The sequence below is a fragment of the Chelonoidis abingdonii genome, chromosome 4, assembly GCF_003597395.2.
Source record: "Chelonoidis abingdonii isolate Lonesome George chromosome 4, CheloAbing_2.0, whole genome shotgun sequence".
Classification (NCBI taxonomy): Eukaryota; Metazoa; Chordata; order Testudines; family Testudinidae; genus Chelonoidis; species Chelonoidis abingdonii.
The window spans coordinates 62,261,610-62,333,698 of record NC_133772.1 but is presented as its reverse complement, the minus strand read 5'-3'; the positions used below and the strand labels follow the sequence as shown (position 1 = coordinate 62,333,698).

Here is a 72,089-nt window from a genome sequence, read left to right as displayed (position 1 = left end):
TTTAAAATCTCTGCGAGTTGATTAAATAGTGAATATTCACAGGAAACTGTAAACTATTATTTGTACTGCAGTATTATGCAAAGGCTCCCATTAGGATGGACCTTGTAACAGGGCACTCTGGCCCGTTAAGGCAGGCCACAGGTCCAGCAAGGCCCCATTTCTGGTTTAAATCCAGGACAATGGAGTTTTGTGGATTATAGTTCCCAGAGAGAGTGGTCACTTCAGACTTCATAGTCAGGCATGCTGGGAAAAGGGACAGGGATAAATAATTTCCCTTTTCTCAGGAAGACAGTGACCAGGGATGGAGCAAGTGGGTCTTCCTGATGACCTTGTGCCTCCTGCTGGGCAACTAACTCCACCTCCATAGACCCTCCATAATGGAAGGATCTCTGCTGCTCCTTGTAGTACCATGTGGTACTTGTAGTACCTCTTGACATACAGGTGCAACCATTGCCTTCTCTCTCTGGGAAGATAGTTTAGTTGCAATGCTAACCTAAAACCTCCAGTGCTCCTGAGGTAACAAGAGTCCAGTAGAAGGCCCAAAACAATTATGGTCCTATAACAGCCACCCTTCAGTCAGGTTTCTCACTCTGAATCACCAGCTCTTGTCTAAAAGTCTGTGTACCTCCACCCAATCTCTCACCCAGGAGGCTTGCCGTGCTCCCTGAGAGATAGGTCAGACTTTTCCCTTTTTAGGTTTGCATGGCACCAACACTCTGCAGTAGTCTCAGAGCCCTATGGGAATGCCAATTCTTCATGTTCCATTAGTTTCAGCAATGGGGCCCTACACAATGAAGTAGTCATCAGGTCTGACCCCAAACTATCATTACTCCTCTTGCTCCAGGGTTACTTCCTATGCTCTGCCCCCTCTCAAGTTACTCCAGGAAACTTATTGTCAGTTACCAGTTCTATCTATCTCCAGATTCTGTACTACAGCATAAATAAACTGCCCCTCCTGCAGTATTTTAGTATTCCATCTGGTCACCTCTCTCCAAATGCCGTTTTTGGAGAGTGACCTAGCACTCCTGCACCTACCCCTTTCTTAGTCTGTAGAGGGTCCTTCCCATGCCCCCTCCTAGTCTCTCTACCAGAAACTGCCCTGTCCCAAATTTATCTCTGAGAAGTCAGCCACAGGTCTTGCTCCCTTCCCAGGCACTTTATCCTGAAGAAAGGAGAGTTACTTATATCCTTGCCCTCTTTCCCAGAATGCTTTACTATCAGGCCTATAGTTCTTACTCCTTGGGAGCAACAATCCCCAGAATCACATTATCTGGGCAGAAATGAATAACTGGACCATATTGGACCTGTAGCCTACCTTACAGTGACAGTATGCTCTGTTAAAGCCCCCAAATACATAGGAAGTCAGTCCTTGCCTAAAAGAACTTAGATTCCAATTTAAATATGCAGCAAGAGAGCATAAACAAAGGGAAGTGGGGGAGAGAGGCTGAGAGTAATGATAGATCACACAGTAACACTGCTTAATAGTGTCTATAGATTTTTGGTTCCAATGTTGTGGCTATCTGTTTATTCACAATGCACCCACATGCTATTATTTCTGTTCCCTGATTGGGTGAGTGTGCAAACATTTCCAGCACAAACCCTGTTTTCTGGTAGCAGTTGTGTGTGACTTTGAAATTCATTTTCCAAAAACAATTGTGAATGATGTGAATATTCATGGCAGGGGAAAGCAAAAGGGACTGGAATATTTTAAAATTCTAGGGGATATTTGTAGATGTCTTTTTGTAAGAGTTGCCAGAGGTACAGACCTGGATGGAGGAGAACAGAAGTTGCTGCAGCTCTCTTTCCAGGGCCTGGAAATTCTGAAGCCCCCGTTTTCTTTCATGGAAAACTTACACATACTTCAACTGTCTAGACATATGAGGCTTTTATAATTTCAGAAGGGGATTTTATTTTGAACATACTTTAAAAAGTGTAGAATTATTTTTAGAGTTTAAGGGGTAGGAATGTTATAAACTACAGTTTAAACTAGTACACCTCTACTCCGATATAATGCAACCTGATATAACATGAATTCGGATATAACGTAGCAGTGCCCGGGGGGCGGTGGAAGGGGTGGGGGCTGCGCACTCCGGCAGATCAAAGGAATTTCAATATAACGCAATTTCACCTACAATGTAGTAAGATTTTTTTGGCTCCCAAGGACAGCATTATATCGGGGTAGAGATGAATCAGCTTCCAGTGTGGACATTTGCACCAAATATCAATACAGACTATGCTTGTCTTAACTGTAGCACACACCTTTTGATATAGTTTGTTGTTTTGTATGCTAGTGTATACTAATGAGTAAATATTTTGCTAAATATAGTTTAGAGGGGAGAGTTGGAAACATGTATTTTTGCATACATTGCAAATGTCATCTGTGTAAAAAAATACACTAAAATTGCATTTTGTAAAACAAAGTGATACTGATTCCAAAGATCAGAGGGGTAGCCATGTTAGTCTGGATCTGTAAAAGCAGCAAAGAGTCCTGTGGCATCTTATAGACTAACAGACATTTTGGAGCATGAGCTTTCGTGGGTGAATACCCACTTCAACGGATTCAGGATTAAACAAAGACTGTGAATGGCTAGCCAACTACAAAACCAGTTTCTCCTCCCTTGGTTTTCACACTTCAGCTGCGAGAAGAGGGCCTCATCCTCCCTGACTGAACTAACCTCGTTATCTCTAGCCTGCTTCTTGCTTGCATATTATATACACACACACACACCCCTGCCCATGGAAATTTCCACTACATGCTTCCAACGAAGTGGGTATTCACCCATGAAAGCTCATGCTTCAAAACATCTGATAGTCTATAAGGTACCACAAGACTCTGCTGCTTTTACATGATTCCAAAGAGTGGGAATTTGCATTAGAAAAGATACTACTGGATTGTTTGGAGACTTGATCTGCTGACATTCAGGAAGAAAACACTAAAATTAGTTTATAATTAGAATTGACACATTTAAATAAAGTGTGTACATTGTTATTGTTTCGATTGTAAGAATGGCCATACTGGGTCAGACCACTAGTCTAACACAGTATCCTGTCTTCTGAAAGTGGCCAGTATCAGGTGCTTCAGGGGGAACTGAACAGAAAGGTCAATTGAATGATCTATCCCGCATTTTCCAGTCCCAGCTTCTGGCAGTCAGAGGCTTAGGGAATCTAGAGCATGAGGTCATGTCCCTGAATATCTTGGCTAATAGCCATGAACTTATCTAATTCTTTTTTGAACCCAGTTATACTTTTGACCTTCACAATATCCCCTGGCAATGAGTTTCACAGGCTGACTGAATTGTGTGAAGAAGTACTTCTGTTTTATTTAAAACCTGCTGCCTGTTAATTTCATTGGATAACTCCTGTATTATACGGAGGGGTGTCACAGGGTGGTCGCCTTAGAGACAGGCCATGCTCAAGCCAGGCTAGCTTCACCACTGTGCTTTATTATAGTGTTCTATCAGGCTGGTAGTACTATTTACATATATACACACACACATCCCAGCCAGCTCCCCTCTTACTTCTGGGGAAAAGGAGTAGTACTAGCAGCAACCAGCTCTACCTTCCTTCAGGCTCTGCACCTCCCTCCCCCAGTTTTCCAAGGCTTCCCTCCTCTGTTTATCTGCTCCCAGCTGCTACAGTTGCTTCTCCCTCTAATTAGCCCTTCAGCTTTGGCCATTACACTACTTGTTAATTGGTCTTCCACAGAGATCCTAATTAACCTATATTGGTGGGAAATTTGAGTGACGGGGTATTGAGTCATCTTCTTACTAAGAACCCCTACCAAACACTTACCGCTTCCTCCAAATGCTCTGTTTTCTTTTGGGTCGAGCTCTGCCTTTATCAATATTCCCTGTTTTTTGTAGGACCCCAGCTTTAGGTTTCTTCCCAGTCCCTTGATAGGTGTCCTCTGCTTTCCACTCAGAGAAAGTAATCTGTGGGTGGAGGTTATATCACACAATTCAGTCTTTGCCCATGTTCTTCACCAGGGTGCACTTGTTACCCAGCGTGGAGCTGCACCTCATCTTGGTGATTACATCTCTTCCAGATCCATCACCTCCCATAGTGGTCTCCCCACATTGTCCTCTCTCTCACTCTGAAGCCCCTCTCTTGCTTCAAGAACTGCAACTTCCTCTTTGTGACTCATCCCTCTGGCCAGGTCAGTATGGTGTTTCCCTTTTTGGGGATAGAGTCTCACTGGACCTGCTCTCCAGACACTGCCACTCTGTCAGTGGCTGGTAGATGAAACTGGGTACTCCAGGTTCCAACCCAGAGAGTCTACAACATGCAGCCAAGGTCTGCTCAGTCCCCAGTCTTGCTGCTCTCTCCTTAAGCTGCTTCCTACTTGCCTCGTACAGGCTCTCTTCTTCACTCTTCTCACTTCTGGGTATGCCCCTCCCTCAGGACCAGGGTCCTTCTCTTTCCCTAGGTTCTCTTTCTAATGCGGAGGGTGACTGTGGGCTTCCTCACTGCTGCCATTGCTGTTGCTAGCTTCCTAGCTTTATACTAACCCAGGCCAGCCCCACTTCCTGCTCAACTGAGCTCCACCTTCCTACTGGGTTGCTTCACCAGCCTAAACCCCTAATGTGTGGCCTGTCTCACTAACTGACCCCTTTCTCAGCTTCTTTCACTCTTTTGGGGCTGGTGTGTAATGAACACCTGATCATAATAGGTAAATTACACTTTTAGTCACTTTTTTCACATTGTTCACGATTGGATAGATTTCTTATATCCCCTGCCTTAGTTGTCTCTTCCAAGCAAAACTGTTCCAGTCTTTAATTTCTCTCATATGGAAGCTGTTCCATACATTATTGCCCTTCTCTGTATCATTTCCAATTCTAATGTATTATTTTTGAAGATGGGGTGACCAGAACAGTGTTCAAGGTGTGGGTGTCATGGATGTCTATAGTGGCGTTACATTTATCCCTTTCCTTATGGTTCTGAACATTGCTTTTTTTACAACTGCCACACATTGAGCAGATGACTTCAGAGAACTATCCACAATGACTCCAAGATTTTTCTTGAGTGGTAATAGCTAATTTAGATTCCATCATTTTATATATATTGTTGGGACTATGCTTTCCAATGTGCATTGCTTTGCATTTATCAACATTGAATTTCATCTGTCGTTTTCTTGCCCTGTCACCTTGTGAAGAAATAAAAAGGATCTCACTATCTGCTTTGGATTTAACTATCTGCAAACTTTGTCATCTCACCGTTTACCTCTTTTTCCAGATCATTTATGAATGTTGTACAGCACTGGTCCCAGTATAGATCTTTGGGGGGACCCTTGCTATTTACCTCCATCTATTGTGAAAATAGACCATTTATTCCTACTCTAAGTATCCTGTCTTTTAACTAGTTACTGATCCATGAGAGGACCTTCCCTCTTATCCCCTGCTTACTCTGCTTAAAAGCCTTTGGTGAGGGACCTTGTCAAAGGCTTTCTGAAGTCCAAGTACACTTTATCTACAGGATAATGCTTATCTATGTTTGCTGACCCCCTCAAAGAATTCTAATTCATCATGAAGATTTATTGATTTCCATTTATCATGAACATTTATTGATCATTCTATAACTATGGTATAATTAAGGATACAAAGGCTTGGCAGTTAAAGCTGAGGCATATCCTTTTAGAAAGGCTAGCAATGTTAATCCAAGGAAATTCCAGTTTGAGATAGAACTCTACAGAGTCATACACAAGTTCAATGTAATGGATATAAATGGTACCATTTCCAAAATACAGGGACATGACCAGACTATAGATATTGAATGTATATTTAATTTGTTCAGTTATTTATTAAGACTGCTTAAAAAAAATCACCCTACTTCACACTAATGTTTAGGTCAAATCCTGTTAAACTTGCTTAAGCAAGTAGTCAGACTGGGCCAGTTTCTACTACAGATTACACAGTGCACATGTGGAGTAAATCTAGGAAGTCAATGAATTTATTCTGGAACTGCAGTAGCGTAAATTAATCTGGCCCAATAAAACTGACTTCACTGGGGCTACTTATGTGAGCCAAACGAGTAGAATTTGATCCTCACCTGGTGGAAACATTCAGGTTCAACAACTATAGATTTGTTAGTGCATCATTAACCCAAAAGGGATAATTACAACTTAACCAGAATTTTTAAAATTTCTTTATACATTAGACCAATGGCAAATTTACAGTTGAAATTTGCAGAAGCAGTCTGCTACTTGAACCCACATGGATCTGTTCCTCATAAAGAAGTCAAGCTACAAACTGCTTAGAACATTCAGTAGCCCCAATAGAAACACATACTTTAAACAAAAAATATACCAAAGTTTAAGAAAGATGCCTGCCACACTTAGGCGTACCAGGTTATACATCACACCAGTAATGTCATGTTACATCTCTTTAAAAAGATTGCTTTCTCTGAAATGCATATTTTGAATCCTGTTTTGTGAAATGCGATGAGCTTCTAATATTTTGGACTGGATACTAACTATTCAAAACTTTTTCCTCTGTAATTATGCTTCTGAGAACTGAAATAGCCTTCTCACCATTAGGCTGGTGCCAAGTGCTTGTCTCATTGGTACCTGATTTTTATTCCAGGCACCAAGCATGTTTGCTTTTTTATGTGCCTTTGTGCAGGACAAATGGATGAGATGAGACACTTGTCAGTCCATGACACAGACAGCTGAGCAGTGGGATTAGCACATTAATATCTTCAGAAGAGAGCCTATGAAACAAGATTAAAGCATTGGCCAGCCTTATCCACCCCATCCTGTAACATGATGTCCTGCTATGCCACTAGAAAGAATGTCAGTGAACAATATTAGTTAGTACACTAGAGCTAAGGAAAATTACTACAAGGAGCCTGAAGAAAGGATGACACAAAGTAAAAAAATAAAAATAAATCAAAAGCTACACAGAGATACAAGAGCCTATGGAGAGACCAGAGCACATCATGTGGAATGATTACTAATTCAAGTGGGTAGAGTGCAGCACAGATGCTGACTTCTATTGTTAGAACACCCAGGTATGTTCTTTTAATTCACACTCTTTTAATCAATTGAATTATGAAACTTCCGGAAGATTGTGTGCCCATAAAACCAGTGAAAGGTTCCCCCCCCGCAACAGGGATGGACACAATATAGAAGTGCTTCATTTGAAGGCAACACAATTCATAGTAAGGGTGAACAAATCCTGATCTTGAATTAGTTGGCTGTGTTATGGGGAATGTCTTGGAAGAAAGAATCCTCAGCCCTAGGCTCTCTCTGATGTTTCTTACTCCCTCCTGGGGAGAGCAGTCAGTGGATCTTGATAGCTGAGTATCCCCCCCTAGTTCTTTCCATTGTCCCAATAAGAGTGTACGGAACTCACAGAAGATCCATACTGCATATTAGATAGGATTCCAGCATCCTACCCTCTCACCTCAGCACCCCACCCTTGTAGGATGTGGGTAGGATTTGCCTTTTAGTTAAGAGACTGAGGTATAAGTCAATAGAAATAATGACTACTGCATGTTAAAAATATTCTTTGTTTTCTGTATCCCCTCTCAGGCCTCCATGTGTGTGACAGGACACAAGAAAATCCAAGCTGCTTGTATAGTGAGAGAGAGGGTGCTACATGCTGTGGAATGTGGCGTGCAGTCTCTCAAAGTAGATGGCATGTGACACTCTGGCTTTTTGGCTGAGAGATGTTGCCTAAGGAAGTCAGATCGAGACATGCTTTTCCCTTCACTGATGTCCAAGAGGCCAAAAATATTCTGCCTCCCCTACTGGAAAAAGCAATATACTGGCATGCTGATCAGGTAATACTAATATTACTTAACATTTATACATTGTTTCATATTTTCAAAGCACTAGACACTCCTTAATGAATTAAACCCCCTATTTAAGGAAGGTATCTAAGCATGTGCCTAACTTGAAGCATATGAGGTGGGTATTCCACTGAAATCAATGGGACTCTTCAGGTGGTTAAAGTTATCTTCCAGAATAGTGGCCTAAGCCTGTGAATGTGGTAGGCTAAGTATTATTACCCTCACTTAAATGGAGAAACTGTTTGTTATATGTAATCATTTTTAGGAGCATCTAACCATAGCTGAAAATCTGAGTGTGGTTTGCTAGGGATTTGCATCTGCTAGCTGGAACCAGCTAATTTGCTTTAAAGCAAGCTGGAGACCCTTGAAGAGTACAACAGCTACAGAACATCTGCCTGGCACTGGACCTCAGAACTATACATTTTAGCAACCTGTTAAAAAACAAAATTTAAAAAACTCCTAGACAAAAAATCCCAGAACAAATAGGGATACAAAACCAGAGTTTAAGTTTGCTCAAAATCACACATCAAGTCAGTGGCTCAGCTGAGGAAGGGTTAGCTTCTATCTCTGATCAATTCACTAGACTACTCTGTATTTCAATTAAATATATATGCTGAGTATGAAATGGTTTGAAGTGCAAGAATGTTTTGCTTGTAATAATCAGAAATAGATTATGAACAATGTGAGTGAATCTAATGGATTGTATTCTTGTTTACTGGAAGGCCAATAAAGGGGAGTTAAAGTGGGCATAAATTATAGTTGCAATCACTTTAAGGCCTTTGCCAGAATGGCCTAGGACCCAGTATTTCCATGGTAACTTTACAAACTGAGAAGGTCCATTAACTTCAATGGAACCACTCACAGAACACAAAGTTATGCACAGGTGTCAGTCTTTGCAGGATCAAGGCCTCAGTGTAATTGATAAAACCCCAAATATGTTGTGTCACTAGTGTCTACACTTGGTTTCTAATTTTCTATATTTACAGAACATTGGAAATCATCATAGCATTTTATTAAAGTCCAAAATCAGAAGCCAGATTAATTGAAACACTACTGGCCAAGTTTAGCCCTCAGATACTTGGGTACAATGCTCACTGAAGTCAATGGACCTGCGACCTGATCCTTTTATAGATGAAGTCAGAATTAGGCTTTATGAAGGAAAGAAAAACATGAGATCTGCAGAAAGATCTGAAGTCTTCCATACATTGGTCTTAGTGGCTTGGGGCTAATCAGGAAGTATTGACAGGCATATTTGTCTAGTACCAGTTGTGAAATGGTCTTGCTGTAGATTTTCATGGTCATGTGGCTAAAACCAAGTGTTTAATATCAGATACTGTCTTTACTGGGGACTCTGAGACAAATCATAGGATTTTGGTACTACCTACCACCTACCTACTGTACTATAATCCATATCAGCAATATACTATTGTGGTAAAGGAAACTTTGTGATGGGACCCTTGTTTGACTAATGGATTGCAGGCCCCTGCAAACATCTAAGGCTTCAGCCACTCTTTGTTTTAATGTCTTCTTATACCAGCTTCCTGCATAAAAAGTTACTAGAAAGCCTTTAGATTGTCAGGCTATTCATTACCTTATTATTTTGTGTAGTTATTGTTTGCAGTACTTTTATCTTCATTGTTTTTTAGATTTTCTTTTGCTGGCAATCATCCTAAAGCCCTAAGGGCACATAGTTATGTTTGTAATCTGTTTTAATTTAGGAAAGGTCTATAAAGGAACAACGCTAATGCAGATGCTTTTGGGAGTGATTTGCTTTTTTTTTTTTTTTTTTAAGTGTTCAGTGGAAAGTAAGCTGAATCTTACCAGTATAGGTTCATTTGTCCTCTCTAAACTCTATTTTCAGTCAATGAATAGAAAAATAGGCTCTATGTCATGTTACATAAAACATTTCAGCTTGCTTGGAGATCAAAGTTCATGCCTAAGCCTCCTAGGGCTGAGGAGAGACTTCAAGTTCCAGAAAGTTAGGTGAATTTCTTTAAGTAAAAAATAGTGTGTATGAGCAGTGTTGCTGCTGCATCTGATTTTAGTAGCCTCCACTAAGCTGTTTCAGTTTCCTATGGAAACTGAAGCAAGATTTCATTTAATATTACCTTGTTATGAATTTTTATTTTTTATACTAGTATTTAACAAGCTTTTTTTAAGTGAATGAAATTCATAGATAAGGCTGAATATCCAGAAATCTGGAGATTTTATGCAAATAATGCAATGCATTAATTGCATATTTAAATACTCATTCTCTCATTTACATGTTCTCTCTTTACTTTCAACTGAAAACTTGTTTTTATTTTCTACTCTAACTGCACTGTCTGTTGCTCTGCTGCAGTGACAAGCAGGCTATCAAAGTAAATAAAAATAGATTATGTTACTACACATATAGGTCCTGGAGATACGGAAGCAGAAATACAAATAAGTTAAAACACAACGTTTTTGATTTATGATTTAATAAAATATTATTTGTTGGCCACTTGATGGGGCCTCATCTATTAGAATAAAGGATGAGAAGCCCAGATAAGGGGCAGGAGGAGAAATGCTCTGTCTTGCCCAAAGAAAAAGCCATGTTAACTTCATTGATGTTACAGGCCCCACATCAACCCCAGGAAGGGAGATTCCTGAGGGCCTGGTTCTTTCAGGGGACTGTGTCTGTTTTAGGCCCAGCTCCCAGAGATAGGGGGTCATTTCCAGCCCTTGCCCTGCCATTGCTGATGGCCTTGTTGGAGCAGCTCCCACTGTGAATGGGAGCATGAGGGGCTCTACTCCAATGCACCTGTAGTCATGACATCCAAGGCCTGACAGGAGACAGGATGCTCTACTCACACAGACTGCAGAAACCTAGCTGGCACCATAAAGACATGTAGAGATGAGTGTTTGTTGGTAGAAAGTCTTATTATCCCCATTTCCTGTTTAAGTCTCCCTGTTTCCCATGGGAATCTGAGAGAAGTACATGGGATCTGGAGCTGCCCAGGAAAAGGAGGTGTCCCAGCAGGTCCAGAGGGCAGGTAGGGGAGCTGGTGTGCTGAGAATGCAGGGGCAAAAGTACAGAAGGGAATCAGGTCAAGGATAGGTCCTAACACGTACAGTACCTTTTTTCATCTGCACTTTGGTGCTTTTATAGAGCTACTTGTATGACCAGTGATTTAAACTGGGCAGTATTAACTCTTTATCAGATCTGCCATTTTACAGCCTGTGTTTCCTTTTAAACACAGGACCATGTGCCCTCAGTAGAACAAACTGACATAACATCCAGGATTGCACATGTGACTGTAGGTAACAGACATGACAATTCACACATCTCTTCCTGGAGAGCCTGCCCTATACCAGGTTTAAATGGTTTACAGAACCTGACCACCAATTTCTCAATGCTAGATGTGTTTTTTGTTTTTAATTCCCCCCTTGTGACCATTAGTGTGGCTCCAACTAGTGTGTTAGGAAAGGCAACTATACTAGCAAAGACAGACCACTGTTGACCACCATTATTTGAACCACTGGTTGTCTGAATTCTGTTTTACTTTGAATGAAAGCAGCAAGAACTTGTATTTAACACTCTTATTGTTTATGTTATATTAGAAAGGCCAAGGCACAAAATGAGATTAGAGGCATAAAGGGTAACAAGAAAACATTCTACAAATAAATTAGAAGCAAGAGGAAGACCAAGGACAGGGTAGTTACTCAATGGAGGTGGGGAAAATAACAGAAAGGGTGGAAGTGGTAGAAATGCTAAGTGACTTTTTTGTTTCAGTTTTCACCAAAAAGGTTAGCAGTGATTGGATGTCTAACATGGTGAATGCCAGTGAAAATGAGGTAGGATCAGAGGGAAAGAACAAATTAAAAGTTTCTTAGACAAGTTAGAAGTCTTCAAGTCTCCAGGGCCTGATGAAATACATCCTAGAATACTCAAGAAACTGACTGAGGAGATATCTGAGCCTTTAGTGATTATCTTAGAAAAGTCATGGAAGTCAGGAGAGAATCCAGAGGACTGGAAAAGGGCAAATATAGTTTGACATTTGTCATATGGAGTAAATTCACTAACACCATTGGGAAAAAACTATTACACACACACAAATGAGAGAGGCAGCAGGGGGAGAGGAGATTTTTTTTGTAGCGCCTGAGCATTTTATGTTTGGAGAACCAGTCCTGATCCTAGAAGCTAGCCACGGTCTTTAATTCAGGGAAATTGCTTAATTTAATCCTAGTAGCTACCTACAGTAACTCCTCACTTAAAGTTGTCCCAGTTAACTTTGTTTCGTTGTTATGTTGCTGATCAATTAGGGAACATGCTCGTTTAAGGTTGTGCAATGCTCCCTTCTAACGTTGTTTGGCAGCCACCTGCTTTGTCCACTGCTTGCAGGAAGAGCAGCCAGTTGCAGCTAGCTGGGGGGGACTTGGAACCAGGGTGGACTGGCAGCTCCCCTATCAGCTCCCCATAAGTTTCCTGTGTGGCAGCCACCCAGCAGACTAGCAATTGCAGCCATCCCTCCCCCCACTGCCATGTGCTGCTTCTGCCCTCTGCCTTGGAGCTGCTCACTGAGACTCCTGCTTGCTGTGCAGGGGGGTGGGGTGGGGGAGTGGAGAATGGGTGGCAGACAAGCACTAATGTCAGGATGTCCCCCTCCCCCCTGCTCCTGCACCCCACTTAACCTCATCTTCCATAGAGCGGGGGGGGACACACAACTGGGCTCAGGACACTGGGAGCTTGCTGGCAGCAGCTGTGGTCTCAGCAAGCTGATCTAACTAACAAGGCAGTGTACTTATAGGGTAAATGCCCATCTCTCTCTCACACACAGGGTGTGTGTCTCTGTGATGCTGTCTCCCTTCCTCCATTCCTGCTGCCTTGTAGAGTTGAGAGTTAACCTTTGAGGGATCAGCCAATTGCTAGATCATCATTTAGCAGTAAGGCATTTCCTGGGAAATATCCTGCCCTCTGACTCCTCCACTTCAACCAAGCATCACAATCATCACTGTGTACCAGTATTAAATTGTTAATTGTTAAACTTATACTGTGTGTATGTATATAATATAGTGTTTTGTCTGGTGAAAAAAATTTCCCTGGAACTTAACCTCCTCATTAATTCTTATGGGCAAATTGGCTTTGCTTAACATCATTTCACTTAAAGTCGCATTTTTCAGGCACCTAACTACAACATTAAGTGAGGTGTTACTGTACTGTCTTTAATTCAAGGAAGTTTAACCATTTCACATCTAAAATTATATTAACAGAACAAGCTACCCAGATGAAAACCCGTTTTCATTATTAGTGTCCCTGACTGTTGTGCACAAGTTACTGTACGCATTGAACTATATGTTATGGTGAAAGGTTCTAATTTTATGTGCATTTATGATCACAGCTGTACAAGAACCCAGGATGAACCTCTCCATGGAAAGAGTTAGGTTATGTCTATACTACATCAGTAGCACTATTGGCTCCAAGCCAAGGAGAGACAGTTCTCCTGTTAGCTTAATAAATACTGCCTCAGAGGTGGTATCTGTGTTGGCAGGAGAAACTGCCACTGTCTACACCAGTGCTTTAGTCAGTATAATTTACATTGCTCAGGGGTGTGGATTATTCACACTCCTGAGCCACATAAGTTATACCAAAGTAATTTGTAGTGTAGACATAGCCTTAGAAACCATGCAATAATGCCCCTGAGAAAGTCCTTAAGAGTATTGTGTGGGTTAAAGCACTCTTCCTTGTTTGGCCTTTTAGACATTTTTGAGCTGACTTGATATTGCAGAGCAGCAGCACAGAAGGAGAGTATCACAAGATAGATACATCAAGGGATGCCCAGTCGTATATGGTCAGTGGGGAGCTTGTGTCCTGATTGCTAGAGTCTCTCCAATGGCCTGAAAACAGGAGAGTGCGAGTTAGCAGTTAGAATCCTTTGGGCTACCCTTGCTCTGAGGGCAGTGTGACCTAGTCATCAGAGTAGATTGGCTGGCTGTTCCCCAGAGTTTCAGGCCCTCAAGCAGAGTAGAGCATCAAATCAAAGTCTGGGTTGCATAGGCCCTCTGATAGGGCAGAACAGCAAGCTCAGTCTCAATAGTCTGTCATTCTGACTCAGGTGAAGAATATACCAGTGGCTCTCAAAGCCGGTCTGCCGCTTGTTCAGGGAAAGCCCCTGGTAGGCCAGGCCAGTTTGTTTACCTGCCACATCCACAGGTTTGGCTGATCATGGCTCCTACTGGCCATGGTTCACTGCTCCAGGCCAACAGAGGCTGCAGAAAGTGGCACAGGCCGAGGAACATGCTGGCCACCCTTTCCACAGCCCCCATTGGCCTGGAGCAGCAAACCACAGCCAGTGGGAGCCACGATCAGCCAAACCTGCAGACACAGCAGGTAGACAAAACGGCCCGGCCCGCCAAGGGCTTTCCCTGAACAAGCGGCAGCCCTAGCTTGAGAACCACTGCAGTAGACAACTGCAAGCCTCTAGGCCTAAGGTGGGAAGAAGCTACCACCCTGGTATGGGGTTGGCAGCAGGGGGTAGGGGGACCTGTGCCCATCTACTCCACCAGGTCCCAGCCCAGGACCCTAACAGTGGCAGGAGGGTCCCACCACTAGATCAGCAAGGCTCCCACAGAAACACAGATGAGTTTTCTGGTCCCATCACTGGACTAGTATTTATTTCCCCTGGGCTATTTCTTACCTGGTCTCCCAGTACAGCAGTCCATGGGCCTTCTGGTTCTCTAGGGTCATATGCTGGTGAAGTCCACAATGACTCAGTGTTTACCTGGGGTTTGGCATGAGTGGGTTCTGTGAACTGGGGCTCCCACAGCTCCATAGCAGGCAACCACAATTTGTATCTATCCTCCTCAGTGGTCTGACCCAACTGAGCTGGGCTGCTTCCCTTTATACCCTGTCTCCAGGCTGAGCATGCCCAGCAGGGATGGAGGGGTGTTGCTTCCTCAGCCGGCAATGCACAGTTAACCCCTGTGGGGCCAGTGTGGGGTAGATACACCCCATCACACAGGGTTAATGGCCAGGCCACTTTTCTGCACTATGTGGTCTGAGGAAGCTTTGGACTAGGGGTTTCCCAGCTGTAAAGTTTAGGGACTGAGGAGGAAAAAGGGCATGTGTTTAAATGGTTGGATCTGTCTGTATTTTCTGTGAATCCTGAGCAGAGCCAGCAGCTTCTTAGAACAGAGCAATGGCACCTTAAATGAGGTTTCTGCAAGAATGGAGTTGCCTGGGTACTCTTTGTTAGCATCCCTGTTGAAGGAAATAGGATATGTGAAAATTGTGTAAATGAGCAAATTACACTAAGAAAATGCTTTTCTACATCACTGATCCCTTCTTCAAAAGGAAAACTGAGCTTGTAGGCCTCAGATTCTGCTACTGCTCAGCAAAGAGGCAGAAATACATTTTGTATTACTATCTTATGCTACTCCATCTGTATTTGGACAAAGCTCAATTAGATCTCTGAAGAATAAAACAATTAAATTGAAACATTGTCTCATAGGTTTTTAACTTAGTGTACAAAATTTACCTATGTAACTCTTATGGAGTTATTAGGGTGACTAGATAGCAAGGGTGAAAATTCGGGACCGGGGAGGGGGATAATTGGCATCCATATAAGACAAAGCCCCAAATATCGGGACTGTCTCTATAAAATTGAGACATCTGGTCACCCTAGGAATGATGCATGTAAATCTCTCTGTGCAAATAAAACACATGGATGAAGTGAGTATTCTGAAGGGTCTTTTAGAGCAGTGATTCTCAAACTGATGACCCCTTTCATATAGCAAGCTTCTGAGTGTGACGCCCATTATAAATTAAAAACACTTTAAAATATATTTAACATCATTATAAATGCTGGAGGCAAAATGGGGTTTGGGGTGGAGGCTGACAGCTTGTGATCCCCCACATAATAACCTCACAGCCCCCTGAGGGGTCCTGACCCCCAGTGTGAGAATCCCTATTTTAGAGTTTTGATAAGACCTTTTATAATTTATTCACAAGTATTGACTCCAGGCAGAATCTTGGCCAAAATGAATTTAACATGGAAATTAATACTTCATACATATTTCCTCAAAATGTAATTTGGCCATTTTTTAGCGATATGAATATGTGTGAAAGGGAATTGGAAATAGAATAGTTGCATTGGACATTTTTTTGTAACTGTAAATAGCAGCGTTAGCAGCAGTAACTTTCTTCATGTGTGTCTATACAAACTTTACAATGTCTTTATATGATGAGTTCTTATGATACAATCAAAGTACAGTGAAACTTGTATTAAGCAATACAGGGTGTGAACAAAAATTAGTTCCCCAACAGAGATGTTCTTTAACTAAGGGTCAGAAAAAAATGTATTTTAAAATCTCAAAGAGTAATTTAAAGTAGTCACTGTAGATGGGGGGATGCCAGTAAGAGGGGATCCTTGGTGCAGATTTCTCCATGTAGTTTATAATACAATTTGAGCAAATATAATACAGTAGGGGAGAGGGGAGAAATAGTTTAGTCTTTATTTATGAGCTGGAGTTTTAGCTTTGAAATTCCAGTTCTTGATGGACTTAAGTCATAACTGATTGCTTACACAAGGTCTATATCTTGGGGTTGGGGGCAGAGGGAAGTAAAGATTTCTGTATGAATGAGGGCTTATTTTATCAAGAGCTAAACATTTTCTGATGTCAGATGTGACATAATTACTGGACTCACTGTTCACAAGTCTAGAACCTGCAAAGCTTTCAGTTCTTGTGAGACTACCCCCTTAGAATAGTGATCCCAGCCTTTGTAATTCTGTGTCACACAGCAATATCACGAAAGAGAGAGATGGTTGATATCAAATAAGCCAAAGCAGTTTTTGGATGTATGCTCTAGTACATCAGCTTCAAAGGGAATTTACAAGCAATGAGGAGGAAAATTGTTCCTTCTTAGGCAAGTTGGAAATACTGTTGCAGCTTTAAGGTATCTATGGTAAATATTTTTATTCATGCAGCTTGCCTGTATCTTTTAAAATTCCTAGAGGCTTAAAGTCAGATAATTGGGCTTTCTACTTTTAAAACACAATGGATTGATAAGAATAACACTTGTTGCAGAGGACTAGTGTTTGTTATCTACTATAACCTCATACAAATGATTTTTCTTTTCCAAACACTAAACACAGATTTCTGGCTCTGTTTCTATGAATCAGTCTTTATAGGTGATTTTATGGCTCTTGTCATTGTAATATCAGAGAGCTGAGATGACAATGGAAACTCTTAAATCCCTTGTCTTTTAACATGGATAAAGCCAGCTACTCCTAACTGCATTTGTAATATTTAAATCTACAATCGGCATGGTTACAAACCACATGATTCCACTTCCCTTGTGTGAACAGATGAGAACCTGAACTTGTTTCTCTTGGCTGGGAGTGGGGTGCAAGTCGGGAGTGTGCTGGAGTGTTCCTCTCTGCCTCTACTCCCACCGTGGCTCTCCCTAGATGTCCTGGAGAGTTTGTACTTCAGGGTTAGTTGAGGGATAAAGCTGGGATTGGGACAGGACTGGCAGCCACTCCACCAGGTTGTCTCTACCTCCCAATAATACTGGCATCACTTAACACTGGCTGGATTATCATTTGCTTGTGTGAGTCTCCCCCATGTACTGACATGTGCCCCTCCTCCTCCACACTCAAGGGGGGTACCTCCTGGCAGCAGGGAACCTCTGGCAGCCTAGTTCTTTCAGAGCTGTACTGTCAAGGCCCATAGAGGAGGTGACATAGGCTCTCTGCATAGTTCCGCTGGTGGAAAAATTAGCAGAGAAGCCTGTAGATACAAGCTCAGAAAGTTTCTAGTTCCCCCTCATAGGTTATTCCCACATGATCAGTCTACGGGAGTAACACCCATATAACTAGACACCCAGTGCAAAGCCCACTAAAGACAATGGGAGTCTCTCCTTTTACTTTAGTGGGCTTTGGATCAGGTCACTTACGGTATGTTTAGTTCTTATACTGTGCTCATTGCCATAGTATCAAAGCATAGGGCCCCAATAAGAACAGTCTGTCCTCATATACAGCTGGAGGTTGCCTTTGCAGGGTTTTGGCTAACCTGACTGCTGGTACCGACGTTCCGTCCACACCAGAGCAACAAACCAAGCCAGTAAAAATATATGTAGATATATGCCAATGGTGTTTTTAATACAGGTAAAGCTTTCGTGATTTGCTTCTTTGGGGTGGACAGGTCTGAGGCGTGCTCAGGTTTCCAGTGACTCACTCTTTACCCTTGATTTGTATAGTCCTTTAGTAAAACAAAACTGCAGCAGTTGGATGATGTTTCTATGACAAACCAAAGTGCTGGGAATGCAAACATAAGCTTAGTTTTGAGTTGAATTGTTTTTTCTAGCATCACCTATGAACAATTCTGTCCCCTAGTCTGCAAGAATTAATTTTATAAAGTTTGATTTGGAGAAGCACCCAAAGTCTCAGTGCTAATCCACACGTTTTTCCTCTGAAGCTCTTGCAAAGTCAGGTTGTCTCATGGTACTTCCTCATTAAGGACTTGCTGGAAATACCACTATGGCAACCCCTTTTGCTCTATTACGATACTTCCATCTCTGGTGAATAGGAGAGGTATTAGTCTGCAAAAATAAACAATAAGATGAACTCTTTAATTTCAAAGACGGTTTATGATTTGGGTGAGTGTTTGATTCAGTTTATATTTTATCCAAACCAGTACATTCCTTTCTAATTCCATAGTCCTGACCGAATGAGTCTTTATTGGCTAATTTGCATCCTAATGAGAAATTATTTGGAAGAGGTAGGTAGGGGAAGCAATATACTGCACATACCTGGCCTGCATGAAATAAATGCCATGGCCTTCTCATTTCTTTTTAATGTTGCATTTATATCCAGTTCAAAACCTCCTTTTACCATGGTTCTCTGGCTGAATAATTTAAAATTCCTTTAGTTTGACTCCAAGATTCCAAGTTATGTAAATCTTTTGTCTCTTACTAGAAAAAACAAAAAACTGGATAATTGTTGCCAAACTGCATTTCAGTCTCTGCAGTCTTATTATAATCAGCCACTCAAGACTGGCTTTTCTAGTCTATCAACTAGAATATTTATACCTTCAGATTTCTAAAGTGTAACTATAGGTACCCATCCTGTTCCCTGGTTGCCTAGGCCATAAGTCAAAATAACGAAATAAGCCTATAAATATATTCATGTTAGCCCAACCCCCTCTTCAACAGCCTTTGGAAAGGCATGCATTGCGGGAATGTGCATTGCAGCTTGCCTGAAGAGTTAACAAATCTCAGCTCTGGAATACAAAGGGGGAGAAGCAAGTTCCAAAACCAAGGACCTCTTGCAAAGAATGTACTGCCAGCAGCAGGATCAGGGCATAGCAGTAAGAGCTCTCTCTTACCATTATTCCACTGTAACCATTTCAATATTTGTTATGGCTTTTGTTAGCCTTATTTTTAAGACAACACTAAAGGGTTATATGCATGCATGTGTGTTTAATATAAATGATAATCTGCAGAAGTACAATTTACTAGGTTCTGTGAAGGAATTATTGGCACTGATCTCTTGGGAAAGTTGCAACACTGGAATTTAAAAAGAATTTTTTTGTAACTTATTTGAAAGTTTTCCATTCATCATGATGATTTATTGATCATTCTGTGACTATGGTATAATTAAGCATACAAAGACTTGGCAGTTATAGCACAGGCATATCCTTTTAGAAAGGCTAACAATATGTTAACCCAAGGAAATTCCAATCTGAGATAGAACTCTGCGGGGTCATATACAAGTTCAATGTAATGGATATGAATAGACATGGCACCATTTCCAAAAAACAGGTACATGACCAGACTATAGATATTGAATGTATGTCTCATTTGTTTAGTTATTTATTAATTGATTTATTAAAAAATCCCACCACGCTACTTCAATTTTAACCATTTTTATAGTTGAATAAAATCAATTATGCCAGATTCATGGATACTCATGTTCCTAGCATTCATGGTGTAGAATTAAATGGAAATACATAATTCTGAAAAGAATCTTCAAGTTTTGTGGAAAATGACATCTTGACATGCCACCCCTCCCCCAGTTATGAAGAAGAGCTCTGTATCAGCTCAAAAGCTTGTCTCTTTCACCACCAGAAGTTGGCCCAATAAAATATACTGCATCACTCACCTTGTCTCAGCTATGAAACAGGTGGCTATCTGCTCTCTAAATGAAGTGTTATTGCTAAAATAAAGTAAACGGTGCTTTAAAGCAAGGAACACACATCTTCATAGTAAAACTCAAGGTTGTTTTACAATTAAGGAAAAGTGACATGATCCCTAACCCTTCCCACACCCAAGTTTTTTATATATATATTGAAAATAGTTTAAAAGAATACAAAATATTATACTTAAACATATATTAATTAGTACACTTAAATATAGCTAAATTATATTTACAGTATGATGCAGATACTTTTAATTTTAATGCCAACTTCAATGTTTCCCAAAAAACATAACATTATATAAATATACAATAAATATTTGTTACACATGGTGAATAATAGAGAACTGTTCCACAGACATTAACTTACATTTGCACGAAAGTCTTTACTTTAACAAAGCAATAGGCCTGCTGACATGAATGAAATACCTTTGCCACAAACAGACCACAGCAAGACTTCAATTGAGTGACTTTTTAAAAAAAATCTCATTTCAACTAAAACTGCCACTCCTGGGATCATGGATGTATTAGGCCTGGCATGTGACAGCCATGGAACCGTATTGTAATTAATTGCCTGGTTCATCTTACAGAAATTGTAAATACCAACACCTTAGGGAATAATTTGTACCACATTAATATACTTGCATAGAAGATTCATTTGCTATTCCTGTCCCCCCCAAAAAAATCTATGGATTTTTTTAAATGTACAATTATTAAAGAAAAATAGAAGTCAGATTCTTCAACCTTTACTCACTTTGTTTAATAAGCTACTCCATGAATAGACCCATTAATTTCAATTACTCAAGAGTAAGAGTGGCAGAATTTGGACATAGATCAATGTACGGTATTTTTAAGACTCCACACAACATATAGTCCTCACATCTGGCCCAATCCTGGCTGAGTTTTAAGTAAAGACATATCTATAGATAATTTTGCAAGTTCACTATCTTTGTTCTTTCTAGTATAAATTATATTTAAAGAAAGTCACTTCTCTCATAGAAACTTATTAAAGTCAATTAGAATTTATTATTTTTAATATTATGTCCAAATTACATTCCTTTCATGTTCCATCTGTCCTTCCACTGCTAAGTTAAGAAATAGGTAATACACCTATACTCTGCTTAATTTCACCCCTTCCTGTTTTCTACTTGGCTGCCTTTTTTAATTTTCGTGGTTTGAAAAATATGACAAAATAAAACCATTGTCACATCTAAAGTTAGATCTCAGTAGAGTCAATTGCTCTTCTTGGCTGAAATTCCAGCTTCTTTAAAGTAAATGGCAAAACCCCTTCTGTCTACAGAAAGAGTACGGAAATACTATTGAAGTTGCAATTGCTTTATACAGTATTATCAGGGCTATGAAAAATAAGGATATTTAACATACACAAAACTGATGATGGACCAACTGATCTGAACAAAATCAAATCCTCTTCCACCCAACCCTTCAGTCTGTATAAAGCAAACTCAAACTGGACCTTTCAGATCTTCAGGTAAGTACTTTATTTCTAGTTTCCATCTGGGAGCAGCATGCCTGAAATCTCTCCATAAAGCCTGAAGTTTGAAGCTTCAAGAGGTTCAGATAAATGTCTCTCTCTGTATCCCTGTGGATTTCCATAGTTGCAGCAGCACATTCTTGCTAGCAGTCCCTAAGCTTAAACATATTGAGGATGGAGGAAGAAGTTGTCATTGAGCAGGTGCGGCAGCTAAATTCTGGTAGTCATTTCTTCTGTTGAACTGACAGATCCAGAGTCTGTTTACCTTTAGTATAAGGACCATTTATTTAGTCATCCTTGGCTGACAAGGATGATTGGGTTAATTTAGGGGATAATGTCTATTTGTATATTGATCAAATAGGTGGGTTATTGGGTGCTGAACATATGTCCAGGGATAATTTGTGAGAAAGGAGTACATTTTACAATAAGTCTGATCGCTGGTGATTTAAAATAGAGATGCAAAATAGGGCACAAATTTTGCTAATATTAAATTCTGGATGAAGTATAGCAAAATTTAAGTGTTCTTGTTTTACCTATTTTTTCTCTCATCTCTTTTCTCCCACCTACCTGAATTGCCTACAAAGCTGAAATATTGGGCTAATGGACTCATTAACTACTGGTTACTTGAGCAGAGGGTGAGCTACTTTCCCTCACTCTAGAATGCATGTTTCCCCTACTGTATTCACTGCAATTGCTGTACTTAGTCCTTACCTATAGTTATCCTTTGTTTAATCACCTTTGCTCTGTTTTTGAGTTTCTAACTCAAAAATACGGATTTCATGCTATTGGACTACTAGGACATTGCTGCAATTGGATATTCACATCTAACTGGATTTGGTGTGTTATCCCAAGAGTGACTATCACACCTACCATTTTTGTCGCTATTTGTTTAATGGATTAAAGCTGCCATGTACTGCGCCTTAAGATATAGAACCTCTTGAACGTATCCAAATATATTCGCTACTTAAAGGTAGAGGTAGAGCCCTCTTTCTACTTCATTCCAGAGCCACCCTTCCAGAGTCTTTCAGGCCTGAATTCTCTCAATTTCTCAAGTGCTATATTTCCCAGAAACAAAAGGGACAGAGCATATTGGATGTTTCCTTTGTCATCAGTGGAGAATTACGCTATAGCACATACATCAGTATGTAGGGCAATGGCATTGTTCTGCTGCTGAACACATGGTATCAAATTCATTGCAGATTTACACTCATGCAGCCCCACTCAAACCAATGCGTTGCAACTCATAATTGAATTGGGCCGACACTGTCCAACCCTGTAGCTGCTCTGATCTACGTTTACTGTACTCTGTTCAGACCACATTATCGTGAAATTTTATTGTGCTTCAACAAAATGTTTGATCCAAGCACAAAAAGTCTTTTATTACATTTTAAGTAATTGCTCTCAAAACTCTAGATAATATTTTCAATATGACAAGCTTAGTCATATGGTGAGGAGTGAAATATTTTAGAGATTGCAATCAATTTCCTGCCCAAGACAGGAGGGGAGGGGGGGACTCCAAACAACCCCTCTCCCAGACCCTATCCCCCACACAAACCAATGTGATATAAGCAACTGCAGTTTTTCCAATATATATTAAAAAAAATAAATAAATAAAAGCATGGAGCCAGACAGTTACACAAGTACTGTCCTTAAGCCTGCAGTTCAGCAATGTGAAGCAGAACATCAGCATTCTTTTTCAGTTGCCTCTTTTTTTTTTATTTATTTTGTCAGTAGCTTGATTCAATATTGCAAACACCTTCACAACATACAAAAAAAACCCAAATTTGTTTTATCCAGAACATATATCATAATGATTTTTTTTTCCTTTTCCAACCTTGAGGGAATTTAAAAGTAAAAAAATAAAACAGTAAAACTATGACAACAGCACCTTGACATTGTTTTAATTCCAACGCTATCAGAAGTTAAAAGCAGTAAACAGATATAATACTAACAGGAATAAAGATACTTACTGTCTAAAATGTAAACGGAACGTTTTGGTTCAAATTTTTTTTCTGAAAGAGGACAGTTTATCATCAATTCACAATTGAAGCAGCATGCAATTTTATTATTTTTTTAAACTTTTTACGTTTTCAATTCTTGGCAACGGCAACAAACCACAATGTTATCGAGGAATGTAATGCAGAGACTTATTTGTTTTAGTTGTGCGCAAATGACATTTGTTCCCCTTCAGGTCATGGATATGTTCAATAAATAGATTGTGGAACCACTGTACTGTATAAACTTCAGTTATACATGCAGTCCATAAAATTATTATTTTACTGAATAATTTACCCTGTTATGTATATATACAAATAGATAATTTTGTCTCAATATAATCTATACAACATGAATCCACTATCTTCCCCTTTTAATGGTCAATGTACATACACAGGAAGTGTCTATTCTTATAAACCGCCAGCCAACTCTCTTTTTGTTATCCATGGTGAGAGCTCGCACATAAGACTGGGTAGTTCGGCACTGGGAATTCCAGTGCCTCTTGTCTATGCCCCTGCAACCCTCTTTTGTGTAACCTTTGGGATTGCATTTGGTCTCATAGAAGTATTGCTTCAGTTGGCCTTTGGGTACTGGGACTTTTTCCAGGACCGTAACCGTTGCACCAGACATGTCCACTGCAGTCTTTTTCTCTGCTGCTGTTACCCACTCACTAGTACTGTCACACACGCTCAGCTCCCCTCGGCGAGCAGGGTCAGAATGGCGCCGGACCCTCATGGACATATTTGCAGCATCCAAGTAATTTTTGTACTCCTCAAGCAGAAAGAGCAATGGGGGCTCCAAAGGCACTTGACTGCTTAGCATAACCCGAGATGTGTACAAGTCGGCATCCTTGTTTTCCTCACTGGGCTGGACGTCCTGTTCCTCATCTAGAAGCTCCTCTATGACATGTTCAAAAGTGTCTGCCAGTGATGTCAGTCCTCTTGAACCAGTGTTGGGCCCACTTAGGCTCTCCAGAGTCCCATGGGTCCGAAGACCTGGGTAAGCCAAGCTGCCTAGTCCTCTGACACTTGCTTCTTTCATAGGGGCAGCTTTCATGCAACTGAAGTATGAAATAACCATAGTAAGGAAAAAGATGGTCATCACTCTTCTTACTTGGTGGAACTGTTAAGGACAAGACAAAAAACAGATTTAAAATTTCATAGGGGCCAAAACAAATCCGTATCCATTTAGTTGACCTGAAAGGAGAAAAGTTTACTGATGTAACAGCTGTTATGAACATCAGTTGCACAAAGGTGCACATTAATATCAATGGTGCATTATTGTTTCTGTTTTATAAAGAGACACTCAACATTTGTCCTTTGATTTATATCTTCAGCTAACACATAAGGCAATCCTGCCCAAGGTCCTTCACTAGTAAATGCCACATTTCAGATACTATATCGGTTTAAGATTTAATGACCTACCATTTGTGGTGTGAGTGTAACAGCAGATTAGAAATGGCACTAAACATCTACAGTACAAGGGTAAGAATTTGAAGAGTGTCAGAGATAGCTGTGTACTTGTAACAGACAACGTATTTTAACCTTGAAGCTGAGATGTAAAGTCAGGCTACCTTCTCTTGTGCTACTAAAACAATTTTGAGATTGTGTACATCACAACATAAAGATTCTGGGCAAAAAGTAATTAGCTATGCATTTAGTCCCTGTCTATTCTGCAGCTTGAACTGTGCAAGCAACAGCCATACGAAATAAAAGTTGCTCTGCCAGAATCTGCTCCAGCAGCTGTTTTCCTGTGTGGTTGTTGCTTATGTGGGTCAAATAAGATTTCCATTTTGAGTGCCCCACAGGTATTTTATTCTGAGGAGTGTTGTGGCCCAAACCGTGTCACAGCCTGTCTGCCTGGGGTTGTCTATAGCACATGTGGACACAACCACCATAAGCTGTAACTATGGTTTGAAAAATACTTTCAATCACCAATAGAAGCTATACAATTACTGGGCATTTGCAGGCTTACTTCTTGCCTAAAAGTAAGTGTGTACAGAAATTGACTATGCAACCAGACAAACCATCACAGAGTTAGTACTATAATAAACATTTAAAATGCAGCCTAAGTAAATAAATTGTTTGTATCACCTGAATGTGATGGAAATGTTTCAACACACGTTATATTGAAAGGACAATAATAAAACCGCTGTAAGGTAACTAGGAAGGGCCAAATCCTACAGTCTTTATTCAGGCAAGCTAGCTGTCGAACTCAGCATTGATTTCTATGAAAGTTTTCCTGAGTAAGAATGGCAACATTTGGTTCCCGTGCTTGAGCACAGCAGAGCTAGCATGAACCAGCCATTAGGGCCCTGCCACCACCTCAGGTGTTTTAAATATCATGACTGTCTAGTTTGCCTTTTGTCTCTCACATTCAGCCCACAGTCTGTGGTGTAAGGCGGGCAAGGTGTGTGATAAGGCAAACAGCACGCAGTATGGAAGAGGAAGAGTGAGGGAGTGGTTTATATATTATCAAAACCCACAACACACACTCAGTAGAATTAACAAAATTTGTTCCTATCAGCACTTCAGAATCTGATGGCATGTCTATCCACCTCCCCTTTGTTTTGTCTTTTCAGGTTATAAGCGCTTCAGAGCAGGAACTGTCTCTTGCTATGTATGTCTGTACAGTGCACATTTTAGATGCTACATTGCACATTTTAGGTGCTCCTTTAATAAGAAATCCATACAATCCTTGAAACCCCTCAGTGACAAAGAGAGCTGTGTTTGCTGATCTGAAAGTGCTGCTACAACATCTTCTAAGTCCACTTGTTACTTTTTCCCCCTTCCGATCCCTGCTCATGCCAGTTCACTGCTTGGTAGAAAGCAATGGCATTGTTCACATTTTTGAAGCAGCAGCTAATGTTCATTTCAGTGCTTTTGAAGTTCATTCGGAAGTACCTCATACTTGGCATGCACACTGGAGTAAATGCTGTATTTGTCTGGCAACAGGGTGCTCTGTAGAAGTCTTACTTCATCTCCTACAAATATTCTGTGGGAAACCAGTACTCCCAAATTTGCAAGAGGAAAAGACCAAACTAAAAAGCTCACATGCTAACGGGACACTGCCCAGGTTTTAGGGCCCAACATTCACTTAGTGAAGGGTTATTTCTTACAAGAGGAATTTACTTGAGGGGTGAGTTGAGCTGGGGAGATCCTCATGTCGAAGTCATCCTTCCTGTTTAAGTATGTCATTGTGGCACAGACACACTGAAATTAAACAAACCTGATGGCTGTGACTCACAGGAATATAGTATTTCTTCTAATGATGAGGAACAGTCATCTTTTGTACATAAATGGTGTTTTTCATTCTTTGGATCTCAAAGCATCTTACAGACTGGGTATCATTATTAATATAAACATAGATTTATCTTACTGGCAGACAGGGCACCTATGGCACTGAGAGATTATGCTCCCATTGGTTCAGCTGCACCCAAGAACTGAGACACTGAAAAATCTGTAAACATTCTGAAAATTCTGCCCTCAGTGATTTGCCCAAGGTCACACAATAAGTTAACAGCAGAGCTAGGAACAGAACCAAGATCTTATGGCTTCCACTCAAGTACTCATTACTGTTGTTGTTATTTATATTACAATAGTGCCCAGAGGCCCCAGCCAATATCAAAGTTCCACGTGCAGGGAGCTGTACAAGCATAAAATAAAAGACAGTCCCTATGCCAAAAACTTTACAGTCTAAATAAGGATTAAACATACCAAGTGGGTGTAAAACACAACAAGGTAGGGAGGGGAGAGACAAAGGTAAGTGGAATAGGGACACACATATGAGCTAGGTGTGCAGTTTGGAGGCCTCAAAGTTTGTTTTAAAATTAGGTAAGTAAATGAGTGACAGAATAAATCACTAAAACTACCTACCTAGGCAGTTTATAGTGGGCATCATGATAGCAATGGGTTTTAAGAAGGGATTTAGAGGAGAAGAGACCAGTGGCTCTCAAAAATGATTTAGGTTACACATTTCACCAGTAGTGGCTGTAGCCATTTTGCTGGTCAAGATGGAAAATGTTTTTGGCACCTCCCATCCCTAAGAGTGGCTGAGGGGCAGGGGGAAAGCCAGCCAAAACTGAGAGGCACAGCAGTTCAGCACCTCTGGAAGTTGGCATCCAGGTGATTGCCCTACACTCCCCTTTCTCCCCCAGAGTCAGCTATAAGAGATAGCGTGAAAAAGAGGCATGACAATGCTTGTGGGAGACAACAACAACAACAAAAAAAAAAAAAAAAAAAGGTTCAATCCATTAGTCCACAGATATCCTCTGCCAGCTGGCCATTGGTCCATCCAGTCTGTCAGCGCTCAATACCTACTGCTTCAGTCACCACCCACAGTACACCTAACCAGTAAGAACTGGTAGAAAAGAATCCACCCTAATCCTGATCAATTTACACCCAGATCATGACATTGGATTATCTTTATCACACATAAGTAATCTGGAGGGATGGGGGCTGAAGTCCAATAGGCTTTGAATCCTATTAACAATTCTCTCAGCCACCTTTTACATTGCCAGAGTTGCATAACAATAGCACACATGTGAATCTGTTGATATAACAGGTCAGCATACCATGGCTTTTTTTCCCTTTTAGCAATTTAGCCTGGCAGCAAACAAAAAAACTATATCTGGAATCCACCATTAAGGCACCATAAACACACATTTCTGAGAAGTGACTTTTGGAACCTAAAATTTCAACAGCCTCCCCTTTAAATGAGTTATGCATCAAGTACCAATGGATATGTAACATCTCAAAAGATTGGTTGGTCTGTATTGCTTTATAGAGAAAAGAGACTGCTAGTAACTTGTGCATTGGGCAGATTCATTATCCCTGGCAAAGAATGATGTCCAAATGTGCTAACGTGGTGGGAAATCCTTTTAACACACACAAAACCTTTTCATTTCATAGGCAACAGTGCACTCATATTGGAAGTGCAGATGCAGTCACACAATGTCTGCTAATCTTGTAATAATGAGGTCACAATGGAATGACAGTGTTTTAAATCTCAATGCACAGATAGAAATCTTTCAGCCACTTTCAAAAGCTGGAGACTTTTTCTTTGTTACTTTAAAAGTATTACCCCAGGCACTGCAAATTTACTGATGAATGCAAGGTTCATATCTCACTTAATGAATTGGTACCAGATCCTTAATATTGTAATATCCATATCAAAAGAGTCACTGAAAACAGTTAGAATGTGAGTTTTCAATTTTTTCCCTTGTATTCCCAGATCAATAAGAGTTACTGCCTGTTCCATTATAGTAAATGTCTTGTAAATCCAAATACCAGTGCAGATTATGTATGCACTACTGTTTGCTGCTTAGCTACTGTACTATATGAGCCAGAGGACGGAAAAAGAGAAGAAGCTGTATTTGCCTATCTTCCAATCTGCTTTCCTAGCAGAATTTCTAAATACCCTTTACTATTGTATCAGGGGCGGTGGGGGGGACGGAGGGGGAGAGCATCTGTCCAGAATCAGTGCATGGTACTTTCTCTTTCCATGTGTTGAAAGACAACCTCAATGAAACCTTGCTTGGAGGTGCCTCAGCAATTGCAGGAGTCTGCACACAGGGCTGGGCTAAGACAATTGTCCCTCTCCCACACAGGGGAACAATGACAAATATACCTAGAAGTTAACGCAGCATGCATGCCCTTTCACTTTCCCGAGAGGGCCCCAGGGCACAGAGCCAAAAGGTGTGAAATGGGACCACTAAGCCAGTACAGATGCACAGGAGCCCTGTGCGGATCATCCTTTTTCTGTAGCAGATCCATGGGGATCTCTGGGATATTCCAGGATTTGGGGACAGAACCTCTGCCTATTTTGCTAGGGAGAGGGAGGTGGCCAACTTCCTGCATTGATATAGTAACTCAGTTTTCCTCCCTGCCACAGCCTTCCTGACACTGCTTTTTCCTTTTGGTCAACCAGGGCAAAATCCCCCCCTTCAACTCAAAACACAGACCAGGGCCTGATCCTGCATGTTCTCTATGGGTGCTGCAACATCTTTACATCGTTTATGCATTTGGATGATGTGTTAGGCTTCAACACAAGCTTGACACAATACATGTTTTATTATTAGTTTGTATTGTGGCAGCAGCTAGAAGTCCTGACTGAGAACAAAGCCCTGTTGTGCTAGACACTCTACATGCACACTGTAAGGGATGGCCCCTGACCCAAAGAGTTTACAGTATAAGTAGCCAAGATAAAGGAAGTATTATTTTGGCACAGGGAGAACTGGGGCACATAGAAATTAAGAGAATTCTTCGAGGTCACTCAGGAAGCCTGTGGCAGAGCTTAGGAATAGAAATGAGGTCTCCTGAGTCTCAGCCCAGTGTTTTGACCTCAGAAACATCCTTCTTCCCTAATACAGCTTGGCAGAGCAAAACCAGCAACAAATCAGGTCATGCACCCACATGGGCCTAAACTCAGATAAACCTATCCTGGTCTGCACTGGTGTAACGCCACTGAAGTCAATGGAATTATATCGGTGTAAGTGAGGTCTGAAGTAGGCCACATAACTGTAACAATGGGAAGGCAACTGATTAAATGCAGGCCTTGCCAGGACTAGTTTACATCTGAAGTTAATTACATATCTGTATAAACCCTCCAATAAAACAAATATTTGCATTTAATGAGACTTCATTGAAATATAAAATATTATAATTATATAGATACGTAATTTAAGCAGATTATAAAAAGATTAACAGGTCCTATTTCCAACAGGGAAACCTAGTCAATAGCTGTGCATAAGTACATTTCTCCACTGGATCTTGACACTAAAGCCACATGGTTTTGAAAGTTAAAATAAAGGGAACAAATTAGGCAGTGAATGGTACATTAGACCTTTAAATTCATCAGAATGGAACCCCAGGTGGAAGATATAATTAGCAGCAAGAAACTATTCAATTTCTGTCTTGTCATTTTCTAAGACTTTTTTTAAGTTCAATTGCTAAATTTTATTAAATGGCACAGGCATGAGTTCCTGCTTTTTGTATCATTACAGAAGCGTGTGAACAGATACCAAAATGAAATGCATGTCAGCACATGATTTGCAAAGACTAAATGTACTGAGAACAAACAAGATTAACCTTTAATGCACGCATAACTGGATGTTTGATGCATGTAGGTTATCCTTAGGGCTATTTATACATCCAACTTTATAATCATTTTCTATTACTGAACTCAAAGGAAAAAAAACACATGCACAAGACACAATCTAATGAATTAGTGTTTTCATAAATTGTTGCATGATGTGAGGGAAGAATTATTCCCTGTTCATGCTGGTGCTTATTGCTTCTTCAGGTAATAATACCAACCAGCTATGTTGCCAGAGATGGCAGCGACAGAACTACACAAGCTAGGTGCTATTTGGAAGTAAAGCTGCAAGAAAGTCTGAGTTTGTTGCAAACTACGTCTTGTGCAAATGAGACATTCTTATTGTCTCACAAGAGTGTATCACAGCTGCTATACAACAATAATACACTATATGGCTGCGATAGCCAACCTGTGGCTCTGGGGAAGTGTATATCTATGCAGGATACCTTATGGGGTTTTTGTAAAGTCCCCAAGTTTGACCAGAGCTCTTGCACCCAAGAAAGAGGAGAGATGCCAAACAGTAATCAGGGGAGGCGAAAGAAAAGGGGCAAACTGCGTCTCAGAAAGCCACAAAACAATTGTGCCATGATGTCCTAACATTACATTGAAATAGCTTGGTGGTGCTGCTGGTAGCACTTGTCCTATAAATTCTTGGGACTGGGAAAGCTATGGGGCAAGGATGGGGAGATGGTTCCCTCAAATTTCAGGGAAGCATGTCCAGCTGTTCCAATGGTACAAAACAAACTCCTCTCTCCATCCCATACCCAAGGTCTTCTTGACCCCCCAAAATACTTGAGGCATGAGCTCCTGGTAGCACCTTAATTAGGCTGACCTAAGAGAGGCCCACTGTACCCACTCTGAGAGGTGAGGTACAGTGGGCCTGTACCCACTCTGAGAGGTGAGGAAACAGCAGGACAGACTTCCAAGCCTAGCAGCTCAGTGATGTCACAACTCTTGTTCACCTTCATGTCAGCAGAGTGGTGATGTCCACTGGGTGGGGGTTCATGCCCACACTATTCGCTAGCTGGGAATGGGTGACAGGGAATGGATCACTTGGTGATTATCTGCTCTGTTCATTCCCTCTGGGGCACCTGGCATTGGCCACTGTCAGAAGACAGGCTATTGGGCTAGAGGACCTTTGGCCTTTCTAATGTTCTTATTATTTTAATACTTCTACAATGGGAAATGGTTGTTTAGCTCACCACACACACAGCCTTCCTAGATGTTTGTATGACACCCAGCACCTTGGAGACCTGATCTGGATTGGGTAGGGTGACCATATGTCCAGTTTTGGCCAGAAGAGTCCCTTTTTTAAACTCTGTTCTGGCCATCCCGACATTTTTTTTCCCCCTCAAAAGGAGGCATTTGTCCTGTTTGCTCTTGCTGACTTGATCAGTTGGCAAGAGCAAACAGGACAAATGCATACTTTTGTCAAAAAAGTGGGGTGTAGTGTGGCGGAACTGGGGGCGGGGGGAGAGTGCAGATGCCAGCCTCCTGCAGCAGGGGAGGCAGAGTTGGGGAGGAAGCATTCCATAATAGGAGGGGCAGCAGGGTTCCAGTGATGGGCTGACAGACTCCTGAGGGGTCCCCCCTACAGGGTTCTACCCATGGGCTAGTCTCATGCGGGAGGGATGGGGGTGCCTCAGGCGAGCAGCTGGGGGAGTCCCGTTTTCTCCCTTTGGGAAATATGGTCACCCTAGGACTGGGGCCTCTGAGCACTACCATAGTGAATAAAAACAACAGCAGCTTTCCAAAAAGGAGTTCATCTTCCGATAGAGGCCATGGGTGGGACACTCCACTCAGAATGGGAATAATTTTCAGAAACTTGTGAGCATGTGAATATGCGACTATCACTGAAACAGTTCTGCAGACTGAGCTACAGAAAGTGCTAATGAACATACAGGATAATGCACTAACCAGAAAATAGCTTAGAACTGAAATACCTAACAATGCAGAAGAAGCACCACTCAAATATCTTAGCTACCAACAGGTTCATTTTACTTACCAGTAACTGAGTACGGGGGCAGGAGGAGGGGCAGGGAGGGATGCCATATTTCTTGCACCATTCTATCAGAACTATACAGAAAAGGCATGACCTCCAGGAGTGATGTCCAAGCATCAGCAAAGACTGATCACTGGAAGTAACCTTGATTTCCAAATGTAGGTAAGCTCTGAAAACTGCATGCAACAAACTTAGCACCACTTACACTTGTGATATTACATCAAAAGGATTGATTCAGCAGAAACATTGCACAGTTCTTTCCTGACGAGATAGATTCCTTTATGGAACTGAGCACTCCTTTTAACTCTGCAGTGAAATATATATAACCAGTCTATGTCAATAAGTTAGCCAGTTCCACAATGAGGGCAGTTTTCTCTTCTCAATAAATGAACAAGCCATGATTTGCTCTCCTTCAATAGTCAAATTAGAGTTGCCAACCCTCCAGGATTGTCCAGGAGTCTCCAGGAATTAAAGATTAATTTTTAATTAAAGATTATGTTGTGATGAAATCTCCGAGAATACATCCAACCAAAACTGGCAACCCTAAGAGCCATTAGTACTGAAACTCATGCCTAGCTGGATTGCAGCCATGCTCATGCCGGCACATGAGTTGTCATACCAGTTTTGTTTGGTGCTTAGGTCGCCTATCAGCAATGGGAGAACTTGCAGAACCTCCCATATAAGAACATTGCTGCAAGCACTAATTCCTTTCTGGCCACCTAGAGGGCCACATAGGTGGCAGTTTGGATCAGATGTAAGCAATAGACAATGCATGGCTCATGTTGCTAGGAGGACTAAAGATTAAGAAGTATAATGCTCAGGTGACACATTTGCCCCATGATATGGGTAGACAGACAAAGCTGTACAGCCTCAACTGACCCTCAGTGTGCTTTCTAGATAGGAAGAAAGCAATAGGGACACTACACACATTTGTTCTATGCAAGATACTTACCTGTGTTGAGGTCTTGACTGTGTGCGGCCTTGATCTAGGTGACAGAATACCTGACTGGATATCTTGCTGTTAGCCATAGTCAGTCCTCAAAATGAAGTAAATCAACAGTTTGCTGTGATGATCATGATCCAAAAACTGGAAATGCCTGTTACCAGAGCTCTGACGGGTATTAATGTAAACTGTGCCTGTATTTGTTAGTGGTGTTCAGAGTCATCTTCTATCCATTCATTCCACATTTGGACTTCTCTCAGAACATGCTCGGTCCATTCATCAGCATGGCATCTCTGTGGGGATACTTTCCATACATAGGCAAGGGTTAAAGCTTACATTCAGGTTCCAGAGTGGCCTCAGGGAGTCCAATAAAGGCAGGAGTCCAAAATTCCATGGAATGTAAAGGACAATATTGGTTCGTTCGCAACAATCTGACTGGTTAGTGGTTGAGCTCAGGAAGTTTCAAAAGCCTCCATCGTCTACGCCATGGTGGGGAATTTTTGTTGAACACAGACATACTCATTAGAAAGCTAAACCACCTCTATCACGGCACTAAAGCAGCATGCAAGGAATTGCTGCATGTGTTCTACCATTTGATTCCATGCTTTGAATCTTTGAAGATAACATGTTATTCACCAGTAGCAATATTAAAATATTACCAGAAATACAATACAGATATTTGGATACGGAGCACAATCTTTTTTTAAAAAAATTGATAATGATGATTTATAATTTCTGATTACAAGCATCATGCAGTAGAGTCCACAGTATCATTGTGGTAAATCAAGGTGATTTTTTTTTGTTTGTTTAAATATATTCTAGTGAATACAAAACAGTAGCCTTGCAGAAAATATAGGGTAAGAGTAAGATAACTCTTTTGTCAGGCCCCTGTCCTTGCTCCCAAATGTAAATGGAATGACTTCTTTTCTTGAAGGAATATTCCGCTGTTCCGTATTTCTGGAACATTTAAATGATTTCTTTCCCTACAAATTAAAAAAAAAGTGTGTTTGCCCCTTGCCTGAGCAACTGTTTTTTTTATAGTTTACTAATAAACTTATGTTTTTCCTCCCAGTTTTCCATGGTAATTAATTCAGCAAGTGGTAACACAGGTTTATTTCATACTTGTCACTAGATCCAGTGACAGGCTCCCTACTACCCTGAGACATTATTTCCATCAGAATTAAAAGGTTCACTGCTCTGGTAAATCCTAGACAGGCATAGGGACCAAATCCTTAGCTGGTGTAAACTGGTAAATGGAGCTATGCTGATTTACACCAGCTGAGACTATGGACCAGTATTTCCATAGACTGATCTCGTGGGAATGAAATTAAATGAGGTTACCACCTGAACAGCTGCATCAGAGCAGCACAATCTTTTGCCAGACAGAAGACAGATTCCAGTGAGACAGACTCCTCACACTCAAGACTCCTCAGGGGCAGATGCATATTTGTGAATGATTATATTTTCAGTACAACTATGCAACAAAGGTGGCTGATTGGAGTGTAGATGGCTTCCCAAACATGAATCTCCCCACAAAATGTATCCTATAACTATTTGCAGAAGTGTACAAGTAGCTCTAACATACTCTGTAAGCCAGGGGTCAGCAACCTTTCAGAAGTGGTGTGCCAAGTTTTCATTTATTCACTCTAATTTAAGGTTTCACGTGTCAGTAATACATTTTAACGTTTTTCGAAGGTCTCTTTCTATAAGTGTATAATATATAACTAAACTACTGTTGTATGTAAAGTAAATAAAGTTTTTAAAATGTTTAAGAAGCTTCATTTAAAATTAAATTAAAATGCAGAGCCCCCCCAGACCAGTGACCAGGACCCAGGCAGTGTGAGGGCCACTGAAAATCAGCTTGCGTGCCACCTTCGGCACACATGCCATAGGTTGCCTACCCCTGCTGTAAGCAGTGATACGTAAAAGATAGCCTGTCCTAATCCAACACGCCACTCTCCACTTAGAAATGCTTTGCTTCTGGGAAATCCACACATAAACACAGCTGGGGGAAGAGGGGAAGTGGTCTTGTTGCCAAGGTACAGCTCTTGTTGCAAGACTCCTCAAGCTCCAAATGGAGGGAAGCACTCTAGCCACTACAGAACATAGCCTACCCATACATATTACTCATCCATTTTGCAAAGCTCTCTTTAGCAACACTGGATTCACTTTGTTTCTTACTCAGAAAGAGGCAGGGCTGCTGATTAAAACCTTAAGGGTATTATTTTGAATACATATGCTAGCTCACTCCCATCTGTGTTGTTAATTAGTTCCTGACTGTAGGTTAAATGTAAGGCATGTTGTCACAAGCTCAAGGTGGGGTGGCCACACCTCCTGCTCTTGCCATATGGCTTTTTTCCCCTCCCCGCTTCACACTTCAGTTTTTTAACCTGATCTCCATGCTTCTAATATGAAGGCTCAACAACAAAATAAAAAAAATATATTGTTAAAATTGAAATGACATGCTAATGTAGAAACATGCTCTTCCATGCTGAGGCAGCTCTTCCGGAGTATTGATTTGAGACACATCACAGCTTCCGTGGCTCATACACAATGATTATGCTCTAAATGAAAGCAGCTTAAGAAAAGCCGGAGATAACTATTTATATGTAGAACAACTACTGCACAAGTAGGTGATAGCAAAGGCTGCAAAAAACATTGCCCTAGGAGGACTGCATAATATTTTGCCAGGAATGTGAGGATCACACCTTAATTTGTTTAAAATGGAGAAGAATAGAGTTTCCATATCTGTAATACAGATACATTGCCTGGGGAGAGGATGACATCCAGTATGCAAAGCTCCATCTTGATCCAAGCAATGGAAAAAAATCAAAATATATTGGATTCCATCATTTCCAAGGCCACATCTCTCTATTCAAGGTAAGAGGGCCCTGGGACATATCACAGAACTCAATGAATCGAATTTTGGGGTACACTTGAAGACTACCAATCATCAGAAATGCTAAGAACTTGCAATTCCATGCAAAATCAATTCCCAGTGAGCTGAAGTTGATTACAGAAGTAAATTGCAGATGCTCTGCACCCATCAGGATTTGGTCTTAAATCTGTTCGCTTCAGAGCAGCCTTTGTTTAAACTCCTTCATGGCTTTACTCTGTTGTGTTTTCCATTTCTCATATAATGGCTACTGGCCCATTAGCAAGGAAGTTATAGAAGAATTTTCCAAGTGCATGATTTCAATATACTCATACAACATGGGGGCTCTATTCAGCAAAAGGTCAATGTTGAACCAAGCTAAAACAAATCTGGGTGATTAAGCTTTCTGCACTACTTCTGTGGAACTGTCACCCTTAGATTTGCCAAAACCATAGGCAGAGACTTCATAGAGGTTTAGGGCTCAGCTCTCTTATAGCCTTATATCATATTATTATTCAATGTAGTCTTGCAGAATCTTATTCTCTCACAGGTCCTGTGTGAACTTTTGGTTTTGAATGGGCAAATAAATCATAATTAGTTTTTTTGTCATTGATCTTTATCATTGTAAAGCTGGAAAAGTAAATTTTGTGCCAAGGTTGGTAAATGTTATGACAATTTTATAGGGCAACTTTAAGAGGGACTTAAAAAAAAACTGCATCATTTGGCCTGTGCTCCAAGGAAAACATGTCATCGAGATATGGGACAGGGCTCTTTAACAAACCAGATTCTATCAAGAGAAACTAGGTATCTTTGTTTATGAGTACCACTTATTATGGGGCTGGATGTTTCTGCGCTGTTACATGCAGTTGTATTGCCTTGATGTTTTCCCCATCACATGCACATGAGTGCATGTGGATAAACAATTGCTTAGCTCACCTTTCTACTGTTTCCTTTAAGGATCCTGCATATTCCAGGCTATTTCCCTCATACAGAAATAAACTTTGCAAAACTTCTCTTTGCCTCTCATAAAACAAAGTAAAACAAAAAACAAGGACCTCCTTGCTGACCAATCTGCATGGATGCACCTGTGCTGAGCTGCCAATATTTTGCAGTGAAAAGATAATCTGTGACTTTGTCACAAGCCGTAAAGTTTAGATCTGGATCCAAATCCTACAGAAGTTCAGAGGTGTTCAGATCTGGTTTTGAATCAGCCCATTAGGGCTGAAGGACAATAAGGATAAAGGGTAACCATGAAGTTTAGGACTTCACCATATTCATCTGTGTTTGGATTTTGGGCACTGGTTTAGACTCATTGCCAACTTGGACTTGTGTGTGTTTTTTCTTCCCCTTTGGATTCCGTTGTCAGCATTCAGAGTGAAGCCTATCACAACCGTTTGTCTTTTGGCATTTATGTCCTAATCAGATCAGATGATCAACTCATGAGGAGCACAAATATCAATTAAAGATACAAGTATGACAGCAGGAAGCCAGCAGACGCTCATTTATTTGAGAACACCAAAAATCAAGTCCTATTGATGACCAGGAGCCCTTGCCAAGAATATCCACACTAGCAACTATATTTTGGGGACACAGGTATTCTTAAGAGGGAGGGAGTGACTGATTTCATTAATTCAACCCTTGAATAAAGCTAAATATATATAATTAATTACTTTTCATCTTGGGATTTCAAGCACTGAACTGCCTCACAGGATATATGACCATTTTAGAGATGGACAAACAGTGAGATTTGTCAGCCCCAGTGAGATTAAGGATGTACTCAAATTCAAACAGTCATTGACAAAGCTGGTTAAAGAATCCAGAGATTATGATGTTTACTCCCCTGCTCTAAACAATGCTGTATTTCTTCAGGAGCTCTTATGTTCAAATAAAGCAGTGTTTTGGTCATGTTGGATAAAACATAACACGTAGTAGTGTTGACAGGAGGTTGTACATTTGATTCTACCATCTCCTTTAGACATTTAGTATAAGATCCCATGCACATTGATTAGGGTGAGAGGAAAAAGGATTTTAGTCCAGTGCTTGCTGCTATATAAATTATCATGATGCAGAAGCATGTTTTGAGGTCTTTTAAACCCATATGTTTGTATAACAATATTTTTGGTCAAGAGTTCTCCCTACAATTTAGACATAAGTGTTTTGCCAGCAGCCTACTCTTACACAACATTGCATACATATGTATGCCTATACGGTTACTTTTACTGTAACAGGCCAACTTCTGCTCTCAAATATGCATGCAAAGCTCAAATTGCAATCAATGGGAGCCTCTCAAATATCTGAGATCATAATCTGATACAGTGAACACTCACCATATAACTTTCTATAATGTAGCATAGCATAGTATAAGACTCCTGCATCTGTGCTCCTAACTTGAATATAAAGGATTCTCTTTAATCACAATCACTTCTTGAATCCCCAGAGAACCTTAGGAAACATAGATAAGTCATCCACGATAATATAGTGTGTGACTGTAATCATAGGTTCTAAAGATACTAAGGAATAACCAGAATAATCATTTAGAAAGACAAGATGCTAAGTAAATATTATAGACTAATGGCTGGGACATTCAAAGTTGCTTGAGGGTATGTCTTCACTACAGCCGGATCGGCGGGCAGCGATTGATCCAGCGAGGATCGATTTATCGTGTCTAGTCTAGATAAATTGCTCCCCAAGCACTCTCCTGTCGCCTCCTGTACTCCAGCTCGACAAGAGGCGCAGGCAGAGTTGATGGGGGAGTGGAGACAGTTGACTCACCGTAGTGAAGACACCGCGGTAAGTAGATCTAAGTACGTCAACTTCAGCTATGTTATTCATGTAGCTGAAGTTGCGAAACTTAGATCGATTCCTCTTTCCCCCCCACCTCCAGTGTAGAACAGACCTAAGAGTTAGATTCTTAACTTCCGTTGGAATCCAGTGGGAGTTGGGAGCCTCAATCTCTTAGACATCTTTGAAAACCCTAGCTTAATGGCTGTATATAGGCTATCTTAAGTCTACTTCTAAGTCTCTGAAACAAGTCTCCTATGTGTGGTCAGGGAGAAATATTTAGAAAAAAGATTCTATGGGTTCTGGGAGGTAGAGAGTGCAGAAAGATACTCTAGTGTTTTGTATAAACAACTCCTGATGGCTGTACTAGGGAAGCACATACTCCCAAATGGAAGACAAGTACTATACTTTCCACCAGCCAGAAGGAAATATGAAACATTTAAGAGGGGAAATTGTGATTGCCCTCCTTCATTCTGGGTTTCTTTGAGCCACCACACATAGAATGGAAAAATCCACTCTTCATTGTCCAACGTATGGAGGAGGTAAACACACATCTGTATATCCCTTCCCCAGTTCAACTTCAATACTGTATTTAAAGACTTGGTTCAGAATTTCGGCCACTTTCAAATCAATGAGAGCTTTGCAATTTACTTCAGTGCAGAGTCAAAGCCTCAAAAAATTCTTGAAGTTCCTATTAAAAAAAAACCTTTCATGCGCAATAAAATTATTTTAACTGAGTTTTCACAGAAATGAAAAATCAAATCCTTAAAGGGATTTTGCAATCATATATTTGGCGCACGCTTTGAACATGCAATCAAGTCTTAATGACACCTGTAACAAACCCAGAGAAATTTAATTTGCAAATATTTCCCTAGTAATAATATAAAGTTAAGTAGGCATCTGATTTACTGAACGTGATCCTTCTTGTTTATTTGTTTACACCACATAAAGAGGACTGTGTGGAGATTAGTGAGTTATCTGTCTCATCAGAAAAGTCACAGACACAGCTTTAATATGTAAATATTTTAAAAGCAAAGACACCATGCACCGCTAAACCTAGTTTCTGTCTACTCAGAGCAGTCAAGATGAATATCCTCATCACTAATTTCAGTTTTCGAGAGTTGCACGCACAAAAAGTTGTTGGCATATCTGGCAAATGTGGGAATTTATCTCTAGGTGGCAGTAGTATTTCAGATTTTGAGCTACTCAGATCTCCAAACACTTCTCTAGAATTTAGCAATAAGTATTCTTTTTCATCCCTAGAACTACCTCTTGTAATTATTCTACTCTGAAATTAAAGCAACATCCCTATTTTTCTTTAAATTTATAATACAGTCTGAAAGTAAGTAATATGATTTCTGCATTTTGTTGTCAGAGTATACAGAAAAAGGCAAATAGATTTAATGGACCCAGAATTAAGGCACCTTTATGGAATAAAGCATTTTAGAGGACGTAACAGAAAAAAAAATCGTATGGCTTGTCATGCTTTCAATTCTGTATGCAGTTACCATGGTAGGAAATTACAAAGTCTTAATTAACTAGCTGAAAAGAGAATTACTTCATGGAAAGATACTACATTCTTAATGAAGTAAATATACAACTACTGCAGCACGATGACAGCTGTCACGAGCGCATGAAAAGTTACTACATGAAGTCTTCTTTTGCTTTTCCTAGTTGCCCAATGGAACTCATCTTCAGACAGCTGCAGCAATTAGTGATGCCTCGATTATGCAGTAATGGGACATTTTGGAACTAGTAATATCACAGTAACTAAGGGATTACAATTCATCTACTCAGTATCATCCTAGCAAATCCTTTGTTTATACTACAAAATAAAAACAACCTGTTTTCTCCTCCCTTCCTTTTCACTTTGTATACTTGAGTGATTTATAAAGAATTGGAATTAATACTTATTGTGATTGAAATTAGGACCCTTATTTTACACACACAGTTTAACAAAATTGATATTGCATAACTAGCAAATATGTGGTTAATGTAATCAGATCTTCAATATGTTAGCAGATCCTCAGCTAGTTTAAATCAATCTGGCTCAGCTGAAATCAATGCAGCTATTTTACACAGCTGAGGATCTGCCCCAATATTGTGAAGAAAGTGAAAAATTAAGACCCTGAACCAGCAAACACACTTTTGCATACATTTACTCATGTGAATATTTGCAGAGATGTCAGTGAGACTTCTCATTTGAGCATAGTTACCCACATACATGTTTGAAGGATCAGGACCTAAAATTATAGCAATACGTGCCTAACATGAAATAATGCTATGTGGTATTCCAACAGAACAGCTGCCTTATAAACACACTTGTCTAGTCCAAAAACTAAAGTATTTTCTTCCCTCTGATGCTGTCTCTTCTAGTATTTAAAGAAGTCTGCCTCCAAGTGGCATAAGGATTTAATCTGGCAACATCAACAGTTACACAATTTTGTCAGTATAAGAGCAAGTTGTATGAATACACTGTGTAGTTAATGTACATTATTACTGTGGCAGCATCTAGGAGTCCAGTCATGGCCAGGATCCCATAGTGCCAGGTGCTGTACAAACACAGTACAAAAAAATCAGCACCCTACCCTAAAGAGTTTACAAATTCAGCTCTGAGACAAGAGACAGATGGAAACAGTTAGATAGGGGAGCACAAGGCAACAATGAGACAATAGTGGTCAGCATGATAACACAGTGGTCACAGCTTACCAGCTGTCAGTCTCAGTTCCAGCTGCACACCAGTCAGCTTGTTTAAAAACACACCTGTACTGCTTGTTCACTGCAATAAGAGGCATCAAGAGGATACAACTCACCTTTCTCCTTTTCTGGAACCAGAGACTGTAATTTATTCCACTACTTCTCATTTCAGTAATATTTAAAAAAATAATTAAAAAGTTAGTACTCAACTTTAACTATTTTTAAAAACACCTATTTAAAATGCAGTTCACTGTTTGATATCACAGAGTGCCAGCATATGAATTGATTTAAGAGATGATTGAGAGAGCCTTTCAATTAAACAGCTTGCAATTAGGAGTGTGCATAACAATCATTTGAAAACAAGTCAAGACAAGTTAATAATTACTCTACTAAAAGGATATATCTGCTTACATCAGAGCCTCCACTACCCCACACAGTGCATAACATGAGATTTTCACTGTAGGCAGACGACACATGCTTAAAACTACATTTCAGTCATTTATATAAATCTATAAGGCAGATACTTAAAACAAATTCGAGGGCCTTTTATTTTTAAAGCAGTAGTGTACTCACTATAGCAGTGTGAAAGCTCACTGATATCCACTCTCATGTTTACACACACAAAATTTGAGATTCTTCTGCCCATAACTTCTCCTTGACTTCTGCTTTTCTATGTGCACCCTTGAGGACCTATTAACTGAGCTAACAGTGCAACTTCTTCCACTTCTTCAGCTATTATGTTCTATTGTTTATAGTGAGAAAGTACTGTAGAGATAATAAGTTAAAACTGCAGGCTACTTTCAGCTCTGGATCTTCATTATGTGTGTGACTTTAAAAAAGATTTATTGGATGTTTATTTTCCTATGTGTGTCTTGACTGCACATTAGAAAGATGAATTTTAAAAATGTAACTCTGTACTGTTTTCAGCTGGGTCGTGCAGTCCTCCTGTGGCAACATATAAACTAATGTGTTTTATGTCTGAAAGCATATTGATGAGAGCCAGCCTTTTCAGTTTAGCCTCCTCATCCCCTTACAAAATACAATATACACTTCTTGCCCTCCCCTTCACCCCTCTACCCCGCTCCCCTATTCCAGCAGGGTTATTCAGATAAGAATTGAAATGTTGTTGATCCTTACATCTTGCTTTAAGCTGAAATTACAGCCTTACAATGATGGCATCCTCTCTGCAGTGTTAGAAAGCAAAGAATACTGTGGGTCTGAACAGAAGGCATAATATTTATAAATGGGTTTTCCCAGTTGTGGTTCAGTGAAGTTGAACATTAAGTGGTAGGTGGTAGTACTATGCCAGAAAATTGGTTCATGTTATGAAGCCTTGTAGAAAGGCTCTTTTTGGGTGTGTTAACTAACAGTGACTATTAGCACTTTTCAAGTGATTTTGTATTTGAGGCCAAGTTGTGGCTTTGCCCTGAGACCAGAGTAAGGGGCAGCATGCTATTGTGCTGCCCCAAGAATGGACCAGAAGAGAGTCTCAATGTGCCTCACAGGTTCTCCCATAGTCTGCGGGACAGGTACCTTGCATCTGGTCTAGCTGCACAGCTGAAGTACCACACATGTGCAGTGGGAGGAGATGTAATGTCTCTGTGAAGACTGTCTCCTTCTGCACATCTACCCATGGTTCGAATAACTAGCACATGGCTGCAGGGAGCCTTATACCCACTTACACCACTGCACAGCTACACAAACCAGGCCACCATTGGGCCCAACGTAATGCAAATGCTATGGGGCCGGTTTTGATACCCATACTCACATTAAGTAGTATCTTACTCTGCAAGTAGATCCATGGATTCCAGTCAGACTATTCAAGGACAAAACTACTACTCAGTGTGATTAAGGGATGAGAAAGTGGCCCTAAATCAATATTCTGATCTTTTACTGTGAGGTGACTGATTAAACACATACAAATAAAGGACCAGATTACAAACTTCTTACTCATGCTGGTGAACAACTCCCCAGCCCAAATCAGTGGGACTAGCTGGATGACTAACTGTTCATGTGTATAAGCAAGAGGTTCACAGCCTGCTCCTGTATGTGTGGATATATTTGAAATACCATAGATTTTTCATGTATATGTATTTTTATCAAACCATGAATTACAGATACACAAATACTTGCTGAGGAGACTATATCACCAGGATAGATTCCCTGCATACATTAAAACTCAGTTACTAGAAGCATAAATAAGTAATGACTATTGATCTCACAATGGTAATAACCTCAAAACAGCAACCTATAATAAAGTGAAAGTAAAATGTACATTGTAAAAAACTTTAATGTTGAAGTGAAGACACTAATAGCATCTCCGGAATTAAAAAGAATGATGTCCCTGATTATAACACATTACTCTTTTAATCTTGTAAAATTATATTTAAAAGAAAATCAGTAGGATATTGCAAGGTATCCAAATGATTAATTCAGTTCTGACCATCCAAAACCACTTACCATTTAATGCTAATTCCTTTTCAGAGGAAAGAGAACTATTTTCAATCTAGCCATGAAATTAAAACAAAGACAGGGAAAAAAATCACCATTATTTTACCCTCTTCCCAATTCTTAAAAGAAAGAACACACAGCTATTACCTAATTTACTCAAAGTCAGAAACTTTTACACCCTGAAGAGTTCTCTTCTTCATTGAATGCACAGTGTATAATCAGTTTAATTATTTACTGAACACTTTCATATTCTTTCTTCAGTTCAACACAAAGTTGATGAAAAGGACAAAGACTTTATGGCATTGGAATTCCAGTTATGGAAACCAAACATGTTTTAAATTCCAGTAAAGGTTACATTTCAACAAGTGTATCTTTCCATTTACTTACTGTGCCTCAGTTGATAGTATAGATACATTACTCTGAGCTGCGGTCAATGAGTTTCTTCTCCTTATACTCAAACATTCAATTTATAATTTCGGGCAATATGTTACACATACACTTGTGTATGCCCACTGCCAAAACTGCACTGCTTAATTCCTTACAGCTATCATAGCTTGAAGCTGTCCATGTCATAGCCTAATGACCTTAAATCTGGAGGAAATCTAATGTTGCATAAAGCAAACAATGAGAGCTCATGCATTACTTTTATGGCTGTATAAAAAAAAACAATCCTGAATGTGAGAATGCAAAGTATCAAATTTTAACAATGAAGAAAAGATTTAAAATGTTTGAACACAAATGTATTTACTACGCTGTTTTACAGCTTTACCTCCAGTATGTTCTACCGTAAATGGTGTTTAGCAATACAACTCTAGTTCACAGGATTACATCAGTGTAACCAGCAAACTATTATTGCTGAAAGAGATATAGTACTGGGAAGATTATTCTGACACTTAGAAATCCACTTTGCCTTTATTCCTGTCCAAGTACGTGCCTTTACTCTCCTCAGAAAGTGTTCACTAGTTATTGCAGATACCGAGTGGGGGAAAGACCTCACTGCAAGTTCAGTTAAAACCATACACGTAAGTTAATAGTGTTGACAGATCTTTCATGCTCTGCACATCTCACTCCTGCTGTCCAGATGCAGCTATACGTCCCCTGTTCATTAGGGGTGCATCGTTTGCTAACTACGACGCTTTAGTAGAATACAAGCGGGCTGAAGGGGCTCGCAGCTCGCGAAGATCCACGGAAGACCTTCCAGTCTCCAGCAGGGAATTGAGATAGTTGGTGACAGCTAGCCTCACTCCCCGCTTCCTTCGGCTGCGGGCTGCTGTTCAACCAACTGCCAGCAGAGGGCCACATTTCCCATCAAAACTCCCCTCGCTCCCAACCTTCGCAGCAGCGCACGTACAGTGTGTGTTCACAGGGCTGTTTTGTATTGCAGCCTGAACTCCGGCGTGGCTGCCGCCACCGCCCCGTGACAGGCTCATTGCCTCAGCCCCTGCAGCCGCGCTATTGGAGGCTGGGCCACTGAGCCTGCCCGTGGCTGCGCCCCCCCGAGAGCAGCGCGTTTGTGCAGGGGAATCCCAGTCCCCAGCCCACCCTCACCCAGCCAGCCTGCGCAATTCCCGTCTCCATTGCAGCGCACGGGGCTCTTTGCCACTTGCCAGCCAAGCTCTCTCAGGGGTTGGAGCGACGGGGAAGCCCTGGCGACCAGACACTCTTCTCGAGTCTCCCTTTGCTCGGGCCCTAGCTCCAAGCAGCCGCCGGGAGAGCGGAATTCATCCCCGAGGGGGCAGGGCAGGGGACAGGCTGGGAACCGCGCCACCCCCACCTCCCAGCAAGCCCAGTTGCGCTGTCTGTTACCTGCCAGTCACTGCCGGGCGCACTGGGCAGACAGGTGTCTGCGCGCGCCGGCGGGGCGCTCCCCAGCCCAGCTGATCCTGCAGGGAACAGAGGCGGCTGAGGGGCTCCTGAGCGGGGAGGAGGGAAGGACTCCCCAGTCTCAGGACCCCCTAACTAAGCCTCGCTCCGCAGCCCTGGCTTGGATCCCCCAGCCGCTCCCCGCATGGCCGCCCAGCTCCCGAACCCCCCCCCCCCCCCCCCCCCCAGCTTTAGATCCCCCCTAGCCGCGCCCTCAGTCCCTCTTGCTGCCCAGCCTCCCCCCCTCCAGGTACTCCCCTCTGCACGGGATCCCTCCGCTCCCCCTTCCCCGGGCTCACGCTGCGCCAGGGGCTGGCTCAGGGGAAGGGAAAGCCCAGCCAGAAGTTCCCCTGGCTGCCCCCCGCCCGTGCCCAGCCCCTGACACTCAACTTTCCCGGCCAGGCGGCCGCGCTGGCGGAGGAGTTAGTTAGTTCGGGCCAAGAGACGCTTCGTACCTTGTTGTCCACACAAAGCCTGCTCGGGTCGCTCCGGAAAGTCACATCCTCTCCCAGCCGCCCAGTCCCACCAGCCGCCTCCTGCAGCCCCAGCAACACAGGAGGCAGCTCAAGTGTCTCATCAAAGCTTTATGAAGGGTGGGAGGGCAGCAGAGTTGTTGTGAGGCTCAGACCCCCCCCACCCCCACCCCCCGGCTGGTGCAGGAGCCTCTCACACATGCCTCTGCCTTGGCTTCTTCTCACTCAGGAATTATTTAGATCTCCGTTTGGGCTTCTATTGGTCAAACCGTCTCCAGCAAGCAGCTCCAGCAAGCCCGAGACACCAGCACCGGGTTGCTTAGTTTAAAGGAACCGCGCGCCTTTTTCCTTCCATCGCAGCCTAGTGGGACAAGCCCCTCACTCAGCAGAGCACCGCCAGCCCTCGTTCTCAACCACCCTGTCCCTAAACTTCTTGCCCTGAAGGGATCTGATCAACAACCCCCTGCCCCTTTATTCTACGCTCCTTAGTAACACACTCTCCAATCAGTTAATACCGGGGGGGGGGAAACCCCAGAATTTCCCTCCCCCGGTTATTATTCTGATTCACACACTTCGGCTTCCTCAGCTGCTCACGCAGCTCTACTGCCAGCTTCTTAGTTTGCAACTTCTACGTCCCCGCGTCAAGGCAAAAGTCCTGTTTGACTTCACTAAAGAAACGCTGAGAAATCCAGTAACGACAACGAAGAACCACGTAAAAATAAAACCCACGAGGAGCCTGCGCCTGCACCTACATCTCTTAAAAGCGGGAGAATATTAGTTTTCTTGTTAGTGTATTAAACAAACCAGATCCATTTAAATATAGCTCCCTCACTGACCCCTCTATAGTTTGCTTTTAAGAATGCAATCAAGATAATAACAAGCATTGTTTATTAATGAACGCTCCAGATAACGTTACGCTAGTCACTTTCTGGAGGCACGCGGGGGCATATTTGCACAATCTAGACAGCCTAAAGACTTTCTCTGAGGCATAACAACAGACAGAAATCCAAAACCCACCTTTTGTTTTTAGTGGCTACTTGTACAAGTCAATATCGATAGCGCTGCATGTGGGACCTCTGACGAAACTCCCAAATTGGGTCTGGTTTGGGGGATGGTTTTCTTCCCCCTTCAAAAATCTGTCTTGCTGGTTTCCCCTTCTGTTTATGCAGCAAATAGATTAAATTATTGATAGTGGAAATTGCATAGTGCAGGTAATAATGGCATCCCCTGACCGAGTAGCTCCATTTGATCTTGGTAAAGACAGAAAGATTTCATGCTCGTTCGCTCGCTAGGGTTAGCTCAAGCTTCACCAGACCTCTAGCGCTCTGAATGGGAGTGTGGGTGGGAAGCCACACGAGCGCTTGCTCTACACTCTTGACGTGTATGTCATATGATACCCTGGCTGCCTCTAATAGACACACTACTGCATGGATTACAAGAATCAAAATACCATGCATTGAGAATGATGCATCTTTTATCAACAGGGTTTCGTTTCAGTGCCTTACACATGATTATGATGTTCTCACTTTAGCGGCTCCCATGTCCCCCAAAACAGGCACAGAGTGAGTTAGTTTATTTTCAAAAGGGGGATCATCATCTCTCCCATGAGGCAAATACATTTTTAAACCTTAAGGCCTGAACCTGTTGTCACTGCAGTCAATGACAAAAGTCCCATTGACTTCAGTAGGCTCAGGCTCTTAGCCTGCACTGGAAGGTTTTGCTTTAACAAATATATGTAAGTCATTTTTGCCTTCGGACATCCTGTGTGCCTTTACTATGAAGCACCTGCATTTATTAGATCAGAAAAGTCATGACTATTCCAGGCTTTTGAAATCTGAGGATACCTAAGGCCTTCTACATAAAACAATGTTTGATGTATGTTAAGGGAACCAACATGACTTACGTGTGGTTAACTTAGTTTATTTCCCTGCTACGGCTTTTAAAACTGTTTAAAAAACCTTAGTAAAGTACCACATTACAAACCTTCTTGGACTTTTTTTCTAAATGTGGTTTGGCTAAAAATCTAGTAGCATACTGAAAAGGGTTCCACATTTACTGTCTCAATGATTTCCAGATCAGACTAACTCAGCATACAAGTAAAAAAGATGGCCTTTCAAACTACCAGCCCTGCAAACTCAGTGTGGGCTCTAAAAATCATGCTCTGTTCTTTCTGTCTGGTATATAATCACCAATAATATCAATTCCACTGGCCAAATACTGCCCTCAGCCACACCTGTACAAACCCACCCTTCATTTCTGCCCTCAAGGATATCTCTGCCACACCTGTACAACCATATTTTTCTCAGTGGTGTTACACAGGTATAACTGAGGGCAGAATCTGCAGATAAGAGGATTGCACAGGTGAAGTTCTATTGGGACTTGTTTAAATTAGTCATCAGTTAACACATCTACTTTATTTCTGAATTTTGACCACACTTTTGTGGGACCATTCACATTTACAAATATAACTACACTAGTATGGTTGTCTCCTGCAATTAAGGACATTCATACTTAGTTGTTTTTAATAATGGTTTGAACAGGACACCCATTCTTTTATATTGCACATTCAGAGCAATAAATCTGAATGATCTACCATTCAAATGTAATGGCAGCAGGCTATTGAAAGGTTATATTAGTGATAATTTAATTCATCTATTTTATTTCTACAATGAAATCCCTTCCTTTAAATGCAATACATGTGCACATGAACAGTATCAAGAATCTTGGGTTAGGGACACTGAAGCATCTATTAACTGTTGTCTGGAAATGGTGGTGGTAGCAGGGATACATTTGTGAAAATGGTGACTGCCCTACATTAACATTGAGGGGCTAAACTATGTTAAGTCAAACAATTTTTGAAAACAGTTCAAAGGCTCATCTGCACAGCAATTTTTCCATGTTGTGGAGCTGGTTTGATAGGACGCTATAGATTCCCAGCTGTTATAACATGTTTTGGCCTTGTCTTTATAGGTAGGACCAGTGTTTTTAACCTGGGTAATGAACCATGTTACAGCCATTTAAAAACCATGGGAGCATTAACCATGATAAATTAATTTGAACTGTGCTCTGGTGGTGAAAAAGGACCATAAAGTTGATTTAACCAGGCATCCGAGGATTCCACAGCATGCGGGAATCTCCAGGTTGCTCTGCCACCCCCATTCAGCCTTCTGCCATGCTGTAGGGACATACCTGGGGGACAAGGCATGGTTAGAGTACCACTGTGCTCTGACAATGCTTATCTAGCATAACCAGCCCCTTGGGGATCATTACTAGGAAGCCTTTGGAGGCCCTGCTGGAGACATGAAAATAATTCTTCATCTGGGTTTCAAGTTTACCATACAATCTATGTTCCTGATTTTGCAGGCTTTGACATTGCCTTCAGCGTGAGCTTTGCATGAGCAAGCATGAAAGGATCGGACCATAATTTATTGGATTTTTTTTTTGAAACAACACTCAGAATACAAAGGCAGTCCCATTGGCAAATCTAGCCATCATTCTTAGATGTTCTGTCAGCTTTATGAGATATATAGCCTACTGCCTACAAAATTCCTATTGCAAGGATTATACCTCCTGAGATTTCCCACTGACTCCCAGGTGAACCCATAAAGAACACTCTTATTGGATTCTCACCTCACTATCATCTGAAAAATGATGTCTCATAACCTAACAGTGTCAGCTGAATACATTTTTCTCACTGGGGTTTTACAGGCAACAGCATACAGAGGGTATTTCAAACAAAAAGCAAAAATGCAGGCTGTATGGAAAGGAACAAAGTGATAAGAAATTATTTCCATGTCAGATAAACTTCACTTTCAATCAATTTGCCATCTCTGAGTGTTCTCCAAGGCTCTTGGAATCATTATCATGGCATATCAACAGATATAAAGTTTATTTTGAGACTGCCAGTCTTTTGCCCCCTAAATAATTAAACTGTTTTTTTGTGTACATGAAATAAACTCCTCTCTCTCTTTTTTTTTTATTCAACAAAAGAGAAAAAAAGTACAAATAAGGGTTGTCAATCAATGTAATGTTGATTTATCCCTGCGGCAACAGGAGATTGCAAAGATCAGTGCTGTCTTGATGACTTAAATTTAAACTATACCATAGGCACTAATGATGCAGTAGATAGCACATAGAAGAAGCAGAAGCATGCACTTCTGGTTTCTGTCTCTGCTGGGGTTCTGAATTAAACTCATTGATCTATTAGGACCAAACCCTAAAAGACTGTAATTATATGATACAGTAGTTTGCAGGGTTCTTAAACTTCCCCTTCACAACGCTAACGGAAGCAGTAAAACTCCAATATTTGAAAGGAATAATCTTTTTCCAAAAATTCTTTATTTAACCAACACAGTAGGTTTTTGAGTATTTTTTCGCAACAAAACTTTTCTTGCTATCTTTATACCATCTGTTTTATTAGCATAACATTATCCCAACCTGTTTTTCGAAGAGAAAAAGGTCAAGAAGCAACCATTTGGATTCCCATCTCTCCTTGTTGTCAGGAAACATAAACTAATCCTGATTATACAAATGAGAATGATGGCAATGTACTCAGGTTTTGACACCAGAGTATTTTTTTCTATTAATAATTTTAATTGGCTAAGGTCAGTACTAATATCACTACAAGTATTTTATGCTTAATTACGTTTACTCACGTCTCCTAGTTACCTATCTTTGCTACTTTTTTTCAGAATAAAGGAATGGGAAGTTGATCAAAATCAACTCAAGTGATGCTAAAAATCACAATGGGCTATAAACATAGTTTGAGTTTGCAGACAAACCACATTTGTCATCGAATGACTGAATATTGACTCTGTTGTATGACTACATGTCAATCAGTGCACAGAAAATGCAGCAATTTAGGGTTCCAGAACTTGATCCTGAAAGCGATTGAGAGGGTTCTAAGCACCCTCATTTTGCACTTTGCACATGCACAGCACCCTGCAGGACTGAGCCTACATTTGTTCCAGCTATATAAATTCTGAGCAACCAGACTTCATGCAAATGAAATGACCAAGCTGTACTCAGTATAGAAAACAAGGGTGGGGAAAGTTGGCAGCATGCCATATTTGCATTTCTCCGCCCCTGGGGCTGCTGGGACTTGGTTGGTAGGTAAGGCATGTTAGTGCCGCTTAGTGCCAGCTTGTAGGTATCCCTGGGATCCATTACAGTAGCCAGGGATTGTTGTGCTCTGTTCACATCTTCAGCACACCCTATATGGCTGGGATGCCAGGACAAGGAAGCATAAAGTTGGCTGTACCAGCTGTATGCCAACTAGAGATTGCCATGGCAGAGGCATCAGTAGCTGCCCTGTTAAAAGTGTGGAAAGTGGCCAGAATCTGGATTAGAATGTGGTCCAGTACATATATAATGGTTTCTTGGTCTCCTTTTTGGTATTTTAAAATAATCTAATTCACTGCTTAGGCAATTTCAAGAATGTACTTGGTAACTTCTAAGGAGGGCATGAAATCACTTTACAATATGTAGAAAGTACTGGCACAGTATCCAATATAATAAATATATTGTCTGTATTGACTCTTGTGATACTGTACTACTGAAGTTAGGGTAGTTTTGTAGTACTGCATCTGCTCTGTACAAGGATTGACATGAGAGGACAACAGTCAAAGACACCAGTACAGCCTAATGCAAGATAAGGAAGGCATGATTTAGGAGGCGAGGACTGGGAGGCAGCAGAAGAGCAGGAACAAAGGCCACAACTGAATATAGCAGCACAACACTCGAATGGCAATGCACAGACAGAGAAAGGAGGATATACAGAAAGCCCCCTCCAGAAGGAAAATTCAGAAGTTGTATCTATACCTTTCTTGCCCTCACAATACACATAGAAACTGGGAATTAGTTTAATCGGTGTCACTGCATTCCTCCCATGTGCTCTTGCAGGCATTAAAAAGTTAGTGTCTGAGCAGAGAGCAAAGTATCTGGATTGTGCATCGGAGTATCCGGTGACTACTGTGCAGTACCTGAGCAATTCTAATGTTCACTGCATGACCCTCATGACTAACAAAGAGAGGTCCTGAATGCATAGTTCTTGGTGATGATGGGGAAGAGTGGATGAAATAACAAAAAGGATGATCAAAAGCAGTTGCAGATATGGTGAAGAAAAAAGAAAATCCATCCCTGCCCCCTCCAAAAGAGGCTGTATGTGATTCCTCAGGGCTGGGGAAATATGAGCCATAGTCACGTAGATTAGATAGACAGAGAGAGACGTACTTCTGAGATGAATCCTGCTATTGGAGCTCTATGATTAAGGGAGATCAGAAAACTGCTGCTGCATGTGAGGGTGAAAGGTGTTGGGATTGAGTCATCTCCCCTTTCCTGTAAGTGTTCAGAGTATTTCAATTAGACGTGTTATAATGAAATATTTTTAATTTTTAAAAGGATCAGATTATAGCAGTATAATAAACTAAACCAAGCATCTAGTCAGCCCCTGCAGCATGTATGTTTCTTACCAAAATTTACCAGTTAATAATCTACTCATAGCTTGTCTTTTTGATATCTTAAAAATAACGCTGCAAACCATTGGATGAAACATCTGTAACAGACCTTAGAAAACTCTTCTACGTGCTTATGTTATCTGTATTTAAAAAACAAACACACACGTCCTGCAGGTGTGGGAGTCCCACTGATCTTAAGAGGGGTCAGAGTTGGGGTTATGTGTGTGAGGGGTAGCATCTATGTGTGTGTCTGAGAGCAGAATTTGCCACTAGATTTTCCTTTGTAAGATGTCATGCCATTAGTTTTATACTGCTGCTGTGCACTTTTAAACAGCTGCCACATTCCAGGCTCAGAAGTGAATTAGGGGATTCCTGTACATGTAAATGTTTATACAGCATCTTGAGATTCTTGAGAATGAAGAGTGTGTATAGCTGTCAGCTATTATAATTATTTCCAGTAATCCTTCCTTTCACCATTTCCAGACTGAGGCATCCAATATCATGCACAGCAATGAGTCTTCTTTTTTCTGTTGAATTCCAGGAGTTTGGCTCACCTCTTTAAAGCACAGGTACATCTATGATGCACAGTCCTTTCATTTTTAACTAGTCAGTGTTTTTTTTAAGATGGAGTCAGGATTTTTTAATAGCATATTCAAATAGCTCATCAGAGAGGTACTTCTACGCATGAAGAACATTGTTCATGTTCAAGGGTCAGAAAATGAAACATCTGAAAAACTGTGGAAGATGATTTAGTTTCGGAGCATAAATGTCAGTGCATTGAGACAAACTAAATATTGTACTAGAAACTAACCCCAAACCACATCTTGTTCTTCTCATTCAATACCTATGGCTTGTGGTGAGAGGGACCTTTATTGAATGAGTTGTGGATAGGACCAAGATTGTCCTTAAAACACTTTTGTTTGCTGTCTTTCATTTTATCAAATATTTGGGATTGTAAATCTACCATTAACTGAATAACTGGCACCACTGTGTATGTAGACTTCAAAACATTCGTCATTTGAGCTCAACAGAGAGACAAGTGTCAGTCGTCCATTCTTTTTAACTTTTTCTTCTTGATAAAATGAGTTGAGCCCTCAACTGAGGCTGAAGAATACTTGGTACATGCGAGGGGATGCTGTGTGTGCACAGATGACTGTAAATGGTCTATGCATTCCCACCCCTACTCCTGATCCTTGGTATGTTTTGTGTCAGTCCATTCCCTGGTGCATGTTACCACAGCCAGAAGGATACCAATGTCTCTGCAATGGGTACCCATATCCTTGTAGGGTTCCATGGGGTCCTTGCAGCAGCTGGTGTTAGCTGGGAGGTAGGGGATAGCCTATCTATAACCTCTTTCCTCCAGCTACACCTCCAGTGCTGGGCACAGAGTGGGGTAGTTGGTGTAGGAGCCACTATGGCAGCACTATGCCTAGTGAGGATACTGGGGAGATTCTCTGGGTAAATTGATTTATGAGCAGCTTTGCATTGGGAGACTAATTTGTATAATTCATTGTTTTATTAATTGTAATTGTGAAGCTCTCATTAGTTCACCTCCAACCCCCACAAGCTTGAATATATCATGCTTCAAACTTTCAAACTTTAGTGCATAAATTAATTGTATGGGCCACCAAATAACTCTCTGGATGTGGCACTTCATGACAAGTATATTCCTTGAGCTAGAATAGATTAATAGAAATCAGAGATGAAAAGATGTGTTAGATGTAGTCTAGCCCATCCCTCTGATAATGCAGGTTGTAGACCCCAATCAGCAACTCTCAGATGTAAATAACTACCATATAATTTCTATTTAACAACCAATATATGTTTGTTAGGAGATATTTTAAAATAATTTCCCCTGTGCTGTATACCATTTCCTGGATGAAACCTGTTCACTTCTGTGCACCAAACCCTGGCATGCCCTGCTTGGGCGTGCAAGGCCTAAACTGTGCATTTTTTCACCATGGAGAACCTCACAGGAGGAAGCTGCACCATGGAAGTGCCTTCTGTGTCGGTTCTCAGCAGGGCGATGAGTATGTGTAAGGGGGAAGTAAGCATGTGATCTGCCAATCGGGGGTGGCCAGTGTGCTTACACGTAGTATGGAACCACATGACCACAACTCCACACAAGGCATTAAAACACATCTATTATGCTACTCCTCATAATCCCATGCCCATCTGAAACTTGCAACAGTTACCCTGGCCCTGGAACATCTGATGAAGGGGAGGATTCCCTTCTTCAGCCCTGATGTGCGTTTCAGTGCAACTTCAGTTAACCATACCCCTTTTAGTCTGAGTTTGGGGTATGATCCAAAGCCCACAGAAGAGACTAGAAATGCACCCATTGACTTGAGGGGACATTGGACCAGACATTTGTTTGCTGGTTCAAGGGTTAATACCGAGGAAGTGTAAATTTGTAAATAATATCTTGTACGGTTATTCCATGGACACCGTTTATTTTCGGTTCTGTTGTTATACTGCTGTAATGTGAATGCCTTCAAGAATTGGGTTTTGGTTTTATACTCTTTCCTCATATAGCATTTGTGATTTTTGTTAGCTTTTGCTTTCTCTTTAGCTATAATTTATTTTTGCTATATGCAATACACTGTCCTCATTGTGTCCATAGTTACATTAATGTAACCACCACTGAAGTCAACAGGGATGCATGGAGTGTAAATTGGGGCAGAACTGAGCATTTTATTTTAAACATTACTTTCTCCTACAGAGACTGTAGACAATTATAGATGTATTTTTGTTTCTGTTCCTTGCTTTGCCATGCTGTATTTTCTAAGCATGAGCCTTTACCCTTCTAGGCATGTATAGCTTTTCCCCCTTTGGTTTACTAATTTGGGTTACATCTCATAATATGAATAATATACTCTGATACTGTACTTAGAGCACATTGATGAGGCTTAAAGAGCTCTTCTGTGATGGGAATTAAGATAAAAAAGGATACAGAATGTTAAATATTCAACATTTTTTCATTGGATTTTAAATATTTAAAAAAAACCAGTTTTGTTGCAAAACTCATTGCAACAGAACATGCTACTTTGACTCTCAGACTATGTCATTTTTAGATAGGAGTTGCACTGAGGGAAATCTCTTCGTATGTAAATTATGACATTTTGACTATTGCTTCTTGTTATTAATGTTTAATAGCTGTGTTAAATAAGCACCTTATAAGTAGTTGTGTCAATGTCAAATAAAGTAAATGAGAACTAATGGAATTTAAAGGTATATTTTCAATTAGTTTCCTAACTAGAGGCTCTTAATTTCATGCAATTAAAAATAAAATTGCACCATTTTTTTCTTTTAGGAAGTTTAACTGTCAATAAATATTACTCGAGAGAGCTGGAAGTACTATTCTTAGGAGCCCTAATTTGCATGCTCTTAACACTTTGTTAATGATTTTATTAATTTAAAGAAAGAGCATTGTGAAGAGGGTCTAATTTAAATATCAATAAAGTAAAGTTGTAACAAATGTGACTTATTTATGAGAAAAAATATACTCGCTGGTTAAAAGATAGATTTGGTATAAGTAGCTGCCGCACCAGCCAAATTTGGCCCATGAATTTTTGGATACCGTTTATTGATAGCCCAGAAGAAGCTTTGACTCATAAAAATGCAGACATCTGCTCTCTCCAAGTTATTTGCTATTGAATTGCATAAGAGACTCATACATCATCAAAGACCTGGATAGTACAGTTACCAAAAAACCATTGACTTTTTACTCGTCGGGGGTTTGTTCACTTTATATTGGGCCCAATTCTGCAGCTTTTCCCTCACACCAGGATTCTTTTTAACATCAGTGGGACTCCTCATGTATTGACTGCAAGATGAGGGCCTCTGTGGGTGAGGGTCTTTTTTAAATACTGTCAGTTTGCTGGTCAGATCCCAGTGTTCCCATCCATAAAAATCCTCTTAATCACCCCTGCTTTGCCCCATCTCCATCTCCCAATGGTGCGTGAATCAAATAACTTGCAAAGAGTCAAAATGCTCTTCCCATCCAAAGCTTGTTTGTAGTAATACTAGAGTATGGAAATGTGAAAGGTTTGGGAATGCTTATGAGTATATGGCGCTCTTTTCACTATGTGCAGAAAGTCATATTTTGAAATGATGTCCCTTCTTTTAGCCTCTATACCTGTGTTCTGCTTGGGTTGTATCACACTCTCTGTCATGCAAAGTTGCAATGGCACTTATGAAAATTAGTGGAGTGAAACAAGCTCATCAGTGGTTGTGGCCTAGGTAAATCCTAGGTAGTTTATAATCTACACCTTACTGCTGCATTAGGTGTATACATTCTGAAGTGCTGGGTGTAGTCATTTGCATGGTGCTTCTACCTCACAGTTGGATTGTTTCACAGCAATGCTGGTGTCTATGCTCTGGGACTATAAACTGTAAGGTTAAGGAATGGTAGGTGCACGGAGGGTATTTTTTGTTGTGCTATTTTTGTTTTTTGTCATTCTTTGTACTAGAGATTAGGCAGCCTCTTTCTAGAAGAAGTTTAAGAATGGGCTGATTTGCATTCCAAAGTTTAAGTTAAGGCTATTAAAAGTTTTGCACACTCTGTTGCCTCTGTAGGCCGAGTGCATTGCATGCACCAGGGGCTCTTTGCATTCCTCCATTCCATCCCACAAGACACTTTTGTGCCACCTTTGCATTCCCATCTTTCAGGGACTCTGCTATCCCCTACTCCCTCCCTTCCTCATGTCAGGGGCTCTATTTATCTCCCATTCCAACTTCTCCCCATGCCAGCGACTCTGAGTGCCCCAGATTCCCCCCACCTCCCTATTTCTCCTTTCATCCCCATGTCAGGAGCTCTGTACATCACCCTCCTCCATATAATTGTCCCCACTCACACACCAGGGTGTCTATGTTCTGCCTCATTTCCCTCTTCCCAATCCTTGTTGAAGCTCTTTGTGTCTCCTCATTCCCACATCCATTACTTGTCCAGGGTTCTGTTTGTTCCCTTCACCACATACCATTGTTCCCCATTCCCCCAGTGCTAGCACCCCATTCCTTCCTGCTCCCCACTCTTTTTCTTTCTGTCTGCGAGACAAGTCATTCAGATGACAATATTTTAAACTCTATTGGAGACAGTGGGCAGAGCTGTGATGGGAGGGATGGTGTTAATTGCTGCCATCAAACGTAGCATAGCATTCAAAAGTTATCATCAAGTTGACTGTAGGACCTTGCTTTGCTCAGCCAGTTGCTGAGCATGGACACATTGTTGCCATTTTGGCCTGCAAAAACAATTTGGGAAGCCTAGCTTGAGACAGTGACCCTGAAGGATCAGTAGACATGGGCAAACTGAGCTGAAAGAGTTTCTGCTTTGTGGCTGTAGCATCCCCAATAGTTTCCTAAGGGAACATGTACTGAACTCTAGCTGACCTCCAGTTTTCAAGAGGGAATAGGCATAACACACAATCACCATGTGAACAGCACTGGCTGAAGAAAGCCAAGAAGTTATTCTGTTAATCAATGAGCCAGGCAGCTCTCATACAGGAATAGCATCTGGTGAAATAGCCACTTGTGGGCAGGGAGGCATATCATCACATTCCTATTGCTCTGTCAGGCTGGCTTGCCAATATCATGTTGTCAGAGATAGGTATGAACCTAGAAGAAAATAAATTTGGTAACTTTCACCTCCTTTAGTTTTCTTGATGCCCTGAGTTCCATGCCTCAAACTGGATACCCATTTTCTTCCCATCCTCTAAGTTAAATGCATACACAATGCTGGCTGTATCAAACACATTTTTCTAGCTATGCCTCAAAAATCGAGGCTTAGTCTTCTCTTCATGTCTTATAGGCTCTCTAAAATTTTAGAGCTGTTTGATACATGTTTGTGAGCCCTGCATGAAATCTTCAGTAGGAAGGAGGTGGGAAAGAGTAGCATAGAATGATTATTTGGTGCCAAGAACCGTAGTTTGTGGAAAACCTCTGTACATTTAAGAGAATGATGATCTAGGAGAGAGCTCTGCTACAGCCAAGATAAGCCATGAGGCTTCTGGAAAATATCCATGGGTGGGAGATTGATGATTGAGACTAGGTAAGTGTAAGGATTGGAAAATAGAAAAGCAGATGGTGGGTTGAAAGTGCTATTATCACTGGATATCAGACATAACTGGGGATTGGGAAGAACTATTGTGTATAAGGCAACTATTGAGGGATAAGAAACAAATGGATTTGATATGGAGTGGGAGGGGAAAAGGAGGAGACAGACAGAGATTCATGGCTGAACTCATGTCTCTCACCACACCATGGCCCAAATGTACACATAATGTGACAAAGACCCAAAAAGAGGGGCACAAAATTATTTATGAAGAAAACATAAAATGCTCTAAGGTGCATTCCTTTGGTATGAATGACTCTTTCTGTAACCTTGGTTTTATTATTTCAGATGTAATTAATTTTCAACAATTTAAAATGAGGGGACATCATGTGTGTGTAACACAGGTACCCCCTGGACTACAATGAGTGACATCCCTTGAAATGAAGGCTAGTTGAGAGATCTGGTCAGCCTTACATCCACAGGAAAATACCAATGCTAGAATTTATCTCAGCTTAGCATCACCTTCTCAATAGAGCCGGTCAGATTTTTCAAACAAAGAACTGTGTTTTTTTAAATTAAATATTCTTTAATTTATATTATTTAAATATGACATTCTTCGTTTAACAGCTTTGTAGTATTTTATTTTGAAAGTTTGATAACATTTGGTTGTCAACATTTTTATAGCATTTTCTATAATGTTTTCAATAGAAATATGGAAAAATATTTAAAAAATGAAAAATGGATCTGTTTTGAGCTCTTCTAAACAAAAATAACTTTGAAATTTAAAATCTTTTGGCAAAAAATAACCATTTCCTGACCAGCTCTAATCCTCAACTTTAAGAGCCAAATTTGCAAAGAAGTCTGTAAGTCCATGGGCTGTGTACACAAATGCAAGCACAGATGTAAACTATAACTGATTATACGCAGAAATCAGATTCATTCTTATTGAGATGTGTAACAAGCCATTCGCACATACAGTTGTATTAATTACACACACAAATATAGGATATAAATTGTTATTGAATTTTTGCATGTAGACTTGGCCTGCTTTAAAAAAAGACTCTAAAATGAAAACAGTGTAATTGTCTGTGGAACAAATTGGGAAAACTTCACAGGCAAAGGGAGATATTATGCACTATGCATGCATGAGGTACATTTGCACCAATAGTTAGCTGTTACATTGTGGGGATGTAGCAGGTGAACATGTTTTGCTGAAAATTTATTTTTTTCTGGGTGTTTTGTTGTAACTGCACACCTGGGATTCCCCCACCACCCCACACCATATGGTAACGGATATTTACCGGGTGCTGGAAAAGAAACTGTAGCACATAACAAGCTAAGCATAACAAACTTTATAAATGTTAGACAAAAAGCTCTAACCCACAGGACTGGTTGAGACAGGCTGCAAGTTCTGCAGCTATAATGTACTTGTATATCTTCAGGCACATTACACCCTGACACCAGATCCTCAACAGAAGTAACTGCCTAAGGGGCAGTTTATTCCTGTTATTGGAGTGGAGTAACAGTTCAGGTTTGGCATGCCCACTATGTATGTGGCATAAGTAGGACTGAGCCAATCCCTCCTCAACACCCACTTTTCCTACTCCTTAGGGAGGGGCTGGATAAGAGTTGGGTAAGGGGTGAGTGATCCTAGACTAGCACAAGTAAGAACATATACTAGCCACTGCTCCACTTGCTTGCACATTGGACAGTGTTCCAGAGTATTGTTTTAACAGGATGTGCAAGGAATAATTCCACATAGACATCTGTATGCAGGATCGGGTCTGATGGGGATATGCTGAAGTTCTCAAAGCTTTATAATATTAGGGCAACACACTAGAGAAGGTAATAAATAAACCTACATTGTTACATCCTATTTGCTCTGTGAATAGATGATATAAGTTTCCAGTGTCACCAGTCTCAACATTCATGAGTGTTTCTTAATAAATCCTCATTTAAAAAAAAAATCTGACAGATACTTGGCTCATGTATCACTTCTCAACTTATATATTAAGATGCTTTGCAAAGGAGGGGAGGTATTGTTATGGGGACTGTTGATGGGGAAACAGAGGCAGACAGAGATGCTGTGATGTGCTCAGGGTCAACAGCAGTTCAAGTAGCAATATACTGAGGCCTGGTCTACACTACGCGTTTAAATCGATTTAAAGAGCGTTAAATCGATTTAACGCTGTACCCGTCCACACTACAACGCCCTTTATATCGAAATAAAGGGCTCTTTAAATCGATTTCTGTACTCCACCCCGGCGAGAGGAGTAGCGCTAAATTCGATATTAACATATCGGATTACGGTTAGTGTGGACGGGAAATCGACGTTATTGGCCTCCGGGCGTATCCCACAGTGCCACACTTGACCGCTCTGGACAAGCAATCTGACTTGGATGCGGGCGGGCAGTGTTAAAAGAAAGCCCCGACTTTTGAATAACATTCCTGTTGCCCAGGCGTGGAGCTCTGATCAGCACGTGGTGGCGATGCAGTTCTCAAATCCAAAAAGGTACCCAGCATGGACCGATACAAATACTACATCCGAGATAGAGATACTAGCATCTGATCACTGTATGGGAGAGACTCTCTGTATCAGGCTCCGTACAGAACACGAAATGCCACAAGGCGTTGAAAAAAAATCTCAGGATAACAGCGTGCGTGACAAGGCGTATGGGAAGACCAGAGACTCAATGGATTGAGGCGGAGGGATACTTGAGGACTCAGCTACCCCACAGTCCACAGCAGTCTCTGAAGTATTTGCTATTCTGCTGAGCTCTGAAGTCTGTGGTAGTCAAAACAGTTAGTCTGGCGTGGCTTTCAGAATGCCCTCAGTTTTTTCCCCCCCCCTCCCCAGGAAGAAAGAAGGGAAAGAATCATTTCTACTTCTTCAACTGTCACTCCTATGATGTAACTGGAATGCTGCTGGGTATAGACGCGATGCTGCAGCATTTGGAAGAGCAAGTAACCGCTCCTCTCCCCTCCCCAGTGGTAGATGCTTGCATTATGTCTGTAGCATCCGTTGCATCAGCCCCGTGTGTGCTCCTTTGCCTGGCCTCAAGGTTGAAGGCTAGCTGGGGTGCCTGGGTAAAAATACGGGGGATATGACTCCCAGTTATTCCCATAGAGATTGTACAGAACGGCTGGTTAACCATCTTCATCATGATGCAAACTGGCGGGGCTGTAAAAGGCTTTCATCAAGCCCCCTTCCATAGCTTTCCCTTATTCCTTTTGTAATAAGAAAAGATTCGTACTGCTGGACTTTCACTAGCGCCGGAGGCTGCCTCCCCCTATTTATCTCACTAACAAGTCTCTGTTTCTTATTTCCTGCATTTCTTGATTAACTTCATGACACAAAATGGGGACACATGCACGGTAAGCCGGCATGTGTCTCTTGAAGTTATCTGTGTGAGATAGGCGCGAGAGAACGCGGTGGGTGTACATGGGGCACTCCTGTGATCTATAGACCGACACTACGTGCCCCTATACACTGGCCTCATTACGACGGTGTTGCCCCTTATGCGGATCATGACCAGGTTTACCCCGGAATTCTAGAAACCATTAAGGGAGGATTGACTCAGTCCCAAGTGAGTCAATTACCCAATTTTGCTTTGCATTAGGCCCCCCGGCCGATTTCAGCCAGGGGCACTATGATAAGCACGAGCAGTGGAAACAGAAAGGAGGGAGAGAACCGGTCATCTTCATTGCCAGCTTTCTTCTCGACAGTAGACCGTAGCACAAACGACCAAAGTAACATCTCTGTGCCTTCGATTGCAAAATCGCAAAGTCGAATTGCTGCTGTTTCGATGGATTTGAGCGCTTGGAGTATCCCTCCTCTAGCTCCACGGCATCCAGTACAATCATACTGGTGCCGGAAAAAAAAAAAAAAGCGACGGGTCTGGGTTGCGTTGCTATGTGCTGCCAGGCAATCCAGGGAAATAATGTGCGCGAAAGGCTTGTCAGCTGATGTTTCCCCGGAGTGAGATAGGGATTGACTGACGCACATTACTCAGAACGACCCACGACACATAATGATTTTCCAACCCAGATTTCCACAGTGGGCGCGGAGAGACTCCGGGAAACTTGAGTGCGGATAATAGCTACAGAAGAGCTAGCCCACCAATGCAACGCTTCACGAAAATCGACTGTGGCCCTCGGACCATGGACGCACAACGCCGAATTACTGTGCCTAGTGTGGCCGCATGAAATCGAATTTATAATATCAGTTTTATAAAACCGATTTTAGCTAATTCGATATTATCCCGTAATGTAGACGTGGCCTGAGATATTATCATGCCCAGTCCTGTGACCATACTGCCTGCCTTTCCTTCCATTCTTCCTTTAAAGCAGCCCAAACAAACTTCTTACAAACTGTACAGGTTCACATTGCACAGCGGCTCTGTAACAAAGGGACATTCTCAGATATATTCACATTTATGGTGACTTTAGAGGTCATTTGCTATTCAACTCTTGATGAAGGGAACCAACATTTAAAGGTTTCTTGAATACTTCAGCATGTATTTTGACATTTATTGTAACAACAATGACAGCATTCTAGACAGAAGCCTGTCATCCAATAAACTGAAGACATCATTTTAACTATGGCATCCGTAAAAAGTCAATAACTGCCTCATCAAAGGGCAATCATGTCCAATGTGGGCGTCTGTGCCAATTGTGTTCTGAACAGCTGCAATCATCTAGGTTTCTCCACCCACATTTCCTCATAATTATCTTCATGAGGCTAAGGTAGCTAAGGCCAGATCTTTAGTGTTCCCTGGATCTCAAAATATCCACACACCTTCTGTAATTCTTGGGCTACCAGTCCCCTTTCATATTCCTCTTAGTTGGTCCATCTAATTATCTAGTGCCATGGCTGTTTAATGCATTATTCATAACACACAGTGCATTTCAAGATATAATGCCTTCTATTTTAAAAAGAAAACAACTTGCATAATTAGACCTCCTTTGTGGCAAAAAACATATAAATGTTGTAGTTGATACAGACTCCCTGCTCCTTCCAAAAATGAACCATTATTTTTTTACTATCATAGTTAGATCTTTGTCTTTAAAAGTCTCTGTACTTCCAGCATCACTAACCAATGCATTCACTTCAGCTGTTTGTAGTCTACTAACTGTTTCAAGAGGGAATTCATTCTTTCCACATGTGGTACATTCAATAAGGATTTTAAATGGCAAACTAGTGAGAAAGTCATAACTTAATGAACATGTTACTTAATCCTTCTTACTGAATGTCAAAATAACTTGGAGGCTACAATATATGGCTTAAATATCCAGCTTGTTAAATTCTGTTTCTGTGTGCTATGTCTGAAGAAAGTCAGAAAGACTGGACCTCTCCAAAGACCACAGAAAATGTGGGGGAGGAGAATGGGTGAGGAGGGCTGGGGAGGAATTATAAATGCAAATTCATAGGGAGAGATCCTATCCCATTAATGCCCCTTTGCTAATGTCCCACACTAATGCTCCAAGGGCACAAAGGGGCTATAAAGCTTCACGAAATGCGGGGAGCCCAACAGTTGCCATAAAGCTTGTTCTACAGAAATTTCTTTTAGCCCCTGGCACACAGGAAGTGTATTGTGGTTGGAAGGGGCATAGCCAGAGTGCACTGCATTAGGGTGATTGTCAGCCAGTGTGAGACCATTAGAAATCAGCCCTATTCAAAGAAGTAGCCAGGAGGCTGCTTCAAGGTCTGCCACAGACAGAAATGACCCCTAGCTGTCCTGGGAAGCAGGGGAGCCCAGCAATAGCTCAAAGGTGAGAATCAGGCCTATGTCTGTCAGTGACGTCAATAAGGGGAGTTTTTCCTAAGTAGCCTAAAAGATTCTGTCCTTTGCTACTATGTTCAAGCAGACATAGAAATTGTAATATACAGTCAATGGAATCAGGCTGTACTCCTGTTGCAGACAATTGCAAAACTTCTATTAACTTTAGTGGCAACAGAGCCATGTTCAATTTTGCCACAGAGGAAGACCCATACAGGGTTTAAGTTATATATAGTATGTAGAGTCTTCTGCTTGCCGAAGTTATGAGTACATAGACAACTGAAGATTTAAAAAGATATATGCAGCTAAGGGCCTAATCTTACAAACACACAAGCATGTGATAACTTTATTCCTGCAAGTAGTCCCATAGAGATTGCCCTAAGGAGCTGAGTGGGACTAAGCAGACAAAGAAAGTTGGTCATGAGCATAAATGGTTTCCAAACTGGGCCCGAAAATCGCAAGCGCAGAAGGAGGACAAAATATTAGTAACTGATACTGCACATTCTGCAAGTGTAAGAAAGTCAGGCACAGGAATGGTATTTCTAACTTATTTACTCTTTATATCAGTGAGCTCAGCAGAGGACTTCCTAGCAGAACACAAAGGTCCCAAACCCTGAGGTCTTTACTTATGCAGACTCCTATTAATTCACAGGTTCAGTCTAGAATCTTTTCTATTTCACATTGCCCAAGTCAAATTCACAAATAAATTTATTTTAGCACTTGGTTGTCATTTATTCTTTCATAAAACCCAGAGAGGGGAAAAATCCTTTTCAGACACCTACGCCCAACATATATCAACTAAGAATAGAAACAATACAGAAACAGATGGAAGTGTTAATGCTGACACTCACAAGCACGCATCACACATTTGTGAAATAATGAAAATGGGTGGGCAGTTTTTATGGCTAGTATATTTTTCTGGTGATACATTTGCAAGAGAATTTCTCAGAGATATTTTCAGTTAAGCAGAGCAGTCACTGCAAGGTATCTCTCTGGCACGTGGGTGTAGGAAGTCACAGACATTGTTCATGTTTTTTGCACTGCACTGGTATTAGTCAGAGCCTGTCCCAGAGACATGTGGCATGTCCAGTCATATGAGGTCTGGTGTCCACTTGCCCACGGTGCCTTCTCAGTATGTGTGATGATGGGGATGCCACAAGATGGAAGGGCATTTGGAACCAATATGGAGTGAGAAACCTACTTGCAGAGTAATATATTGCCCAATGGGAGCAAGGGTATCTGAATTTGGCCCAGTCCTGTTTGTTAGACATGCCATGCCCACTGATCTTTACCAGGAATGGGTAGAATTTGCCAAAAGAAGAGAGAGGGAGAGCAAGAGAGAAATGTGAGGAAAAAGAATATTCAAGAGCTAGAAGTAACAGTTGTACAGTTAAAATAGATGGAGATATATAAAATTATCCATTGAGTAGAAGAAACATGTCAATAGAAACTCCCTGGCAACATAACATATGACAGAATCATTTATTTTTGGAATTAGATGAGTTTTAGCAAGAAACACAGCAACTAATTAATAATAGAGGTGTTCATATAGTATATCATATAGTAGATCAATCCCTGGGTGACAAAAGAAAAATTCTAGCTGGGAACGGGGGTTGATGATGATTTTACATTCAAGGAAATTGCAAATTAGGGGAGTTCATTAAAAACAGTTGATAAAGAGAGAACAGTTTTGATATTGATCTCTTCTTGTCTGGTTTCCCACCTTCTTGTGTTTGGTTAATAAATGCTTCTTATTTTGGGTTGACTGGCATTCCAAGTAAGGTTAAGTTTCAGAAGTAAGTGCAGGAAATGGGGAAAAACATGCAGATCACAACAAATCTCCCCACTTGCCCATCCTCAACTTACAACCTGCATAGTAACCTCAGCAGCCAGTTCCTTGTGTCATTATGCTGTGGAAGAATATGGAGATTTTGACTAACTCCTCTACAACAAATCCAGGACTCTCATAAGTGTTTCTCCAGTAGGGGAGCTAGATTATTAGACTTTAATGATTGAAAATGTAATAAACAATAATATGCCTGACATCTGAGGTGATTGCTGTATTTGTTTTCTGAGATGGAAGTGGTGTGTGTGTGTGTGTGTGTTTTAACCATTTAAACTCTGGTTGTTTTCTTATGTATATTAGTACAACGTATTTCCATTTTAGCTTTATTTGCTGAATTCGGTGTCAGTATTGAACAGTCGGTGTAATATTTAGACAGGGAGGTTGTTTATCAAGTCCCCGTATCACAAGCGATAAGGGATGTTGAGTAAAGAGTTATATGACACTGCTTTGGATTAGCCTGAGGTTCATAGCATCAAGAACGATGAACTATGTCTCCTGTTGGAGTAAAAAATTTCCTTCCTCCCAGAACACCGCAGCAGCCCTACAATTTTCTCGGTTCAACTGTCAGATAAATTGGCAACTACACTAACTGGATAATACCTCCCTTAACGGTGCATGCACTGGAAACCTTAGCAACTGTATTAGTCTGAGGCAGGGATTTGCCACACACTAGGCAAGTGAACTCTGCAATTTAGACTGACAGCTGATTTTTTTCATATCAATCCAGGCAGTGCGGAGTGTCACAATATTTACTCCTCTTCCCTGCGTGTGAATTAGATTTTGGGAGGCAATCAGAGGTAGAGGGAAAGGAAAAGGAGCGCTGCGCCTTTAATGGCTCCCCCTCCGTCATGAGTCTCCTCTTTAAGCTTGCAAGCCCTGCAGATCCGTATTTAAAGCAGCACCATCTGGGCAGGTGGGAGGTGGCGGTGATGCTGGTGCCTCGGAGTTCCTTCGCTGCACGCTTTGGGATTGCATCAGCTGAAGCAGAAATCCCCCCTCCGACACGCCGGAGGAGTCAGTTCCCGCAGGGCTCGCTGGCTCGATCCCTGCAGGGCTCCTGGGGAGGTGGGGGGTGTCCATCACTGTCACCCCTGTTTGCTTGCCGAGCCGGGCGCCCCGTGCCTCCCTGCCCCTGCCGTGTGTTTGTGTTTGTTTGTTGTAACCACACCCTGTTGTGAAATCGCCCAGCCTGTGCGGGCTACTCCCTTCTTCCCCGAGCTACGTGAGCGCGGTGCTGCCGGAGGGGGCAGGAAATCGTCTAGTCCCCGGGGAGGGGCGGCCGGGGAGAGCTGGCCCGCCCGTGGGCGCACACCTAGCCGGAGCCTGCAGGTGCCCCGAGAACAAAGGGGAATCACCGCTCTGCAGGGGGAGAGCGGATCGGCCCCTGGGGTAGGGCCTGGGCAGCCGCCTCTGCTCCGGCTGGGGAGGGCGCCAGCGTCCGCGCAGCGCAGCGGATTCATGACTCCCGGAGACCCTCCTCCCCGCCCGCCAGTCCGCCCCCGGCTTCCAGGGCCCAGCGCCTCGAGCCTGCACTGCAACCGCGCGGGGGAAGCCGAGGCGAGAGGTTTCCACCGAGCGAGGCTCTGCCTCCCCATTTAAAGCCATTGCACGCTTACTGGATGTGTAGCACCTCGATCCTCCCGGGGAGGCAGGCGGGCATTGCACCCCCATCTCCCCAGCTGCACTGCCTCCTTCCCTACGCCACCCCCGAGGATCTACCCTCTCAGCCCCGACCAACGGGACTCCCTTTGCACCAAGTGGGGCACACTGACTTGAAACTGGGCTAGGGGGAGAGAAGGCAGGGAAGGCGAGTCTCCTCCGAGCCGATCCCCGGGCGCTGGTGGAATGACATCCACTCCGCTCCGGCAAGTGCTGGAGGAAGCTCGAGAAGGGGAAAGACAAATAAACTCTCTGTGTGTGAGAGAAAGAACAGCCCCCTTAAAGAGCCGGAGACCCCCGGAGCCTCGCTACCTGCGAGAAGCTTCTGCTACTGCTGCTGCTTTTCCAAACTGCTGACTTTCCAGAGCTTATTTTTAGCCCGGAGACTAAATATTATTAGCTACATTTCTACGTAGGAAGAATCGAAGGGGGGAAAAAAGAGCGAGAGATGAGCAGAAGGCTCACCAGAATGGTCTCCAATTGTTTTTTTGCGTTAAGGCTTCAGTGTTGTTAATTTCAGAAGCTCCCAGTTTTAATTATAGCAAAGTAGACACAGATCTTGATTTAGCAACACTAGAAGCGACATGTACAGTTCTTGCATACTATCATATGTAACACACATAGCTGCATCAGTGATCTATCTAGAAATCAGTTAATCTCTATGTAGCTAAAGATCAGTTACATCTCCAGCTACAATCAGTTGCATCTCTATCTAAAGATCAGCGGCATCTCATTATCTAAAGATCAGTTTAATCTTTAAAGCATGCACAGAGAGAGAGCGAGAGAGCGAAGAGATTCTTAGATTTAATCAGATATAAGTTAACTTAAGTCTTAGTGAAATCTCACGAAGATTCTCCTACCTTTTCTATTCCTTTCCACACACAGGTCAACAACAAAGGTAACAAAACTAGGCAAAGAGCAGGAAACAATCCCCACATAATAGACAGCAGCTAGAGGTGTTGTTGCTAGGGGGTTAGCACCCCTGTGCTTACCTTAGTCACAGCTAACACCACAAGCAGTGGCTAGATCTTGGAGATAAACACTTGCATTTCCCAAAGTTGACACCGTTATACCAACCCCCGGAGCTTGCAAGACTCTTTTTGCCCCCTATTCCAGCCTGCACCGCTAGGAATTCAACTTCAGCCAGCTCCAAAGAGGCGACAGAGCTGGGGCTTGGTTACAAGTGCGATCAGCTTCCTAAACGAGTGTCTCTCCTTCAGCCTGATCTTTTAGTGTGAGCTGATGCTCAGGGATAGCCGCCTTTTAAGGGCTACAGGGTTCACTCCGGACTGAGGCAGATACCTGGGGTGCGCCCACCTCTGCCTAACCCAGTGCCCCTGTCCAAGGTACTGATCGAACCCCCTTTCCCCCCAGCGCTCCCAAGACTGCACAGGGTGCTCCAGGAGGAAAAGGGCTAAAACCTATACTTTAATTAAGTGACACTTGATACCGCTTTAGACAGTTCCTTTCATTTCCCACGCGTTGTCACGTGAATATTGCCTTGCCAAAACCCTCCTGTTAATAGATGATCACATGTTGACTGGACCCTTTGCTTTGCAAGAGAATCTCCCATTTCTTTATCGGCTATATTCACTTATGGACTTCTTTCTCCTCCCCTTCCCCCCAGCATCTGTAGATAGACCCAGGGTTCTTAATAGTGGGATGCTGCTCCTTGTAGCCATTATATTTCCTTGCATTAACCCACTACCAATGGTGCACACAAATGTCAAGGAAATACCCCCATATGCCACACATAAATCAGACTCTATGCTCACATAGAAAAGGTGAACGAGAGGAGAACTTGGCAGAGCCATCAGCTCTGAACACTCAGATATTCCAGGTCCCCAGCTCCAAGTTTGTTACGCGCAGTCTTTGCATCGCAGTCTTAAATCAAAGAGCATTTCAATTAAAGTTATACTGTCTAAAACAGAATTCATCCAGCCTCAGTGGGTTGTATTCTTTGGCTTATTAGGTACTAGAAAGCTGAGCCATGAGATTAGATACTGTTGTTAAGCAACATAGCAAACATTTTTTGCAGTTATAGAAAGAGATTTTTTTATTGGTACTCACCATTGTTTCTTTGCTGTCCTGGAGACAGAAGTGTCTTAAAATCCAGTCTCTCCAACAGATGCTGGAAGGTAATGTGTCTTGTTTGAAGTCATCATGTGAGAACTTCTGCTTTGCTCAGTGGATCGCCCACCACTTGGTGTGACTTATGAATTTAATAACCCTTTGCAATATCCGCAAGCTTAAACTCTCCACCACCTTGGTGCCTACACAGAAGGCAGAATGCAACTGGCAGGGATTTTTAAAAACCTAAAGATTTACGCAAACGCCTTAGCTCAGAGACACGTTTCCCTTTGAGTTCTTACGTGATTTTAATGAATGAGAGAGGTTACCAATGATTACAAACTAACATGGTATAAAACGTGACTCTCACCGCCTCCTAGTAAATTGGGAGTTTGACAGAAAGTTCCCGAGGAAAGTCTTTTCTGGACACTCTCTATGCAATAAACTCAGCCTCCAGATCACTTTCCTACAACCTCCTGGCTCGCACCTGGGGCTGTGCAAGATGAGCTGGCTCTGGAGATTTGCATTGGTGACAGGTAAGGAAACATTTGGCTTTTTAATGTCACGTTCACTCTAGCTAACACGGAAAGCACTCCAGGGACTTGTTGCATACTAGTTCCTGCAGAGTGCAGCCAAAAGAGGAATATGTAGAGTTGTCAAGACTAGCTCACTTGGAAACCTTTGTAATTGACAAAAGCAGAACTTCTGAATAAACTTCTCTTTCCCACTCTCCTTTTGATAGGGCTTTGTGAAATAAGATCTGCGTCTGATGTTCCTTGGGAACGTCTGGATAAGAGACCTCTGACTACAGGACTTTAGCATGAGGGAGGTTAGATTTGTTTTTCAACTGATCGAGAAACATTCTTCCTTGATCTTGAGTGTTTTAGCTTTCTTAATTAAAAAAAAAAAGTTACAGCCAAAAGTATGGGGAATTCAGCCTCCGTCTAGTGACGGAGTTTGAATGAAGTTATCGCTGCATCTAGGATACTGTAATGGCTTTAAATGTGAGTAACGACACTGGTATAGCCAACTTGGCGTCTTGTGCTATGAAATAACCCAATTGGCGCTCGGAGCTAGCTCCGTGGAATTACCCAGAGAAACATGTTCGTATCATTCAGTGTCTCCTCTTCCAGTAAATTGATTAGCTGCAATTTAGTTAATCCAATTATGTGTATTGTTTGAAATAAGGGTTACTAAGCGTGGTGAGGCTGAACACGGATGGCTGGTGGCTATCTGTCTCAGAACAGAACGAGCGCTACATTACAAAAGCTTTAGTCAGAAGGTAGAAAAGCACCCAAGCTAATGGATGACATTAATATAGTTTTAAAGCGACGGGAATCGTAACTTGAAATGAATACACCCCTCTCCAAATGCTAAGGTGGATTCACTGATGGAGAGTTGCTTAAGACACAATCATAGATACAGTTCCAGTGATGTATATTGCACCTGATGTGGTGGATACATGCCCAGGGTGCTTTCATTGACACTGCTCCATGTAACTCCCCCCCCCCCATACAGAGTTAGATACCTTAGATTAATTTAAAAAGTCTTCATAAAGGTATGCCAAGACAAACCTCTATAGTTTAAGTACTAAGAAAAGCATAGTGTCTGACCTGAATC

General features: G+C 41.5%; 1 protein-coding gene across 4 annotated transcripts; it reads right to left on the bottom strand.

The window, feature by feature from the left end:
- Positions 1-20,196: 20,196 nt before the first annotated feature.
- BDNF (brain derived neurotrophic factor) lies at positions 20,197-70,580 on the bottom strand. 4 transcript variants are annotated; one of them, XM_032770859.2, is made up of 2 exons: positions 70,470-70,580; positions 20,197-24,552 (listed from the first exon to the last, which is right to left on the bottom strand). In XM_032770859.2, the coding sequence occupies exons 1-2, from the start codon at positions 70,470-70,472 to the stop codon at positions 23,791-23,793; spliced, it is 765 nt and encodes a 254-aa protein (XP_032626750.1). In that variant the 5' UTR covers positions 70,473-70,580; the 3' UTR covers positions 20,197-23,790. The 4 variants fall into 4 exon arrangements, with proteins under 4 accessions (XP_032626750.1, XP_032626752.1, XP_032626751.1 ...); XM_032770861.2 differs by lacking the exon at positions 70,470-70,580 and adding an exon at positions 69,392-69,572; XM_032770860.2 differs by lacking the exon at positions 70,470-70,580 and adding an exon at positions 47,628-47,897.
- Between the last annotated feature and the right edge of the window lie 1,509 nt (positions 70,581-72,089).